General features: G+C 37.1%; 4 protein-coding genes across 8 annotated transcripts in view; 3 read left to right on the top strand and 1 right to left on the bottom strand.

Annotated features, from left to right (window-relative positions):
* Nucleotides 1–2,652: 2,652 nt before the first annotated feature.
* Nucleotides 2,653–18,481, top strand: dazap1 (DAZ associated protein 1). Of its 3 annotated transcripts, XM_028444363.1 has the most exons (13): nt 2,653–2,883; nt 3,975–4,015; nt 5,071–5,237; nt 5,566–5,631; nt 6,608–6,715; nt 6,902–6,950; nt 9,353–9,435; nt 11,688–11,835; nt 11,968–12,000; nt 13,034–13,183; nt 13,926–14,090; nt 17,333–17,389; nt 17,464–17,603. In XM_028444363.1, the coding sequence occupies exons 1-12, from the start codon at nt 2,852–2,854 to the stop codon at nt 17,374–17,376; spliced, it is 1,086 nt and encodes a 361-aa protein (XP_028300164.1). In that variant the 5' UTR covers nt 2,653–2,851; the 3' UTR covers nt 17,377–17,389; nt 17,464–17,603. The 3 variants fall into 3 exon arrangements, with proteins under 3 accessions (XP_028300164.1, XP_028300163.1, XP_028300162.1); XM_028444362.1 differs by lacking the exon at nt 17,333–17,389 and having other exon boundaries at nt 2,654–2,883; nt 6,611–6,715; nt 17,464–18,481; XM_028444361.1 differs by lacking the exon at nt 17,333–17,389 and having other exon boundaries at nt 2,658–2,883; nt 17,464–18,481.
* A 529-nt stretch (nt 18,482–19,010) lies between these two features.
* On the top strand, nt 19,011–29,891 carry LOC114462514 (dipeptidyl peptidase 9-like). 2 transcript variants are annotated; one of them, XM_028445407.1, is made up of 21 exons: nt 19,011–19,105; nt 19,257–19,347; nt 20,382–20,629; nt 22,077–22,189; nt 22,321–22,482; nt 22,575–22,743; nt 22,967–23,077; nt 23,340–23,471; nt 23,654–23,715; nt 23,799–23,899; nt 24,913–25,090; nt 25,181–25,343; nt 25,416–25,495; nt 25,763–25,915; nt 26,172–26,307; nt 26,408–26,553; nt 27,604–27,750; nt 27,841–27,993; nt 28,335–28,477; nt 29,202–29,313; nt 29,631–29,891. In XM_028445407.1, the coding sequence occupies exons 2-21, from the start codon at nt 19,292–19,294 to the stop codon at nt 29,721–29,723; spliced, it is 2,658 nt and encodes an 885-aa protein (XP_028301208.1). In that variant the 5' UTR covers nt 19,011–19,105; nt 19,257–19,291; the 3' UTR covers nt 29,724–29,891. The 2 variants fall into 2 exon arrangements, with proteins under 2 accessions (XP_028301208.1, XP_028301207.1); XM_028445406.1 differs by having other exon boundaries at nt 25,181–25,495.
* Nucleotides 29,892–30,542: 651 nt separating this feature from the next.
* LOC114462515 (angiopoietin-related protein 4-like) lies at nt 30,543–33,099 on the bottom strand. The gene is given in 8 exon segments (XM_028445408.1): nt 30,543–30,974; nt 31,066–31,272; nt 31,275–31,334; nt 31,424–31,519; nt 31,613–31,726; nt 32,067–32,154; nt 32,267–32,377; nt 32,595–33,099. Coding segments are annotated over 8 exon segments (1,293 nt in total). The 5' UTR covers nt 33,042–33,099; the 3' UTR covers nt 30,543–30,804.
* Nucleotides 33,100–50,595: 17,496 nt separating this feature from the next.
* The window catches only part of kank3 (KN motif and ankyrin repeat domains 3), a 33,740-nt gene continuing 23,387 nt past the window's right edge, over nt 50,596–60,948 (top strand). For both annotated transcript variants that reach the window (XM_028445242.1, XM_028445241.1), the window contains exon 1: nt 50,596–50,707. The gene's annotated coding sequence lies outside the window, so the exon portion shown is untranslated. The remainder of the gene's footprint in view (nt 50,708–60,948) is intronic.

Genomic DNA, 60,948 nt, shown 5'->3' with positions numbered 1-60,948 from the left:
TAGGAACCCAATAAAAGCTTGGGGAAAACTAGCAAAGGGAATATGTAGAGGCCTACTTTTATTTTAAATGGTGTAACAACAATCATCATGTAAGCAATTAAGATGTTGATCACTACAGTAAATGCAGACATGGCAGTGTGCATACAAATGTTCTATACTTGTAAATGAGTATCTTTTTGATAGGAATATTTGAGCCGAGAAGGAATGTTGTGACTTTCTTAGAAAAAAACGAACCCATTTTTTGAGCCTCAATGTTGTAATGAAGTATTACCTACAGTACTTTACCTAAAAGTATTTGACTTTTAGGTTAAAAGTCAAATAATAAGCATTTTTAAAAAGTGTTTTGATAATTATACGAATGTAAAAGAAGTCTGTCGAGCAGCAGAACAATTGGCTTAAGTCACCTTGTGGTATTTGAAATGCTCATTTAAGATGAACTGAGTGAACAGTGTTACATTTTTTGTTTTATGAATCAACATACGTTTTTGTTTGTTCGAAGTATATTTCTAAAGCAATTTTGGGTTTGTATGAATATTATTTAGTTCATCTGATTGCAAGGAGAAATGTAATCAGTTTGTTGGCAGATTAAATGCTCATTATAGGACCCGTAATAGAGTTGCTCCCCAGGACTCAACAATCAGTTGAAATCAGCAAAAAAAAAAAAAAAAAACACAAACAACGGATGCGCTGCTGTCGTGAGATATATCTTGTTGGGGGAGTATGGAGGCTATTATGAATAATTGTTTAAGTTTCTTTAATGTTGATTTTGTTTGATTAACACTTACCAGCCGAAACATATGAAATTGTCATTGATGTCGACATTGGTGGTCTCGATTTGTTACACCCTGCTTACCCAACACTGGGGCTCACGGCACGTCACTGGTTGTGGTGATGTTTGAGACGGTGATTTTTAACCTTTTCAGCCTGCGATCCCCACTGTACCTGAAGATGGTTGAACACAGACATGAACAATCAAGAACAGTCCTGTGGAGAGTATCTATAAGGGGGAATAAAGGGGAGAGCTTTTTGGAGCCCATCCTAAAGGCTTAAACATACTCGGGCGGACCCCGCGCACAACGAACTCAGCGCAGACTGTTCACTCTCCTCAGAGTTTACATACTTGGGCACACCGCCGTGTAGTAGTTTCCATTAAAGTCCTACATGTCCTATGATTCTTAGCGCTTCTCTGTAGTCCTTGTACTCCTGGGACGTGTTTTAAAGGTGTCGCTACTGTTGTAGCTCGTTTGCCAGTCTCTCCTAGAGGTACGTTCACATCGAACGCGACTGTAGCGACTGCAGTCACTTCAATTGCCGGTGATGAGTCACTTGAACATAGTGGTGCTTTTTGGTCACTCCATTGCTCCAGTGATTTAATGACCAGGGAACAGTGTGTGTGTGTGTGTGTGCGGAGCCGGTGACGGGGAAGAGAGACGGCTGATCACTTCTTCTCCAGCCGTACGCTTACAGCACTTATCATAGAGAGCGCCGCTTTTACAGTTTAAATGATCAACTCACGGAGTTACTAAAGGATGAGTTTACTCAGAATGTAGGCTTATTCAAGAAGTTAACCGCTTTAATTTTGCCCCAGTAAGTTGAGGAAGTGTCTCGCCTGCTACTACAGCCGTCTCACTGTAGAAGGAGGGAGGGGCTGCTGCCTTGGCTCTACAGACAGTGAAAGATGGGGGAGTTGTCGCTTGAAAAGTTCACATTTTTTAACTTTGAGCGACTAGGTCGCGCAGGACCTAGTCGCCGAAATCACACAAGTCGGGTCGCTTGAAGGGAGTTCGCTTGAAGGGAGTTTGCTTAAAGTTGCGTCATTTACATAAATTTTGAATGTAATCTAGTCACTTCAGTTGCTTCAGTCGCATTCGGTGTATGCAGGACGGTGTTACATTTAATGCGGGTCAGTACAATGCCAAGCAGTGTTTTGTGTGACCTTGTGTGAGCCTTTAAAGTCAGCAAAATGATGGTTCATTGTTACATGAATCTGTGATAACCACTGTTATGTATTCATCTGAATAATATCCACTGTTATCCAGGGAGTTTATAATTATTTGGGTCACAGTATATAGTCATCTTAAAGATGTAAATCCTTGTTTTAATCTGAAATAAAAATGGGTTATAAGTGAGCAAAAAATGGTGGAAAAGGTGGTGAATTGGGATTTTAAAAAACACAGCAATTGGTTAAAAGTTGCAAATTAGAATGGTCAAAAACAGACAGAAAAAGTAGTAAAAAGGGTTAAAAGTGTCAATATTGCCTTAAAAGTAAGAACAATTAGTTCAAACTGACAAATAATGGGGACGACAAATGGTAAATGTGGTTAAATTGGAAAAAATAAGCATGAAATATGGTGATATGAGGTTAAAGTGACAATATTGGCTAAACATATGTGACATTAGAGCAAAAGTGGTGGAAAGGGTTTATAAGTGCTGAAAACATCTTGAAAATGGGAAAAATGTGCAGAAAAGGCTTTGAAATTTGATATAGAAGTGGCAGAATAGCAAAAATGGATTAAAGGAGCAAAAATGTGGCAAGAAAAAAATGATGAAAATAGCTAAAAAAAAAAAAAAAATTGGACCCAAACAGGGTCCCGACCCCATGGTTGAGAATCCCTGGTCTAAGCAGCAGTGTGAGTGCAGATAGTGTACTATGGCGTGTGACTTTGTGTGAAGGAGTGCGGAGGGGAGGAGGGGTCCTGTTGGTGTGATGTCCCTTTAAAGGCCGCGGAAGACTGCTGCGTCGTCGCTGCGCAGAAACAGTTTGAACCAAAGAGCGGAGTGACCTTCCTCCGCCTCAGTCTGACAGACTCACTGCTCATCGCTCACACAGTCTCCCCGCTCGTCCTCAGGCATGAACAACAACTTAGTCGGAGATGAAGTCGGGTAAGAAGTGTTTAACTGATCTTTAGCTCACATGCTATCAAAGGAGGAACAGCTGGCAGCTGCTTTCACTGACAGTCACCGCTGCGTGTTGTCAAGCTTTCATTTGACAGCTAGCGTTAGCAAACGAGTTAAGCTAGCGTTGGTTAGCCCGAGTAGAAACGGGTGAAAGTGAGTTCAAAGTGCAGGGACTGACTCGGAGAGACGGTCGGTGTCTTCGGACATTGTAGCTGTTGTGTTTGTCAGCTGTCCCATGGATGTACAGTGACTCATCCCCCGCTGCGGTCCTCGTTAGCTCTAGGTGGGTTAGCGCTCAGCAACGAAGCGAAAGTCCGCTGTGAACTGGACACTGTGGGAGGACATTTAGCGGGCACTGCCGGGGGACCGAGCATCATCTCATGTACCAACCCCCCCATTAACTGTCAGGCTACACCGACCAAAATATAGGTCGATTGTATCTTAAATTCAAAAATTAATCTGGTTAACTTGTTTTTTATCGCCATAACTTTGAGTACATGAGTGAGTGTTTAAGGTCCGATGCAGGCAGCGGGGCAGCCGTGCCTACAGCCGGGCTTTCCGCGGTCAGAGGAGCCAGTGCAGCGGTGCCTGGAGTCAGCTCAGATTAGCTCACTAGACACCGCGGTGCTGCCTGGAGTCAGCTCAGGTTGGCGCACCAAACACCACGTCTCTGTCCCGGACTAACCTACGTGGCAGGAGATACACAGTAAGACCCTTATAACCCAGGCCATTACACCCAGTCAGGGCTGAGAAAACAGCCAGGACTGGACCTCCATGTGAGTCACGTTTAAACACGGATATTTTAACTTTGGTGAGTGTGTGTTGAGCGCTCTCACATCCTGCAGCAGATTTAGTTGTTTTATTGTGTAATGCTTGTGTACTTTTCTATTTATTCAGCTGTACTTTCAAAACGGTTCCTTTAATTGCCTCTAGGATGGCACTGTTTTTGTTTTTCAATTCCTTTTTGGAAGATTTGTATTGTGTTGCAATACAGACCGTGTTGGTGTCTATAAACATGATAAAATAAAAACGTGTCAGTGATGCTACTCGGTAGTCTAATATTGATCTACTTTCAGGAAACTTTTTGTTGGTGGATTGGACTGGAGTACCACGCAAGGTAAAGTCACAATTTGTAAACTTATAACAATGTAATGCACGTCTTCTAATTAATTCTTCAATATTATCACACAATAACTATGGTCTGTTATTTTTATAAACTGTTTTGTATTCCAAGGTGTGTTTAAATGTCAGCTGTTAATGGCTATATACTAGATTTGTGTTTTATTGACATTCTATTTCTTTTCACTATTTAATAGTGTAGCATCCTCATTGCATCAAAATCATAAGTTCAACACACACGATTGCTCTCTTTCAGTCATTTTTGATTTTGTAGACTAGATTCTCATTATACGTCTTTTACCATATGTCTTCGAATCTATAAGTGATGATGATAAATTTATTTAAAAATGTTGTAATAGGTTATTTTTAAGCATTAGAACATTTCACTCTCTTTTAACATAAAAAATAAAATAAAAATATGTTTAAATAAAAATCGATCTGGTTGTTACTCTGTAACCATTTTCTGTTACAATAATGCCTTTAGACAAATCATTTGGTTTAAGGCCATTTACCTTCTCTTATTCATTTAGCCATTGTGTAACTTTGCAATAGTGCATGTCCGTAAAAGAACAGCGCAGTACAGAGCTGAGCCACAGCACTGTGTAACACTGAGGTTGATTCTGTGGTGTTGCCCCTCAGGCTTTTTAGAAATGAGAATAGCAATTACAACAACTCTGCACACGGACTCTTCATTTGTTCAAACTTGCACGCTTTGCTTGGCTTTCCTTGTAGGGTGGGTGTGGGTGTTTATTGTGTTAGTTGTATATTTGTGCCTGTCATGTCTGCTTTTGGAGTTACTTTTCATGTTCTGTGAGTGTTTGTTTGAAAATGACTGCACCTGTTTTGGTCCAAGTTATTGTTTCAGACAAGGTTGAAAGCACTATTTCACATTGACACTCATAGTAAAAGCTTAAGAATTTTATATCTTGATTGCACTTCTTTCCTTTTTTTTTGAAAAAAAAAAATTAATCTACTTCATGTTGGAGTGTTGTGCTGTTATTCTACGTTTTGTGAAACTCCATAGCTAAAAAACAAAAACCTTTCTTTCCTCAGAAACGCTAAGAAATTACTTCTCACAGTATGGAGAAGTAGTAGATTGTGTCATCATGAAGGACAAAACTACAAACCAGTCGCGAGGCTTCGGCTTTGTCAAGTTCAAAGACCCAAATTGTGTAAGAACCGTGCTGGAGACAAAGCCACACAATCTTGATGGAAGAAATGTAAGTATTTAGAAAAGAGAGACCCAATTAATCAGTTGGCATAATCAGCCTTCAGTTTGGCTGAATCTTATGGAAAACATTAGGTAGTATTTAATCAGTTGAAGATGTTCAAAATTCAGTCAGCCAGTTTGCAATGAAAGAAACAAAACTAGGTCTTTGTGGTTCAATGAAATATTTCAAGCAGTGCACATGACACAAGTTACCTTGGATAGTGTTGTCTTGTCAAAGAAAAATAGGTACATCTGTTGTACTGTTAAGTCGAGCGAATTGGAAGTTGTGTTCTCTCATATTTGATGCTAATGTAAAACCTTTTTTTCTCTGCTGTCAGATTGACCCAAAGCCATGTACTCCCAGAGGAATGCAGCCTGAAAAGACTCGAACCAAGGATGGCTGGGTAAGAGGAATCTCATCCTGGGTTGGCTAGGCTAAGTGTTTCAGTGTTAATGAAGCTCGTGATCTGGAGGTTGTACCCTTGTCTTTATGTTTTATAATGTATTTATTTAAGAAATCAAAGGCATGCCATTAGAAATGCTAAATTGAATCTTTGTTGGTAACAGAAACATGATCGTCTTGGATTTTGTTTGACATCTACCCACAACCAGGAGAACACTGAAATTTCAGTAGTTCTCTTGTTTTGTGATTGACTTGCACTCTTTTTGGTGTACTTGGATCAGATACGGTAACATGAGGCTAAAACACAATTTAGAGTGGAATGTTTGCTCATTATAATTTTCTTCCCTTTCTAAAATGTCTTGTTTAAAAAAAAAAAAAAAAAAACTGTCAGGAAAAGCAGCAGAAGGTCAGGGTATGACTTGCACAGTGTGGTGTATAAACTTGCTGTTGGTAGTTTTTCTCTCAATATTTTTCTTTCAGTTTTTTTGATTAATTGCAGTTTGAGCAATGCTTATGAAACCCATGTGCACCCCATGAGGTCATAACATTTTTCCTCACAGCCAAGTGTTTAGCTGTTCAATTTTTGCTATTAAAACCTTTAATTTTTTTTTTTACAAGCCACAAGACATATCTGGAAGCAGATCTAATGTCAGATTGTGTCTTGCAGCTAGTTCAGAGTGTTTTATTGAGAAAAATGATTGTTTTTGGTGCAAACTCTTGACTGAGCATTGTCACCTTTTCAGACTGAGAGCCATGCTCAGTAGTGTTGAGTTACTTATTGGTGCGGAGGAAGCTGTGTTCTCAGATCCGTTGAGACAAGTGTTTGCATTGACATGACATGTTCAGAATTATACCCCTGGGCTAGAGGAGAACCTAATTTGCTCTGTAGTGTCTAAATAGATAATGGACAACTGGCCCCTTCCCAGACTGATCTACTGACACGCATTGCTTTTCATACATTGCCTCTTTTTTTCCAGAAGGGCAGCAAAGCTGACAGCAATAAATCAAAGAAGATTTTTGTAGGTGGAATCCCCCACAACTGTGGCGAACCTGAACTCAGGGACTATTTCAATAGATTTGGAGTGGTGAGTACCACCATAATACAAGTCCTCATTCATATTGTTCTGTAGTGTCTATTATTTGATGTGTGTTATTGCCCTACTAAACAGAAAGTAGTTTATCCATTCATGGCAGAAAATTGTATTAGAACAAGCAGAAACTCTGTATGGTGTTCCCAAAGGCAGCCACCATCTCTCTTTGTCCCATTCAAGGTCACAGAGGTGGTAATGATCTATGATGCGGAGAAGCAGAGGCCCCGAGGTAAAAGCTGATCCCGTTTTTCTCTCCCCTCTTCTTAGCTTACCATCTTAAATCCCATGATAAACTATTCTGTTCCAAAGAGAAAAGGCCTCCCCATTTGTTATATTAAGATACATTTTGTAACCTGTAACAGGAAGTATGTTTAAAAAATACTCAATTAAACAAACTACCCTTAAACCTAAATGAGTTAGTTAGTTAAACCATTGGGACAAAATTGGAGATTTGGCCATTGATCTCAATTAATTCACAGTAAATCTTATTTCGCACAGCTAAACCCTATTTTAAATGTTTTGTTTGTGTAGCAAACGTCTTAAATGCCGTTGTCATTTTCCAAAGGTTAAATCCACCCTAAAACCAGTGGTGAGATTACCTGAAGATGTTTTTTTTTTATTTGCGGTTCTATTAATCCTGTTGAATAACAATTGCATGCAAATGAAGCTTATTTATGCATTCCAAAATTGTTAGAATATTTAAAATCAATGATTACTTCTCACGATCAGTTCCAATGACATTGACAGTGTTGGTGTTTGTGTGTCTGTGTGGTCAACCCACCACGAGCATCACCTTCTCTACTACTTTACAAGCCACATTGTTCTCTGTTGGCAGAAATCAGACTAGCTTGTCACTGGGATCTAACATGATGTATTGCATCAGAAACTGTCAATACATAATCTTTCATAGTGTGAATAAACAATTTCCTTCACTAAAATTGTTAAATGCTCAATGTTGGAATAAGTTTTCTTTACCTTGATCTAGATGTAACTGATTTAAGTATTTTAAATGGCATAGTCTGTGTTTTCCCATATGTAGAAAGTTAAGTGTTTTTGTAAGTAAGTCCTTTCTATTTTCTTTCCTCTGTCCCCCTTTTCCTTGTGAATGGTACGAATGTAATTAACAGTGTCTCTTAAGATTTGTCTTTTCTCCTTTAGGATACTGTGCATTGGCGGGTAGCACAAAGGTACAGGCCACGGAAAACACAGCCCAAACATTTGTCTTCTCGGATAAAATGGTGTTTACACAAAGCTTCTTTTGCTCCTTGATTACGTCATTAAAACCGGACTTAAAGGGAACAGAGCATTTTCCTTTAAAATGTGGTCTGTTTGGTGTTTAATGGGATTCTTATGGTGTAATGAGTTTAAAAATATCGCACCAAACTTATTTTAGAAGAAATTAAAATGTTTAAAGTAGTTAAAAAAGGTTTTAAAATTGTTATTTTAGTCAGAGCTCAAGGCTACTGGAAAATCAGTATAAATGCACTGTTCTAACCTTCAAATGCAGTCCATGTACTCTATTATTTCAATTCTAAATCTTATAAATAATATGATTTGTGTCGTTCGCCACTACCAACCCATTTAAACTTCGACCAACACGTCTAAATCGGTAATGTGTCAGCTTATTTAGAAATGTATGTTAGAGATGGGTCATTGACAGATGTTATTAATAGTAATAGATCATGATCATTGGGAGTGCCTGGCATGGTGTGAGACATCTCCAAACTTCCTCATGTCTCATAGGATGCCTAATTGGATTCAGGTTAGCTCCCCAAGTGCTTCTGTGCCTGCAACCTAATTCTGCCACTGTGGAAAGTTAATCAAATTTAAAGTAGATCGCAGCAGTTTCATAGTTTAGTCAAGCTAGTAAGCCACACTGTTAGCTAGGTCTCAATGTTGCTGCTTAAACATTGGCTTGCATTCATCTTAATCCACTTTGTGTAACTCTCATGAACATTCTCTTTAACCAAATTATCACCTTATCAGTTCGGGTGAACTCCCATGGCCTATATCTTTGTGTTATCCTTTGTGATAAATATTTCCATTGTCCATTTTGGGCTTATCCTGGCAGATTTAAAAGTATAAAAAAAAAAAAAAAAAACCTAAAATTGGGAAAACTTAGAGAAAGCTGTAGGCATTCTACAGTTTGTGTTTCTTCATATTTGTTGTGATGCATTAACAATGGCACCTGCGAATGTGTGCTCCACAGCATTATAGTAAGGGACAGTTCAAGGTGGGGTTTGGATGAAATTGCATAAAGATGATACTATGTATTTTGATTGGCATCAATCTGTGACTTGTTACAGTGTGTGATATAGATTTTTGTAATTAAAAAAAAAAAAAAAATGTAACATCTAGCATTAAATTCAGGTTTGGACCTGTCTTTTTTTTAACGCATTAAGTTATTGTTCTTGAGGTATTTCTTAACACACTAAAGATAATGGTTTCCTTCAGTTCCCCAGGGCTACAGTTTTAAACTCATGCTCTGCAAGTCTGCGACATCATCTGAACCCCAGGAGCCTCTTGCTCAGTCTTGACGTATCCTCACTCTGCTCAAGCCCAATACTGTTCTTCATCTTGTGTTGTCACAATCCCTCCTGCTACCTTGATTCACTCTTGGTCGTTGGCTAGGTTTTGGATTTATTACTTTCGAGGCCGAACAATCAGTGGACCAGGCTGTCAACATGCATTTTCACGACATCATGGGCAAAAAAGTGTGTAGTTGTAGTTTTATTTTACCCTAAAAATCATACAGAGGCTTGGGCGACAGAATAGGATTCCTACTATGATGTGATTTCATTCATTACTTTAGCTCGTTTCCCTATGGTTTTTGTTAAACTAAACAAAAATGCATCTTGCAATGAAAATTAAATCTGACACTTTAAAAGGTTTTGGCTACTAACTTTGTTCACTTATCTTACTTGTTTTTGTTTAAGTGCCAACAGCATTCAATCTGCTACCATCATAGTTTCTGTACTTACTCCTTCCTCACTTGCTGTAGACTTAGTTGTCGCCCAAGGCTTTGTTTAAAGTGACCTCTCCTTTAGGATGTCTGTAGTAATTTAATTGGATACATTTCTAAAGCATTTTCTAATGATGGAAAATAAGTGTTTTGAGATATTTTCCCCTTCTGAATATAAACCACCTAAAGGATTGGTCCAATCACTTCTGGTTTTTTTTCTTTTCTTTTTTTCTATCTTTCTCCTTTTTTGTTGGCAGGTCACTTACATGTCAACATGTTTTGTTTTTTGTTTTTACTTTTAAAACCTTTGAAAAAAAAAAAAAACTCAACACAGTGACCTCTGTTGAAGAATCTCCATACTGTGTCTGTTAGTGCCCAAAAAAGACAAATGAACAGCTGTACATGCCTATTGAGCCTCAAGTCACACAGTGGGATGTTGTCTTTGCATGAAGTTTATTCATTAGAGATTAAGAATCAAATAAAGTGTTTAGCCAGAAACAGTAAAAGGCTACATTTACTGTCGTTCAATGTTTAAACACTTCCAAAACTCCTTGTTTAAAAGCTCATTTACAACATTGACACCATTCCATTTAAACACTCACTGAAGTATTTTATATTTGATTTAATTTCACGATGCTAAGGTTACACAAATTATTTGCTGGTTTATTCATAAAATTAAAGATGATGGAATAATTTTAATCCTGATTTAATTATGTCGATGTCGCAGATTATAACACTTAAAGAGGAAGCTAATCCCATTTACTTGGCTAATGATCGCGACCAACTCGTATTAATATTGTGGCGCACACTTCCTTTGTCTTTGCCCTCATTTCAAGCAGGAATCAAGGCTTAACCTAATCCATTGTTCTTGACTTGACATTACCTTACACTGGGACTTGAGGGAACCTGGGAGATATGAGTTACAAAATTAGAAATTGGAGCACATCAAACTGTGGAACAAATCCCACTACTGCTGTTGGTGACTTTACAACAGTCGTGGTATCCATCACTGGAAGCTGTGATGCCCACGGGAGAAAGTGCTCAGGTAGCTGCTGGCGGCGGTGAATTCGCTGCCGGAAACATGTGCATGTAATTAGGTCGACAGAGAAAGAAGAGGGGCAGCTGGGGAAGGTGGGAACACCTTAAAGCAGGGAGGTAGTCGCAATTCCTTTTCCTCCTGCAAGGTGACCCCAATAACTCAACCCCTCAGTCTATTTATGTTCAGCTCCCCCTAAGTCCCAGTCGGTGTCTTTGCTCTGGTTACCAGTTAGTAGCAGTTACAGACTGTAGTACCTAATTATTTGGACCACTGGTTTATTTCAAACTTGAGGCAACTAACATACCAACAAATATATATTTGCTTTATTTGGACTCTATTTTTACCTGACCATTGTTGAATAACAATTCTGTAAACCACCATTATTTTGGACCAGTTTCTTCTAAACTCTTGAGAACACGCTGACACAGTATGAAGGTTCAGTATTATTGAAACAACTTTCATTTTGTATGATCTGCATGTTTATTGTTATTGACATTGTGTTAGAAATTAGATACAGATTTCTTCCGACGTCCATCCTCCTCTCTTAAAAACTTATTCCAAATATAAAACAATTCCGATTCTTTATAAGCGTTAGCTGGAAAAAGGTAAGTCAACGTCTTCCATCAGATGTTATTTTTTTCATTTAGGGAAGTTTTGCAGACGAAAAAGCTCTGTTTTTCAGGTACATACTGTAGCTTTTCAAAGATCATGCTTTTCAATTACAGCATTTATTATTGACTTTAAAAATTCTACTTGTTTGGTACCTGAGACACATAGCCTGTACATGTGTAGCACTACATAGTAAAATTAATTATGCCTTATATTATTTACACGTAAAGTTAAAATTCATTCGGGCCCAAAGATGTTCAGTTTAAAAATCATAGAAGAATAAGGTCTGTCTGTGAGAGAATACTTAGAGCTTTATGCTGGTGTTGCCAAACATTCCCCCCTTGTCCTTTGTCCAGGTTGAAGTAAAGAAAGCAGAACCTCGTGACAGTAAAGCTCCTGGCCAGCTTGGCCCTGGCCAGTGGGCACAAAGGGGCATCTTAAGTGCAGCTAATGGTTGGACCGCAGCACCCACCCAGGGCTGGCAGCAACCGTTTGGGCCACATGGTGAGTAAATCTAATTTTTAAGCTTTAAATGTGTAAAACTTTATCTCAAAATTTGCTGTAGGTCGGTTTCAACTTTTTATCACTTGGAAATGTTTTCTAACTCTGGATAAATCTTCTTCTTTGATCTTGAAGGACTCTGGGTGTCCACAACCGGCCAGCCCATAGGTATGTTTTATTTCTCTTCCTGAAAACACACAAAATAGCTCATTTTTCTATGTTTAACTGTGAGAATGCAGATGCATGGATCTTGACCATGTGGTTATCTTTGACTGCTAATCTGTAAAAATGAGTTTGCACTCAATAGGCCAGTGGCAGTTAACAGTGCATGTTATCGCTAATTCATATTGGCTGAGGCTGCTGATAATTGCAGCTTAAGACAGATGTCAGCTGTGAATATAATCCAGTCTCGTCTTCTATTGGTCAGCCTCAGTTTCATATCGCCACCACAGGGTCGACCTGCAGGTGTCACTGGAGATAAGTTGGTGCTTTGCAGTGTTCTTCATATATCAGGGATGATTTTCCATATCTAGCTTCAGTGTCTGTTGATCAACTACAATAAAAGATTACATTGTTAGGCTTTTGTTTTTCTTTGTTGATTTTATTGTCTTTACCTACAGCAGAGGTGGGCAACTTCTGTCACAGCGGGGGCCACAAAAATATTTGTTTAAACGAAGGGTCACATTAATAACATTCATTCCAGTATTTAGAATAATGACCAATCTGAGCATAATACAGGAAAGAACAAATGGTTTTTATACTAATTTTGTGTATTTTTCTGTGTATGTTTGTTGTTGTCTTGTTTATGATTGCATTTTGAGCATTTTTTTTGGAGTAATTTTTGCGTATTTCTGTTGTGATTTTGCTTGTTTTGTAATGTGGGTTTGCAGAGTAATTTGTTCTGTTCTTTTGTTGTCATTTTCTGTAATATATTGTATTTTGTTGTAAATTTGTCTATTTTGTGTTTTTCTAGTCTTTTACTGTATTTTTTGCAATGTTCAAATTTTTGGTGTTTTCTAAATGTATTATTTCTTTTGGTGTGTGTATTTTTGTCATTTTATGTTGACTTTGGGGGCCACATAAAATTAGGCCAAGGGCTGCATGTGGCCCCCGGGTTGCCATTTGTCTATGTCTGACCTAAAGGCTTTAATGTGCTTCATGAGAAACATAAATAAACCTTTTTTTGTGCCTTGGTGAGCAGGTGGGTATGGACCCCCGTTGTCTGCAGGCCGGGGAACTCCGACACAGCCACCATCACCCTTCAATGCATTCCTGATCACGACCCCAGCGGGCGGGTTTGCTGCTCCTCAGGGTTATCATCAGCCAGCCTACAGCACAGCACCGCAGTTTGGTCAGTGGAAGCTGTCGGAATATGTTTTTTTTCTTTTCTTGTGTGCTACAGTTTAACTTTCTGGACAAAATGTGTTTTGCTTTCTTTATTCTTGAAAAGTCAAACATTTATTGAAATCTTAAGTTTTAAACTTTGGCACAAAAGATTTTTTTTAAATGTCAAATCTTTAAAGTACAATGTTTTGTCCTGTACAGTTGGGTGTGTAAAATATGTTAAAATCTTGTGGTCAGGGTGGATCTGTTTCTTATCAGAGATGAGCAGCATGACCCAAAAATATACTCAGAATTTTATTAAAATGTTGGTCTTCTCACACTCATTCATCTTTGAGTCAAGTTATGGTATTATAGTAATTGCTAAATTGTTAAATGTTTTAGCAGAAATGGTTATAGAGTCCCAGCCTTTTTTGCCCATCTATATTGCATGTGTGTCTCTGTTATTGTGGAGTGGTAATGTCTGCATTCTTGATCTGATGAGTTGTCTCTTTTCAACAGCAATAAAAAAAGCGAATAATGTATCACTACATTGTAATTACTGATGATACATAAAATAAAAGTTATGTTTAGTTCCAATCAAGTTATTAGGAAAATTATATTTTTTTAAAAAGCTGAAGAAAATACAAGATTTCATTGACTTGCAAGTGTACAGAATAATTAATTGATTTTAATATGAATTATCTGGTGTTATTTAAAGTCATCATAATTGTATTCATTATCATCCCTACGTTCTCTGTGCTTTTGAACAGGTTACACTTTTGGCACGCCCCAACCGGACCAGTATGCCCCACAGGTCCCTGCTCCACCCAACACTCCAGGATCTGCACCGCTGGGCTTTGCCCCCGCGACCACACCAACTCAGGATTTGACCAAAGCTCCTACTGGGCAACTGGATTTTCCTTATAGTCAGTATGGTAAGAAAAGTCCAAGTGATTAAAATCATATGCTGCCTTGTTTCCTTCCTACTTGATTTTGATTCACCTTTTGGTCTCGTTTATTTCCCTGCATTGGTTGATAATGACACTCACTTTACATTATTACATTATACAATTGTTGTTGTCCATTTATTTCAAGCTGAGCTATAGGTTATATCATGAAAGGGGGTTGGAACATTTGAATTAGATCATCCTGCCTTGCAATGCTTTGCCTTCTCTCCCCATTTTCATTTTTTAATGAGTGGCGGTGCTATGTTATGCTGGATGTTTAGGGCATCTGATAGGGTTCAAACGCTCCCACCTTTTGTTTGATCCTGTCCTCCACCGCCTCCTTCTTCTGTGCTGATGAACTTGCTGGTTTTTTGATGTCTGGATTATTTCCCACATGTTACTCTCTCTATTTTTTCTGAAAAAAATCTGATTTTCTCTGGACTGCAAGTAGAGCTTGAAAATACCAAAAGAAACAGCAGTAAGATTCCTAATTAACAATTAAATGTAGAGCTCAATAGTAGGAGAAGTTTTCAAAAACAGACCATTGATGTCCTGTATTTACCACAAGGAGCAGCATTGCCACCAGCCCCATGATTCAGTTCATTCTTTAAATTTAGCTAACTCAATAGCTAATTGAAAACTTTGGTCTTTTAATCAACAGCTTGTTGACTTTAAATGCATTTTTAAATTAATTTACATCCTTTTTCACCTCTTTTGTTTCTTTTCTTTTTATTTTTTATTTTGAAGCTGTACTTAAAAAAAATACTTCTATTATTCCTCTTGTTTTAAGATTTTGTACAGAAGGGTATTTCATCACAGTTCACAAGTAATTCCAGACCAGGAAAACTCTGTTTTCTGTTGAAATTAAAAACATTGCACCAAGCCTTAAATGCATGTCAAACTACGTCTGCTAGAAATTAATCACCTCAGAATTGAATAGGCTTGAAAATAGGATGAAAGATTTCTGTATCTAACAAAACGTAGTACATTTCGTAGAAATATAACAGTCGTTGTCTTTGCTCAGCATTTTGCCATTTAGTCGTGTAAGCATAAAGTCAGATAACAGCTGTTCATACTGGAAGTACATCCAGTTTTTTTTGCCTGGCTGGGTTTTTTTTTTTGTAACATGTTTACCAGCTGCTGATTCACATTTTCAAGCAGTCATTATTACTGTCGTCAGTTGTGATAGTTGCCCAGCTTGTACACCTTGTCCTGCTTGTGCTTTTATTCCATCCAGATTTTTGCTCTCCCGCTCGAGGAAACAAGAAGAAACCGGCATCAATAGTTTTGAGATCAGTCAAAAATCTAGTCTCTGGTCAAAATCTAAACATTTGAGGTTGAATAAGATTTGCCCTTTTTTAATTATGAACTGTTTTTTTGCAGTGTAAGGCAGTGGCATTTGAAATTCTGAAACTGTATTTGAGTATAAAACAATACAATTTCTTTGATATTTGTTTTTCTGTCAACAGAGTTTTTGTATACAGCAAACAGCTGATTGTGCAGGCCCAGTAAATGAGTGTAACTATAGCTGAATGGGGGGGATTAACGTGAGCCAGTGGGCCAGCAGTATCTGGGTTCAGTCAACCTGGTCTCCTCATCTCCCTGATAGGCTTGGGTAACTACCCTCAGGACCCCTCTGCCTACGGACCAACGCGTCCTTCTCACAGTTATGGTCAGGATGAGCAGGGAGGAAATAGTGCAGGTAGGTGCCAGCATTGTCTTATCAACCACAGTAGAAACATTGCTTTCAGTAGTGTAGTGTCTATAGAGCTGCAAGCAGGCGCACTTTTGCTCAATGTTTAGTATTTTGCATGTACATTTTGCATGTACATACAAATTACTGAGTGCGCTCTTGTATAGTGAAGCCCAGCTATCGCCTCCCCTGCAGCTGTGTAGACCAGAAGGAAATTTGCATTGAAATTTAATGGGTCTGAGCAGCTCAAACCAGGCTGTTTGCTGTGGCTTTACTACTCCAAGATTCACCATGTGCTCCTTTTACTTTTCATTCCCTCGCTCATCTTTGCTTTGCTGATTGTGAAAGGATGATCTAATTGTCAGAAGTTGGTTTTTTTTGGGTTCAGTTGCCTTGAAGCATCAGCAGTTTATTCACCCCTTGTGTTTTTTCCATGTACTGTTCTCTACGTTATGGATAAGGGAGCGAGAAGAAAAATGTTTAAAGGAGAAGACGACGCCAGCAGTGAAGAGCACTTCCAGTTTAACACAATTTTCTGTCAATTTTTAGTTTTATTTTTTGATCTCAGACATCAGATTCGCTATCACGTTCTTTTGATGAGCAGAAAGAAAAGTGGTTTCTTGGAAAAAGAGATTTTTCAATCAATGGCTGCTGAGCAATTGTAGGAAAGTCATTGCTGTGTTCCAAATTGCATGCTAATATAAGTCTGACATCAAAATGAGTATGTAGTGCGTTCACATTAAATAGTATGGGAAAATTAAGTATGCAAGATGTATACTATAATCGGGACATTTTCTAAGTATGTATGGTGGGCTCACTAGTCATACTCAACCGCCCCATGATGCATTGTGAACGAAAACTCCGAAATGTCGGCATGAAATGCATTTTCTATGAGATTTATGGATGAAATGACCAGATTTTGAGATTTTACTTGGTCACTTTCTCGCTTAAAATGTTTTCAAAACTTTAGCATCTGCGTGCTTCAGGTTTTTGTGATCAGATGTTCGAAATGCATCTTTGGAAACTTGAAAGTATACTTCAGTGAGAACGGTCACCTTACTAAGAGTACACAGTATATACAGTATAGATTACGAACACAGTCTTTCTTTTGCATTTAAATGCAGCTTGGCTTGGAGAAAAAAGCTAATCTTTTTTTGGGTGACATCAGACATTTTTCCAATCACTTTATTCCTAGTGGTTCCATTGTAGGGAGATGGTGCCATCCAGTGTAAAGAGAGAGGAACAGTATTAGTTCTGCAATGATTGCTTTGAGAGAACATGCACAATTACTGATATGATGTAACAATTCATCTGAGACTCAAATGAAATGTAATAAAGTGTTTATCTCTTCATACAGTATTTCTTTAATTTTTTCTTTTTTTTATTGAAACTTTCAAAGGGAAGAATATTTTTAAATAGGTTATTTTATTCTAGCATCTAAAAAAACTAAGAAACCGAACAACTGTTAAAGTACACAACTGGGATGTGTTTAAATGAATGCATTATTTATTTTTAAAGAAATCTTTTTTTTTTATAGATTTTGCTTGTAAAATGATAAATTCAGGACACGGCTTCAGATGAACCGTTTTCTACGGTACGTTTAAAAGCACACCAGTAGTCATCGAACAGCTTGACCCTAACATCTTTGCTTCTCTTCTTCTCATCCAGGGTACGGGCAGGAGCTGACAGCCTTCAGCCACAGTTTTGCAGACCCTGGCCAACCGACGGCCTCATATGTGGCAGCGACTGCTCAACCCGCCGCCCCCCAGCCTGTCGTCACTGCATTTGGAAGAGGGCAGAATCACAACGTACAAGGCTTTCACCCATACAGACGCTGACCTTGAGCCCCAGGCATGGCCGTTGTGTAAAGTTAATACAAAAAAAGAGCAAAAAACGTCAGGGAAATATGTGTTCGCACTAGAAAGGCAAAACTGGAGTTCTGAAATGTTTAGAAATGTGGAATACACACTGTTTGAGACTTTTCTGATAGCAGAGATCACAGTAGATTATATTGGGGGCGTATAACTTAAAAACAAAAAAAAAGAAATCCAGGATTGTTTTCTGTTTTTGTGTCACTTAAAGAGCAACTGGAAAGAGAAGCTTTTATTCCCCGCCCCCTTCAACACAAAGCCAATGTTTTATAGTAAACAACTTTGCAATAATTTAGGATTTTCTTGTCAAACACTAGCACAGAGATTATATGTAAAAAGACTTAAAGCTCAACATGTATATTTATGGTGAACAAATGAAAACAGGGTTTCAAGTTTCCTCAGCTTTAAATTTTTGGGGAAAATGTTTTTATTATTCATGTGGTGAGTTTTGTTTACTTTTTGAGCCTTAAAGGTTTGTTTAGAGTTCAGATTATGAATATATATTATACACAAACTGTGCAATTTTTTAAAAGGAGAATTTTGTACTATAAATGTACACTTTGCTTGATTTCTTTTTTTATTTAAAGATGTAGACTTTCCTCAGGTGGCTGTTTTGAGTGCATTTTTGCACTTACGCAAAAAGGAAAAAAGGACAAATTATTACAAAAAAAGATGTTTTAGGGATGAAACTCGTTGTTGATCTCAAATGTATTGGCTTCTGTTGTGCAACGGATGGCAAAAAAAATAAATATTTATTTTATATTTAGACCAGATGTTGAACAGTTTGGTCAATAAATTAGTAATTTCTTTTCCCATGAGATGCCTCAGTTTTTGTTTGTTTTTGACTCTTTTTCTCTCTCTCATTTTTCTGTTTGAGAATGTTTATTTTTTTTTTTTATTAATGCTTCAAAATAATCAAATCATTTAAGAAGCTACTAAATATACAGTTGATTTTATTTTTTATTTTAATCAAAGTTGGTTTAAATATTTATAAATGAAATTGACAGGACTATTTTTTCACAAAATATTTGGCAATGTATTTAAAAGTACTACATTTGCCCAAATATTTTGGAATTGTTTTGATTGAATTAAACATTTGTAACTGATAATTGTAGACAAAATATCGTCTGCAGTTTAAGACCACCTGAACAATCCCACCAACTGCTTAATATCATTGAAGAAGCTTCTTTCATATCTCATCAGGATGATTATGGCCTCACTTAGTCCTGCAGTAAAATGTGGAAAGATGCTGTCAAATTTGCCATGTTGATGATGGTGGCGTTTAAGTGTTGGAGTCGTGCAGCCCAGTCCCGCTCGCTGAGACTTGAGTGCAGACAGCTGGAACATTGGATCAGCTGAAGCTCCTCCATGAAGCAGGACAGAGACGCGTGGCAGGAGCGAGGCAGCAACCTCAGTAACTGTTTAACTGTTGCTTTCACGTGAGCTTGGCTGAGAACTTAATCTTCTTTCTGATGATTTATGTGTACTTTTATAAATCTGCTTGTGTGTTGGAACAGGGTTTAAAATGTGCATGAAGTTGACTTTGTGTTAAATGGCAACAAACCTCGTTTATTTTGTGATGTTTCACAGTGTGCCAGGTCTGGTTCAGCGTTGTTGAGCAATTAATGCACAGAATAAAGAGGCTCAGAGTTCAAGGCAAAATAGAGGATGGACAGAAAAGGTAAGAAAATATGCTGGATCGTACCGAAAATATTTTTATGATGATTTGTGATCTATAAGAAACAACTGACATTGGTATGTAGTATAAATCTGAGTGCAAAATGAGTTAAAAACACCAAATGGAAGCATGTGAAATTTTGCGCTAGTCCATTTAAACTTGCTGAAGTTGGAGCATTTCAGACTTTAAGTGATGACTTTCTCTAGTTATGCTGCTTTAGGTTTAGGTTAAACAGAGCTTCTCATCTCTTTTTGCCCTTTGTTGTTGCTATCAAGTGTGTCCTTAAAAGACTTAATCAAATTAGGTTAAATGGTGTATATAAGATAAGGGAATCTACTATAAGATTCAAAAGGTTGAGGTAGTGCCATTTCAGGTAGGACAGAAATGGATGAGTTGAAAACGATGCAAAAAAAAAACCCGCATCCAAAGTTAGTAAGCAGAATGTAGAATTATATATAATTGTTTTATAAAATTATAAGATAATAAAACAAAAATATTGGATAATTTGAATAAAATTATTTGAAAAAGGAAAGATGATGAAGAATATTTGTTAATTAAATAAAAATAAACAGGAAACTGAAGAAACCTCTGCAAAGATTAATTATCTTTGAGAAACAAGAACATTCAGAGAGCGCAAACCTCTGTCAAGTTTAGATCAACTCACCAAATAATTTCTTTTCAATCCGTTTAACATTCCGATAACTTATTCTGGATACTGTATCTACAGTACCTTCCAGATCATCTCCGAAATCAAACTCCTTCCTTTTGACATTGTTCATCAGCTCACCAAATTTCTTTTAAATCTGTTCAGAACCTTTTGAGATATCCTGCTAACAAACACATATGCCGGTAAAAACATTACCTCCTTGGCGAATAAAACAAGAAAGTCCAGGAGCCTTGACTATTCCTACAAGATCAAGCTGAAAGAACTGTTTTTGAGCTTTCGAAGGTCAACACATTTTGTTTACATCTGTTCTTAAGGTCTGTGTGTTTATTTTTTATCATCCAAGCCTTTTGTATTAATGTTTCTGTCTCAGCTGTGTAAGAGAGGCCCTTCCATCCATGACGTGGTTGCACGAGCTGTCAGACAGCACAGAGGTGGTGGAGATGGAGGACGTGAATTCCTCAGTGTTCCATGTGAAGAAGCACTCGTGGGATGATCTTCGCAGGATCATCCACTCAAGTCGTAAAAACACCAATGCTTTTGTCAACAAGATGCCACGTGACTTTCAGTTTGTGCAGAAACATGAGGCCAGTCCACATTCCCACCGTGTCTATTACCTTGGTGAGAATCTGAGGTGTGACACCAAGGCAGGGTCTGAGATATAAACATGCAGAAAGTTGTTATTTTAAAATAAATAAATAACCAGATGTTTTTCTCTGGTATTGATCCTTGATTTACCAATTCAGAAGCTTCCTTTCAGTTGCGTTAGAAAGTAACAGGCCTCTGTGAATAATTTGAAGAAGCAGCTGGAGAGTCAAGAGGTGTCGGCCTCCGTTTGCTTTCACTCCATTAAATTCTATTGAGCTGCTGCTGTCAGTGTGTGTTGGGAAAAAAAAAAAAAGTGAAGCTCAAGCAGGGGCATGCTTTTTTCATGCAAATGTTTTCTGGCTCTATGCAGTTGCAGCTGTGGTAGAGAGTTTTCTGCTGAATAGTGGCCCTTTATTGACAACGCTGTGTAGTGACGGTAGTGTCCAATTTAACTTGGTTTGGTTCAAAAATATGAGTTTTGCTAACATTACTGCATGCAATTTTTCTGATATCAACAGTTTCAACATTAATTCACAGGGAAATGTGCCTTTGTCTGGAAAAAAAAGGAAAGACCTCAGCATTTTTTTGTGCTGCTGGACACGACATCAAAGCTTGATTGGAACTGATTTTGTGCAATTACGTCGTATTGGAACATTTCATTTAGGGTTTGGGTTAGGATTTATCAATTTATTTATTTATTTGATAAGTATAATGCACATTAATGAACATCTGCATTGAAACAACAAAAACTGACGTAAACATGCCTTTTTTTTATTTAATTTTTTTATTTTAATTTAAATTTTTACATGCCTGATTATAGCCACAGGGCTAATATACATCCGTAGTCCCTAGGCACATGACAGAAATACAGAATTGGAGGGTTAGGGTAAGGTGATAAATCGCAGTGACATACATAAGTTTGTGATTTATACCCAGCAGCTCTATACAATATATGCCGCACAGCACGACAAAAACTCATGTCACGCAGCACAAAAAAAGACGTTCCCTGCAGCACAAAAAATATGAGAAAACTGTGTTGCCACACATAAAATTATACAGTCGTTTTCGTCATAGTTTTACAAACTCCATGAGACTGGGCTGAAAGTTTCCCAATTTAAGACATTTAATTTAAACACTCCTCCAAGCCAATAGATGGCAGTAGGTGGTCCAGCAAGAATATGATTTAAATGGTTTGAGAGTTACTTCTGCGCCTGAATTTGAATAGTTTATCAACAGTTTAGCTTGCAGCCTCCAGATTATTTACATGTCCTTTCACCTTGTGATGCTAGTGTCCTGTATAGGGTGAAACCCTCCCAGTCTTTTTATGGCTGCATATGGTGAACACAACGAACAAAGATCAGCACCAATCTAAATATTGCCTCACCTTTCTAAAATTAACTTCTTTAAATCACATCTCCCTGCTACTCTGCAGGTTTTGCCCACTGTTTACAGGTTCTTTACATGCCCTCTGTTCTCACAGGAATGCCAAATGCCAGTCGGGAAAACTCATTGTTCTACTCCGACATTCCCAAGACTGTCTGTAAAGAAGGTCTGTCAGTTTTGTCTTGGAAACCACTGCTGGAGTGTTTTCTGGTTAGTTTTACTTACTGATGATTCGTTGCTGCAATAGTTAATCTAGTTCAACAATTTGTTTTTCATTTTCCGACTGAACTATCCCTGACCTGGACTCCGATCCTCCTATCCTCTCTGACCTCTGACCTTAGGCCAGCCCTGACAACAACAACTGTTCTCCAGAGACTGAGTTCCATGTGGGGGCATCAGGAAGCACTTCCTACGACTATCACCAATCTAGTGGCCTCTTCCTGTTTCAGGCCAACGACAGCAGCCTCTATTACTGCCATGACGGTGCAAACGGCAGCTTCACTGTGAGCTTATGTTCTCATTCTGTAGAAACACATTCAATGGGTTGTTATTCATTGCTGAGTTCTTTTTAGTGTTGCGTTCACCGTGTTTTTAGACTCTCCCAATGATTCCCAAAGAGATTACAAGCCAGACTCCAGGCCCACGTATAGACCCAAAAATCTGCACCAGTGACCCAAACTTCATTGGGTTCATTAGCAACAACGACATCTGGGTGACGAGTGTCAAGACGGGAGAAGAGCAAAGACTCACCTTCTGCCATAGAGGTCAGAACTAAAACAAATGATTAAAAATAGATCATAAGTCAATTTCATAGGTCTGGCTTCCATCTCCTTATGATAGTCTTTCTATCTCTGAAAGAAAAGAGGACGTTTGTACACTCCCTGAAAAATCTAGCCTTGAGGCAAAGCTCTAATCCTTTTCTCTACCTTTGGTCAACATGTCAACTTCAGTGCTCCTTTTTATTTGTGTACTTGTTTTTTATTTCAGGAGCTGATAACCCAAATGAGAACACAAAATCTGCCGGTGTGGCCTCTTTTGTTCCTCGGGAAGAATTTGATCACTTCACTGGTTACTGGTGGTCTCCAGCAGCTTGTGAAGGTGAGTGTGACTCAAAAGAGTCACTCACTCAAAGTTAATGCATTCATATTTTGATTGTTAAAAGTTGGGATTTTTTTTAGAGAACTTGAGAGTTGACTTCTGGAAAGATAGTCCTCTGATAGCTTTCATTCCAGTGTTTGCTCACAAATGAATATCTGTCTGAGCTTTAACCCAGAGTTCAAGCCTTTTGAAACACCTATTGAGATGGATAATTGTATCAATGCAATAATGTGGTTTTTGTGCTTCTTTTTCATGGACTCAGAGGCAGATGGAGGGAAAACTCTTCAGATTTTGTATGAGGTGGTGGACGAGTCGGAAGTCGACATCATACATGTTCCATCGCCAACTCTGGAGACGCGTCAGAAGATGGATATTTGCAGATACCCGCGAGCAGGTCTGAAGGCCGTTTTTGTTTCCAATAACTTTTGCTGACAGTGTACAAATTAAAAACTCATGCAGAGACAACTTTTTTGCTCTGTTTTCCTTTTTATCTCTGTTGATAAAGTGATTTTAAAGACATGAGTGTCCTTGCTTATATTATGACTTCTCTCTCACTCTCTCTCCGTTTTTTCGCAGGCAGTAGAAATCCTGCCGTCACTCTCCAAATTGCAGAAATCAAGACGGACAGGTTTGGAAATGTAAGATTTCCCTTCAAATCAATCTGATTGATCACGGGTTTTGCGATCTGTAGTGTTTTGTGCTTGATGCTGTTGGCCCACAGATTGTCAGCACACAGGAAAAAGAGCTGCCGGTGCCTTTTGCTTCCTTATTTCCCTCTGCTGAGTACATCACCAGAGCTGGTTGGACAAAAGATGGAAAATAGTGAGTTTGCAACGCATCAAAACCTGCATCTCTGCAAGAAAATGTCTTCCCACTCAACATAATCAAAATGTAATTGCTAATACCATCAAATTTACCCTTTGAAATTCCAGACCCATCCCACTAACCTTTGATGATTAGACAAACCATCATTACCTCCCCCTTGGCTCGACAATTTGGTATCATCCTGGAGCCCACCCTCAATTTTGCTATATACAGTAAAATAAATGAATTATCATTATTTTTTAAACACAGAAAAAAAGACAACTGATTTGTCGAACAGTTAGACTGAGTCCCTTAGTTAACATGTGTCATGGCTCGGAGGTCAATTGCGGCCCTTTGGATCATCCCATTTGGCCCACAGGAGAAAGTCAAAATGACAGAGGAAACATGAATCATTGTGTAAAATAAACTCAACAATATTTACAGGGGCTCACAGTTTTCACGATGCTTATATCACAATTGCAGTCATTTTTTATGTTAAACTGTTGAAAAAACACAAAATTCTTACAAAATCCTTTGATTTTTCTGTAATTATTACATAATTACTTAGTTTAATTGAAATTGGTCACAAAATCTAGGAAATTTAAAGTGAAGATCCTGTTGGGACTGATATCTGTCACTTATTGCTAGGATATTGTCGGTTTCTTAAATATTTAGTATTTTATCTATACGTAGATGTGCAATCTAGGGCACAATAACGACAAATTTTCCCAGGTAAAGTCTGTGGGCCACTTGAGATCAAGCTGCTCTGTATTTGTCCCCTCAACTATATTGAGTTTGATGCCCCTGCCTTAGTTAATCTATTATCTTAGCAGCAACGTTATATTGTACAATGATCTCAGTGGGTAAATCTTACCATTGTTAACCTCAATGTGCATTGGAGCTTTCTGTGGATTGACACTGTCAGGGCAAAATTTTTAGTTATTTGCCGTGACAACACTTTTTTAAAGGAGTGTTAAACCCTTTGTAAATGCTACACACTTAGTCTTAACTCTTCATCTTGATCTCCTCAGTGCATGGGCAGCCTTGATGAACCGACAGCAGCAGCATCTCCAGCTAGTCCTGCTGCCTCCACAGCTCTTTATTCCTACAGCCCAGAATGAAACCAGCAGACGGGAGAGTCTGGATTCTCTCGAAGAAAAAGTCCAGCCCTTCATCATCTACCAGGAGACCAACACCATCTGGATCAATGTGAGTACATTAAGCATATCAACAAAAACTGTTTGAGATGTTCATGTGTTCTTAACGACCTTTTTTCAAACATGAATGTTTGCTCTGCAGGTTCACAACATCTTCTTCTACCCTTTTATCCAAACCAGCGATGGTGAAATCACCTTCATCACCATTAATGAGTCCAAAACAGGCTTCTGCCACTTATACAAGATCACATCAGTGTTACAGCGAGGCCGCTATCACTGGGCCAGTGGATACACACACTTTGAAGGTGACACAATGTGTACCTGTCATTTTTTAACCATGAGTCAACATTTTACTGCCAGTCCTCATCTTTTATCAGATGATTTCAAGAGTCCCGTCAAAGAGGAAGTGACACTGACCAGTGGAGAGTGGGAGGTGTTTTCCAACCGTGGAGTAAAGGTTATTTCACATTTATTGTTACATGTTGTAAAATGTTTGACAAAAAGACAACTCCAATATGAGTGTTGCACTAGTGATAAAGGAAGGACCAACACATAGACCAACATGAGACAGAAACTCGGCTTTGAACGCAACAGAAAGTACTATTATTTTCAGGTTTCAACAAACACAAAATAATATTTATTAAACTTAGCCATTATTATTCTGTTCCAGATAAGCAAACCCATTAAGATCAAATTTTGTGTGCGATTTCACTCCAAATATTAGATCTCAGTGGATGAAGGGAAAAAGCTGGTATATTTCCATGGGACCAAAGACTCTCCTTTGGAGCACCATCTCTACGTTGTGTGTTATGAGACACCCACTGAAATAACCCGACTGACCAAAGCAGGCTTTTCCCACAGCTGCTCTGTGAGCCAGGTACACACTGATCCCAATGACACACCAGCCCTGTGTGTGTGTGCAAATGTATGAGATAGAATAAGTCTTTAGACTCAGCACCAGTTAAGGTGAATAAATACTGTGGTTATAATCAGGTACAGTTTAAGCTGTGTGCTTATCCTTCTGTTTCTGCATTCTGGAGTCTTTGTGTATTTGTGTTGCTCTAAATCACAAATATCTTTAACAGCTACAGTTGCTGACGCTGTGTTTTCTGTCCTTTTTTCCTCTCCCACAGTCCTTTGACATGTTTATCAGCCGTTGCAGCAGTTTAACCAGTGCCCCATGTGTTCACATCTACAAGCTGAGCAGCTCCAACAGAGACCAGCTGCACAAAAAGCAGGAGTTTTGGGCGAGCATGATGGAATCCTCCAGTATGATCTAATACAGTAGTGTGTGTTCAGTTATTAGAATACAGAACAGGCAGGTTTAAGTGCATGTAGATTGATAACTGTACTACGAATTTATTTCCAGCTTTCCCGCTTGATTCTCCTCCTACGGAGATCTTCAGCTTCACTGGAAAGTCGGGCGTTGAGCTATATGGCATGATGTACAAACCTCACAAACTCCTCACTGGCAGGAAGCATCCCACCGTCCTCTTTGTTGACGGCAGTCCTCAGGTAGAACGTTCATTTCTTTTTATTTTCAGCTAACTTTTACCCAGATTTGTGTGGCAGTGTTTCCCACTGACAGATTTAAAGTTGAAGATTAGAGCAGATTAGCTCATTATTAGTGGAAAGATTAGATTTTTGTGCATTTGTGGTTTAAAATTAACATTGTAAATTATGTTTTAGAAATGCAACGTGCTTTATTTTTCACCCTACTTAGAGAAACATTGAATAAAATCGATTGATTCAAAAACATTTTACATTAGTAACAAATTCAGTCTTTTAGAAATACAAAGTGGCTAGCCGTACGTAGACGTACGGACAACTAATTGCTAATTGTACGTGGCCGATGACATTACCGGAAGTCATGTGACCATTTCGTACAGACAAAAAATGACTGAACAAGCAATACACATACAAATTTACGATGGCAAGAAATTCAAATCCACAGAAGGTTAGGGTTAGTTAGTCCGTAACGTGGGTTTGGGTTAAGTAGTCCGTAACGTGGGTTTGGGTTAAGTAGTCCGTAATGTGGGTTTGGGTTTGGGTTAGTTTGTCTCTAACATAGTTTAGGAATCTACGTATTAATAGCAAACAGAAGTACTGGCCAATGAGAAGCTCTACGTATGATTACAACAATTCATAAATACGTAGCATGTCTGTAACGTACTTTAAGAATCTACATATTAATAGCAAACCGAAGTACAAGGGTTAGGGTTAGCATTGAGGGTTAGCTAACCCTAGCGTCTTAGTCACGTGACCTATCACATTACCTAAACTGGCCAATGAGGGGTGCTATGTACAGGTAGAATGTCGGTATATTGATATGTCGGATAGCCACTGCCTTTAGTATAATTGGAACAAAAACAAAACACTTGCAGATGCAGCACTAGTCTGTTCATCAAATTTGTTTCATTTTGTTTTGGTCTTAATTTGTGCTTTTTTAGTTGAATTACCCTTGCAAGGTTTTTTTGTCTTTTTTTTTTTTTGAACATGATTAATTTGACTACTGATGAACCTCACTGGTTTGTTGACATGAAGGTGTATCTTTTCATCTCCCAGGTGCAGTTGGTGAACAACTCGTATAAAGCAGTGAAATATTCGCACCTGAGCACAATGGCTTCTCTGGGCTACGTCGTGCTGGTCATCGATGGGCAGGGCTGCTGTTGTAGAGGGCTCAAGTTTAGAGCAGTTGTAAAGAACAAGATGGTAATAGAAATTATATCAGACTCTATGTTATAGATCTGTACTCTAGCTGAACTGATGTTTTGTGCTTTTTTATTATGCATCTCCATCCAGGGTCAGGTGGAGGTCGAAGACCTGGTGGAAGGTTTGCTTTTCATCGCCAACAAGTACAAGTTTGTGGATCTGAAGCGTGTTGCTATCCATGGCTGGTCGTATGGAGGATTTCTCTCACTAATGGGTCTCATCTACAAACCGGACATCTTTAAGGTACAACACAACAAAGACGGCAACAGAAATATGTTTAGACAGGATTACATTTCTGAAACATTCATCTTTGCAGGACAGTTTTTTATTTCTTTTATTAAGAATCCAGAGCCAAATACAGACCACACAGTGGAATGTGATCTATTTGCAATTAATATTGACATAAACAAACCTTTCATCCTCTTTTTTTAGTCATTAGGACATTTGAATGACCTCTGATTGCGTCTACATTTGGTGATGCTTTAATGAAGGTGAAGCTGCACGATGTGAATTCTGCCTGGGTTTTTAGATTCACTTTCAAAGTGCGCATGAATCCAGTGTTTGTTGTGCCGTTTGTGGATCAGGTGGCTGTTGCTGGAGCTCCAGTGACGCTGTGGACAGCGTACCACGCCAGATACACAGAACCACTTTTGGACACACCTGAAAACAACCAAGAAGGATACGAAGCCTGTTCAGTTGCTATGCACGTTGACAAACTTCCCAATGAGTGAGAACTGGCACCATTTGACAAACTTCCTATTTTATGTCTTCAGGGTAATTTTCTAAGGTGACCATAAAAGCTCGCAACGCAACCCAACACAAAACGAAAACGCATACGAATACAAACTCCACAACACGAATTCTCACAACACAACAGGAAAGCAGTCCGATAAAAATCCACAAGAATGACGGAAAGAATCGGGCCCTGACACAAACGTGTCAACGTCACTTGTCTCTGTGGATTTTTACTGGACTGCGTTCGTATTGTGAGCGTTCGTAGTAAATGGTGAATTGACTTGATTTATACAGAGGTTTATCCCTACACTGAAGTAGTCTCAAAGTGCATTACATAGCGCATTCACCCATTCACACACCGATGGGAATGAGCTGCCTTGCAAGACACTAGTCAATCACTGGTAGCAACTTAGGGTTCAGTGTCTTGCCCAAGGACACAGGTATAGACTGAGATGGAACCCCCAACCTCTCAATCAGAAGACGTCCCCTCTACCACCTGAGTTACGGTCGCCGTGTTGTGGAGTTTGTATTTGTATGCACTTTCATTTTGTGTTGCGTTGTGGCACTGATGATTTTGGGGGATTAAAAAAAATATTTCTCCAATAAAAGACTCAAGGAGCAGAAAAAGAAACCAAGCTCTAGATATCTTTTAAAATACATGTTTGTTTTAAGCACATTCTCCTATTTTAAATGAATGTGTTAATGTGCTGTCCCAGGCCCAACCGGCTGCTGATCCTTCATGGGTTTCTAGATGGAAATGTGCATTTTTTCACACCAACTTCCTGGTATCTTCAACTAATCCAAGCAGGGAAGCCATACAGCCTGCAGGTAGGATGTCTGAGTAATAAAGAGAATAATGGGATGATGATATGTGAAGGATATGGGAAGTTTTTCTTGATCTGCAGTGTCCTGCACTATTAACGACCTAATTTGCTACTTCCTTTACAGCCTGCAGAGGGGGCATTGTGTAAATGTTGCCATGTGTCTTCTAGTAAAAGGCCATAAGGAAAAGCAGGCTGTGTAGATTTTATGTAGCAAGAAAATGTTTCCTGTTCTCAATTTTTGTCCTTTGTGGGTGAAAGAATCGCAGGCTTGTTAATGAAGTGGATTCATCCCACAGTAAGTGTTTTCCTCTTTTCTTCCAGATTTATCCCAGTGAGCGACACAACGTCAGGAGCCCAGAGTCTAGAGAACATTATGAGGTGACATTGCTGCACTTTCTCCAGCAGAACCTCTGATCAGCCCTGCCTTCTTTATTTCTATTTAATGCCATACGTCATTATTATCTAATCTCAAATGAGTTTATGCTGTTAACTGTGAGGATGAAGTGCTTTTTTTTTTAAACCAGCAGGGGGCACTGTTTAATCAGAGCTGTAACTAAAGCTTCTGTAGCTCACTGTCCAAAACCGGTCAAGATTTTGTTAATTCTGTCCATTTCAGAGCTCATTTGTGTTGTTTTTTTCTTTGATTATTTGTTTCAATGATGTCTACTTTGAGAATTAGCATGTTTTATTTAAATGTTCAGAAATGCATATATATATATAAATTGATTTCAAATGATTTGATATTATAATAACTATTATAAATGAATGAGCTTCCTATAGTGGATACATACTCAAATACACTGAAATGAACTATATAAAGGCTTTATTTTAATACATCTTAATTGTTTTATTCTCAGCAACCTAATGCATCCTTATATTGTCCTGATAGGTGAGCAGGGGAGTAAAATGCCTCGTCATGGCGAGGAAAACCTTTTAAATCTCTGTCTTCCTGAGGGGAGCTTGCATGTTTTCTTAGTTATTTTATTTTGTCAGTATAGATGTTTGCAGACCACTGATTGGTTGAGGAGACATACTAACATAACGACGAACACCGTGATCAGATTGCATGTAATGTATGACTTCTTACAGAGTAGCTGTGAGACAGGTGGACGAGCCGATTCTCCTTGCACAATAAGTGCACACCTTACATAACAGCTTATCAGAGGAAATGTGGACATTTGGAGAGAAACCAACCTGCCTTTAACTATAACAAAGACAAAAACACAGGAAGGATTTATTTACTTAATAAAAGTTTAATGTTCATCAAAAATATAAAAACGTTCAAAGTAAAAACCATACATGAATTCTCAAGTAGTTCAAACTGAATTATTAAAAGATCAGAGCTTTGACCCTCACAGAGGGAATCAGAACGGTCAATATGACTGATAACAATGACTTCTTATAGCACAGCATAAAAAAAACGGGATCATTCAGTGAACAAAGCACCACGGGGACAATAAAACATGTCCATTCCTGGAGTAGCTTTGGTTTCTGCTCATTGGTGAGATTTTGGTGCAATCTTCAGCACGGAGGTCCTCAGAGAGCTGCGCTGTCCTTCCATGCTCAGCCAAAACATGCTCTTGCTCTGTCTCCTGGTCTGATGTTTTCTCCTGGGATACCTCCCATTGAGGTTGGACTCTCCACAGCCGCTGAACCACCAACCGCCTGCAAACACCAGAACGAAAAGCTCGGTAAACAACTGTCGCACATTAAGTGGATGCGATTTAATCATGAGCCATTATGTAAGTTGTCATACCTGAGTGCATGGCGGCACAGTTGGTGTCTGCAGCGAGATCGTTGTCCCTGTCAGAGGTGGAAAATGGGATTCCAGCTGCCATTTTCTCCTGCAGCAGCGATGGAGAAGCTTTCTGTAGATGGAGAGCAAACTTCTGCTCTTCTCCATCCAGGTGGAACTGATAACTCGCTTTCTGCTGTTGTCCGTTCTCACCCGACAGCTCCACCGCAGGATGTGGCGGCCTTGTTTGGATAGGGAGTGGATTTTTTCCAGCCCCAACCAAAACTCGCCTGCGAGAGGATGAATGATCAGATTATTTTATTCTGCTTGTGTTTATCGGGTTTGTCACATATGTTGGAGGAAGGAGGCTTCTTCTCACCGTTCAGGCTGCCGAAGCCATTCTTGTATTCGTCCCATTTTTGGTTGAAGTTTTGGGATCCATCATGACGTTTCTGGATGATGGTCCATGCACCATCTGAGGACACAGAGGAGGAGAAGTCATGTTAAAAAAACATCCCTGACTTGATATTTCATCTTTTATTTGATGAAGTTGTTCTCCGTCTTATACCTGAGGTCATTTCACAGAGGACGTCAAAGGGATGTGAGCTCTCAGGCTGGATGGTGTAAACGCCGCTTAATCGCTGCCCGCGGACAAACAGCTCATGACAGTCTTTGGCCAAACCTGCAGACAAACGACAAAATGCCACGTCAGTTTTCGCATTCTGTACACTGCAGGTGTGTTAAAAAACTGCTGTCCTGATTTTTGTCTGATCTTTGAACTGTTTGTGAGAAACACTGCCAGCAATGCAAACACTGTAAGCACTGGAGCAAAGGTGAAACATGTTTTTTCTCACGTCCCTTTTATGAGTGAAAGACTGAGACTATAAATGGTAATAAAACTCAGGAGCAAAGGTCACCAAGTGTAGCAATAGATGCTTTCTAGTACATAAGCGAATGATGAGTTTTCAGTGTTTTTCAAATCTTGCTTTCAAAACTCTGATATTTTAAACATTAGAAATCACCTTCTCTGTCGTGGATCGGCTCTGTCTCGCCTCTCAGGGCCGTCTCTTCATCTCTGCGTCGGTGAGATTTCACTCTTTTGTTGGCGACCTGCAATAAAGCACGTAGGAGAAAAGTCAGACGTCTGCAGAGCTTTTTTCTTCTCGATTTCATGCAGTTTTTGTCATCTTAAGACTCGTTGGTCTGAGGCTTCCTGACTTACTTTGCTCTGCAGCGCCTGAAGGTGAAGGCTCTGTTTCTCCAGCTTGTCTTGCTGCTGCTTGATCTTCTCCACCAGCTGGTCGATGCGTCTGCTCTGAGCTGCCACCAGCCTCTGAAAACGGAAAAAAAAGGAAAACGTCTCATTAGCACCGCAGCATCATGTCTTACTTACTTAGATCATAGAATTCTAAAGAGATGCTTGTCCTTGAACACACTGTGTTTACTCATTTGGAGCTTTTTTGTTACAGTTTGTTGAGCAGCTTTGACAAATATGATGTTGGTGTGTTCATTGTGTATATTTGAGGATGAAAACCATTCTTTTCTCTCACCTGAGTGGTGGACTGCTGTGTTTCGGTGCTCTCCACCTCTGTATTGGTCAGCAGCCCCTCCAGCCGCTCCATCCTTGACTGAATGTCGTCCGTGTGTTTCTGCACCTCCTCCACCTTCACCTTCACCTCCTGGGCCAGCTCGGCTGCCCGTCTCTCGCTCTCCTCCTTTTCTGTTCTCAGAGCTTCTCTCTGCTCCTGCTGCACCCTCTCCAGCTCCACCACTGAGCCGTTGAAGGCCTTAAACTTGGCGTTCACGTCCCTCATCTGGGCTTTGGTCTTGTCCACGTGCTCCTTCAGGCCCTGTCCCAGCTGCAGGAGACCATGGGCCACAACGTTCACATCATCCCAGGACGCATACTTCTCCTTGCCTCTCCGGTCTGATGGGAAAGCTGAGGCAACGTGCACCAAGATGGTGACGAGGAGGAGGAGAAGCTGAGGAGTCTTCATCTTTGGTTCTGCTTGGCTTGTTGAGTCTCTGTGTTTCTGCAGTGAATGGCATTGTGAGGATTTTATAGCTCAGCCTGCAGCATGGACTCTTCTGATTGGCTCCTGGAGGCGGAGGAGGGGGTGCATGAGTAGAGGACGTGCTATGATGCAATGAATGGTTTGAATTACTGGTTAAGCACTCACTGCTGGGAGAACGTGACAGGAATTCAGGTTGGATGTATTGGAGTCACAGATGTGATTCTTTCTATGCATAGTATGTGGCAGTTCATTGTTCTAATTGTACACCCTTAATTTAACACATTTCTTGTCAAATATTTAAAGGTTTTACTGTCGGGATTATAAAATTAACAGGTCGAAAAGGTGGTTATTTGAATGTTGTGTGTTTTGATCCTAAAATTGAATGGATAAAAAAGAAAAAAGTTGAATATGTTAATCATAAGTTACCAAACTTTTCTAAAAATCTTTGTTCATGGAAAAAAAATAAGAAATTAAAAAAGACTTTAAAAATTCTTTGAGTGAGCTTTAAAAACAAAAGGCTCCTAAAACCCTAAAACATCTTTAAACAGAGAAGAGTCAATGACAGTTGACTCCTACGTCAGTTTTTTCCAGACATTTATATTCAGGTTTTAAACTGAGATGAAATGAGGAAAAAGCACATTTACAGCTGAAAAATTAGATAAATTATTATTTTATGGTTAGTATTTAAATGAGTTCAGTTTGATTTCTATGAGTTTTCAAATTGTCAGTCGTAAGAATGAAGGGAAAGAAATACAATACATACATAACATGAAACTAGGGGATAGGGGAAGCATATCGGGAATTATTTATCAAGTGAAATATAATCTAATTTTGTTGTACACAACAGTCAAAGACGACGAGAAAATACATTTGTTTCTCATAAAGGAAGAAAACAATGATCATTGTGTTGATTTTTGTTTTGAGTTTAGACCATTCCTCACCATTTAACAGTTTCTCCTGAAAACAATCTAGTCTAAAATGTCCTTAAACATTAAGAGGATTTCTGTTAATATTTGTTTGTTGTTGATCAAGGAGAGAGAAACTGTAACAGGAGGAATGTAGGAGAACATTCAGGCAGGGATGGAGGAGTTACTGTGAGAAGTAGGGGAAAGTTCAACCCCCCTCGCACGCACACACACACACACACACACACAAAGAAAAAGACTCAAAGATGTTCAAACACATCTCTTTATTTCGTAATTATTTGCATTTGACAAAACAGTTTCATGGTTTCAAATTTATTGGTTACGTGCAATTTTTTCCCACCTGTGTAGCAGAGTCTAGTAGATCTAAACATACTGTAGCACAGTGACTTTCACACAAGTTTACATCAATATTTAATTGTTCATTTTAACAATTTGTGGTTATTTTGTAGTTATCGTGATACATTCATATTTTCTAATAATTAATCATAATTTGAGACATTTTTTGTGATATTAGTTTAGGTAATCAATTCTTAAAAAAAAATAAAAATAAAAAAAAAAAATTTCACAACCCTTTGCTGCTAGATGTTCTAAACACATGTAGGGCTTTTAATCTGTAAAATAACACAAACAAATTGTTATTTTTCCATTCCTTTTTGGGATATTGCCTCTTTGTCATCATGTGCATCACAGTTTTTTTTCTTCTTCATCTTATCAGCAGTGAAACTTTGTTTCCTCATCTTTTAGGAATTTTAAGGACAAGTGTTTCCTGAAATTACGCTCCTGCAGTTTTGTCTGTTGAACACTTGGATTAGTGTTTTCTGTTCTTTGAAAGAGGCACAACTCTTCCATGAAGCTTGCACATTCAGGATCTTTCCAGCAGAGTTGCTGCTCTGGTGCACGTACTCCAGCTGCAGTCTGCACGTCTGCACGTATCGACCCCATGGCATGCCTCTGTGTACGCAGAGGACGTGATTATAATGTTCTTTGAATGTTCTGCCTGAGAATTAATGTTGGAAATGTTTTGTGTTAAGAATAACGAATGAGATTAAACTGCTTTATGATTCCCATTTTTATTTTATTTAATTTGGCACAGTTTAATATAAATGAAACAAAACCACAATAACAACAATAGAGCGATTACATTTTCAAAAGCATGCCAAAGACAACCTTGAAGGAGCTTGAAGAAAAGGGAATTGGTTCTGTTTAAGGACTAGTTAAAAACCATCAATTCAATTAAATTCATCTTTGTTTATATAGCACAAATTACAACAAAGTCATCTCAATAGGCTTTCGAAATATAAAATTCATAATAAGAAACAGGAAGAAATCTCCAGCAGAACCAGGTTCAGAGGTGGCAGCCATCTGCTTTGACTGGTTGGGGTTAGTGGACAGAAGGACCAACAGAACAGGATAGAGAGAGAGAACATCAGAGTGTCCCAGACTGCATGTGCGTCGCGGAAACATGACAAGGTCACATCGGGTCACATTGATATATGTCTATGGGTCAGGTAAGAGCCAATATCATATTTACCTGTTTGCTGTTGTGACACGCGGCCCTTGTTTCCGTGCACAGTTCCGCATTCACTTTGATTGACAGTCTCAAAAACAGGAAGTCGAAGCCTATTGGCTGGGCGCACTCTGCAGGTCGTTTTCATTTGTATAAGGGTCTATAGGATGAAGGAGGGACTAGTTAGGTATTTAGGTATTTTTTGCATTTCAAAAGAATCATACATAAACTCCAGATATCAGCTTTAAAGTTGTAACATAATTAATAATCCTCACCTCTAATCCTAGACTGCTTCTTCATTTCTTCCCACTGATTGATCTGTCATTATCAGCATTATCAGTTTTATTTAGTTCATACTTATTTTTAGCTACCCCCCGCTAACCCTTTTATTTTAACCCTAACCCTATATCTAACCCAGGAAATACCCTACATTTTTTTTGTATATAGTCCTTTTTAAAGGTGGAATTTGCCATGTTAAATATGTTAAAATTAAATGACAAAAATGGGATTCAAACCCACGGCAGCGGAAGTAAGACTTCTTGAGTCAGGTTCCTTAACCACTCGGCCATCCTGACACAGTGAAAACACAGGCACATTACGCTTATGTAAAAAAGGTTAGGAAAACGTACCCAATATTACCCGGGGGCTATTGATACGTTTTCGTATCAATAGACACTTCCTTTTATAATTTACCCCAATAATTAATTTTCAAATTCTTAATTTATTGAAAAGACAAGAACACTTTTTTCCAGATATTGGCATAAAGATACCATGATCATTCACACTTTAAAGGCTTGAAGGAAATTTTTACATCCCCATTAAAAACAATACAGTAGGTCCAAATGTATGGGTAACCACTATTTTTCAAAAAATTGTGATGCGCAATGTGAATCCGATCTCAAACTCTGTGGGGGTAATTTAAGAACTAACCCAGGAAAGGATGGAAGCAGATTAGCTATACAGTTTTATAATAATATACTGTATACATATAAAACAAATGGAAGATAACCTGTGTGCGTATGCGCGCATACAGATTTATTAATAGTCAGGTGGAGTAGAGAAATGCATAGAAATTATGAATGAATTATTATTGCTATTGGCATTACTATCACCATCATTGCTGTTGCCACTACCAGCCCACCAACAGCGCCGGCCCAGAAGGACTACACCCTTACAGCCCGACAGAATACGACACACCAAAACCCGAATTAAGCCAGAACCAGTTACAGCTGGACCAAACAGGTCAAGAACAAGCCTTTTAAATGTTTGTAAACATCATTATTCATTTCGAGTGGCCTGCCTCCCATTCACCTCATCAGTATTCATTTGTGGATCTTTCGCTCTAATCAAAACGCATCACCTGATTCTGACCGCTCATTTACCGCGTCAAGCCTACAATTAAGACTGAACTTGAGCAAAGATGCTAAGCTTTACCAAGCATTATAAAAAATGTAAACGTCAAATGTTCTTCTTGTTCTTAGCAGATCATCAACAACTGAACATTTCCTTTGAGCTGTGCACATGTTCAGTGCATGAGTTTCCAGAGGGTGGGGTTTTCAGTGATTTTAGGCTCCAGTGGGTTAGTGGGTGAAAGGTAAGGCTGTCGTCACGTGTCTGGTATGTTGCATCAGCCTCTTGAGGAGCAGAGAACATCCTCTAGCTCTGTTAGGGATCAGACACGCACAGCGGGGAGCTCCAAACATAAAGTTTAGTTTTAAACATCAACAGCAATCCTTAACCTCAGTGTTTGTTGGACTCATGATCATTAACTTTAAATAGAGATTGTACAGTAGAAAACTTGATATTTGGTCAGTTTGGAGACAAAGATACATTTATTTATTCACTCAAACTTGAAACCAAATTTTCTTCTCAAGTTTGCAATAAAATAGATGTAAAATAGATCTATGTGGAGGTTTTGATCTAAAGTTACATGTTGCTTTTCATCAGTCTGAACAAGAAGTCCATTTTTTATAATCTTTGTGGGGGAAATACGCTTTCACACATACGGTACATTTCACTCTGGTGGACTTTAGAACTAAGACCTTTTAGAAATCAGAAAAAATCTGAAACAGTTTGATTTTCTGTGTAAATATACCCAGCCGATTATCAGCTGTTCCTTTGGGTAATTTATTCCGATATTTTACCTTTAATCTTTATTAAATTCTTGGATAGTCTTGATAACGGACTGATTGTCAACCATCAGTAAACATCTAAAATCACAGTTTGTTTTTTCTGTCATGTTTCCACCAGTATCATTACAGTTACTGTAAGTCATCATCTTCCTACGCCCTTTTTTATTATTTTTTTTAAAGCATTGCCTCAGAAAACTGGGTGAAAGGTGGCTCTCGTGAGCAGCACCATATGTTGATGTCATGGGGGACTCATTTGCAGCTGTTATTTACAAATCAAAGGTTGATGCTCCATCCAGTCATTTCCATTGACGACCTTTTACCCAGATTCCCCTCCTTCTTCCCACAGCATCTTTCCTCTGGAATTCCCCCTCGCTCCAGGACCTGCTCTCAATCCCTTTTTTTTTTTTTTTTTTTACAATCTACAGATGCACTTTAACCTAGTAGGAGTGTGGTTTCCTCAAGCTTTGTCCCTACAATTAAAAAGACAAACACAAGCTCAGACATGTGAGTTAAAGGTTTGACTGTAGTGTTGTGAAAAATAAGGTTGTTTTTTAAAATCTGTTCTAAACTAGCGTTGAAGAACAGAAACACAGTCATGGAAAAAGTTTTGTCTGAGGCTTCAGGAAAACATTTACTTGTGGTTTTTGTCTGTGAAGTTCAGTGAAGTTCAGATTTCTTTCTTGCTTTTTCTTTTGCAAGGCAAATGTATTTGTATAGTGCATTTCATACACAAGGTAACTCAATGCGCTTTATATGATTAAAAAGTGGAAACAAAAAAACACTCAAACAGATTAAAAATCCATTAGAACATTAAAATCAGCAATAAAAACATCTAAAAAACACCAGTAAAAATATTTAAAATCATCATCAACAAACATGACCACAAATCTCTCTCTCAATCATATGCAGAAATGTTCACATTGGATGTTTACTTCAGCTCTGCTGGCAGTTTGTTCCACTTCTTTGCAGCATAACAACTAAAAGCAGCGTCGCCATGTTTACTGTGAGCTCTGGGCTCCACTATCTGACCTGCGTCCATAGATCTGAGAGACCTGCTGGGTTCATACCTGACTAACATGTCACTGATGTATTCTGGACCAACCCATTCACAGATTTAAACACCAGCAGCAGAACTTTAAAGTCTATTCTGAGGCTGACTGGGAGTCAGTGTAAAGACTTTAAAACTTGAGTAATGTGCTCTGACCTCTTTGTTCTGGATAAGACCTGAGCTGCAGCGTTCTGAACCAGCTGTAGCTGTTTGATGCTCTTTGGGGGATTCCTGTCAGAAGACCATTACAATAGTCCAGTCTGATGGAGATAAAAACATGGACCAGTTTCTCCTGATCTTTCTGAGTCATTAAACCTTTCACTCTGGAGATGTTCTTTAGGTGGTAGAAGCTGTTTTTGTGATAGATTTGATCTGACTGCTGAATGTAAGATCTGAGTCAATCAGAACACCAAGGTTTTTGACTTGGTCTTTAGCTTTTAAAGATCGAGACTAAAGGTCCTCACTGATAGCAGTCCTCTTTTCCTTGTTACCAAAGACAATCACCTCCATCTTGTCATGGTTTAGTTGAAGGAAGTTTTCACTCATCCAGCAGTTTACTTTTTCTAAGCAGTCACACAACACCTCAATGGGACCATAGTCATCTGGGTTCAGTGATAGATATAGTTGTGTGTCATCTGTGTAGCTCTGATAATCAACCTTACAGTTCTGTAAAATTTGTCCTAAAGGAAGCATGTAAAGGTTAAACAGAAGAGGTCCAAGAACAGAGCCCTGAGGAATCCCACACGACATTGGTAACCTGTCAGATTCAAAGTTTCCAATGCTTACAAAATAACTTCGCTCCTCCAAGTATGACTTAAACCATTGCATTACTTTTCCATTTAGTCCAACCCATGTTTGCAATCTGTGCAACAAAATTGTATGATCTACAGTGTCAAATGCAGCACTTAGATCCAATAGAATGAGAACAGATACTTTTACTGAATCAGTGTTCAACCTTATGTCATTGATCACTTTGATAAGAGCAGTTTCTTTGCTGTGATGAGAACAAAAGCTTGACTGGAATTTATCAAATATTTTGTTGAATGTTAATAATTGACTCAGTTGGTTGAAGACCACCTTCTCAATGATCTTGGCCATGAATGGAAGGTTGCTGATTGGTCTATAGTTAGCCAGTATAGAGGCATTCAGTGTTCTTTTTTTTAACACAGGTTTCACAAGCTACTTTCAGGGATTTTGGTACGGTGCCTGATTGGAATGAGCAGTTTATTAACTGACATAAATCGGTGACAATTGACTTTACAACAGTTTTAAACAAGTTTAAGGGTATTGTGTCAAGGCTGAACAGTTTCCTCTATAGTTTTTGGTTTCACTGTAACAAACTGTAACATTGTAGTTGACTCATCCCTCAGTGGTTGAAGCTGTTCAAGCTTTTTGATATTTTGCTGGTTTGTTCTGAGGTTTGAACTTATTGATTGTATTTTTTCCATTGAAATATACAGCAAATTTATTGCATTTTCCATTTGACAGTAATTCAGGGGCTATCTGATCTGGGGGGAGTTGTGAGCTTTTCAATTACAGAAAACAATGTGTGAGAGTTGTTGACGTTTTTGACAATAATTTCAGAAAATAATTGCTGCCTCGCTTTGAAGGCAAGATTAATCTGCAGATTAAAATCCCAGTTTGGGCACTGTAGCATCATACTTAGGGTGAAGCTCTTCATGTAAATTGACTTATAAATAGGGCTGAGTGCGTCCTAACCCAGACCGTCCCCTAAACAAGTCACACTACAGAACTCACTCACACCTGCTGTCCTTTACAGAAGAAAAACCTAAAAGTGGCACATTTTGTGCAATTGTTTGTTTATGAATGTGCCTGTGTGACATTTTTCATCAGCGAGACAGATCATTGAAATGTGTAGCTTTGGATCTGTTCAGTATTTAGTTGGGCAGGTTGAACAAAGCTATAGGATGAAGCATCAGCTTTAATAGGAACACAAGGTGAGAACTTAAGATCTCATGACAGAAACCATCTTTCCTCAGGTCAGAAGCTATTTCACCCTCACATCACCAGGACACACAACATACTGTACACATACAAACAAGCAGGGTTCCTAATTAAATTCAAGACTTTTTAAGACTTTTTATTGCCATTTGAAATTAAATTTAAGACCAAGTTAGTACACATAATTGGGGGGGAAATGTCATACCAATTACATAAGGTTAGGATAATTTATGCAACTGGTGGCCCAAAAGTAAACGCACAAAAATACACAAAATAACAGTAAAATTCACAAAAAAGAGACATAAATATCCAGAAATCTATTAAACAACAAAATCTAAAAAATAAAAATATTTTATTAGACAAGCAATTTTTGTTATATTTACGTCTTCCCATGTTCTTTATACATTTAAAAAACAAACATTTTACCATTTATTTTGAAACGTGAGACTAATTGCAATTATAAAATCATGCTTATAATGCATTCAATTTCAAAACTTTTGAAACATTAATTTAAGACATTTTAATGACAATTAAGGCCTTAATTTTAGATTCATGAATTTAATGCATTTTAAGACTTTTTAAGGAACGACAGGAACCCTTCTGCCATTTCCCTTCTTAATTCCAGTAAAAGAATGTAATCATCGCACTCGTCTATTAACTCGACTAGTGTGATGACTAATGAGTTATGGGATCTGTTTCTTCAATGGATTTATATTTGTCTCATTGTTTTTACATTACCTTGTATTTTTATTGAATTGCACCACTACATATGTACTTTGTACTTTTATGTGTTTTATTGTGGTTTGCGTGTCTTCTATTCTCCCCATATCTTTGCACTCTGAATCACCCCTACGTTACTATGGACTCTATTTTTTGTTGTTGTTGTTAAGCGCTTTGAAATGACTTTGTTGTAATTTGTGCTATATAAATAAAGTTAAATTGAATTTATCTATTTAAACTAAGCCCCAAATATAACTAGACATAACCATTTTGTTCAGAAGTTAAAACTCAAACATTTTCTCCTCTCTGATGTCCTCGTGCAAATAAGTGCAACCTCTGCCTTAGTTATTTCTGAAAATAGGCACTGACTGATGTTGAACCCTGTTTGAGTGTGGACATGTATTTACTCGATGGTTCACTGCACTCTTTATCTTATTACTAACGCTTTACTTGGCCATGACCTGCCCCATAGGTCTCACTGCTCCTCTACTCAGTTCACCTTTTACCCAGAAACCCCTGGGAAACCGTATACAAGGATAAACAGATAAATACGCAAGTATTCTTCACTATTATTAGCCACATTATTTGAATATTATACACTGACTTAGAGTGATCATTGAATATAAATGAGAATAAACATTCTGGATTGAAAACTCTGCTCTCGACTTTTGGGCTAATTCTCGTCATATGAATAACTAATTAATGTTTCTGACACTTTTTTAATTTTTGTCCTCTCTGACACTGAAATGGTTAATTTGCTGGCATATTCACATGGAATTATCTTACACAACAGCACCCGTAGAAGGATTTTAGATTCAGTTTCAGATTGTTTTATTTCTTCCAACGAGACATTCATACTGCAGTCATAATGACAGAGGGATCCCTGAAGGTGACATATGTGAAGGTGCAAAAATAAACAGATAAATAAAAGCACCAAATCGGTAAAACACAATAAATACAAGAATAATTACAAAAAAAAATCTACATTACATATAAGAATAAGACAGAATAAAGCCAAGTGTCTTGCACATAACCAAATACATTTCAGCAATGTACATAAATGCAAAAAAGGCACAGATTGACAATAAACAAAATGCAAACATAACACAAATATGACTCATAAAATACACAAAATGACTCCAAAAATAAACAAAAAACAACAAAAAACCCTTTGTTCTTTCCTTAATGCTGTGATAACAGTTGCTCATCCCTGTTCTAGACAAATCTGTTAAAGAAAACTACACTTTCTTCCACTGTAATGTTGTTGAATAAATATGTTTTTATTCTTATGACCAGAAAAGAGTGTGTGCTTTCTTTATTATGTTGGGGTTTTTCTTATTTTGATGAGGGATATTCACTTGTGGTTGGATATGTGGTATTGGAAGAAAATCTTGTTGCTATTTGAGAACAAAAGGAAGACAGAGGAGGATGGTGGATGTGGTAAAGGAGATATGAATCTAAAGACAATAAGTTAAAGCAGACCTCTAAATTTGGCGACCCCTGGAGGGAAAAAGAAGAGGAAGCCAGAGAGGAAGTGAAGTGATTTTTGAATTACCATTATTATCTACGATCTATTTGTACCTTTTAGTGTTTCTTTTTTTTCTGCGTGTATTTCCTTTTTATTTTTAATGTACACATTAGGACGATGTTTAATTTAGTGAACTGAACCCATTCCATTTTAATAGTGACAGCAAAACCCCTAGGAGTACTTGAACACCTCTCAGGAATATTTGTCAGTTTTTACACACACACACACACACACACACACACACACACACACACACACACGCTTTTTTAGTCATCCATCAATAATAATTTGGAGCACAACTCTTTAAAATACACCAAAAGGTGAAGTTTAAATTCTAAAATGAGCAAAACATCAGAAATAAATTAATTAAAAAGCCTGCAGACACAAATAAATAATGTATAACATGAGCTAAGAGGTACATGGGGCAATAAAGTTTGGGAAACACTGCCCTAAATCATTTATTATGTATCAAGTTGTTAACAGATAATATTTGCAGAGGTTATTGTGGAAGGCAATTACGGGTACATAGAATTTCTTGAAATAAAAGTAGATGTTTTTCCTAATTATTGCAGACCAGCTTCTCCTGATTGATGAAAAAAAACCAAATAAAATGTTTTTTAACCTCAAAAATGAAAATATTTTGCATTTTACTCTAATTTTCTCAAACTCATTTTGTCATGAATAATAATTAATACACCTGTTATGAATACTTAAGTGACTAGAATATGTGAGCAGGTCTTCTTCTTTTCCTCCTGTTCAGACACACAAGGACGCTCCTTTTTGGCCTTCGTGAACAAAACATGTTTTCCTGCCAACGTGTTTGGACTTTGATGCTATGCTTCCAGCTGATGGGCAGCCGTCCTCATGTCTCACGTCTGTGTGATTGGCCCCTGAGACAGGAAATGATTTTACAAGTCATTGTTCTTCTGATAAAGAGCTGCTGGTGTTTGTCCTCTTACTTTGTTTTTCTGTCCTCTCCGAAGGCCAGTGTGTACAAAGGTTCCTCACTATAAAATGTTACACCAAGAGAACTTTAAGGATTATTAAAAACAATTACTAGACACACTACAAGCTGCCCGGTATGGCCACATTTTTGAACCTAAAACTCTTATTGGAGCTCAATGAGAAATGAAGCCTCTTTGGTTCATAGTTGATTTTCCCTATATTAATTATTCCAGTGATTTTCCTAATGATCTGCTGGTTTAAGAGCATCAGAGGAAGTCCACATGCTGTGTGAAGTGGAACTATGTTCTGTTTCCTGGCTTTGTCTTTTTGCTGCCAACACAGTTCATACATGGACTAAACTAGGGTACACTTTAGTGCAGAGGGAGGCAACTTTTATCACAGCGGGCCCACAAAGATGTGTTTGTTGGATCAGAGGGCCACATGATCAATATTCATGTCAGCATTTAGAATAATGAGCGATCTGAGCATTAATACAGGAAAAAACAAAGAGTTTTTATAGTAATTTTGTGTTTGTTGTCGTCTTTCTCGTTGTGAAGCATTTAGTGCATTTCTGAAGTTCTTTTGTGACGTTTTTCTGTAAAATACATGTTTTTTGGGGTCATATTGCGTATTTGTGCTGTCATTTTACATTTTTAGAGTAATTTTTATGTATTTCTGTTGTCGTTTTGCTTGTTTGTGAGTACTGTGGGTTTGCAGAGTCATTTTTTTGTGTTTTTCTTTTCTTTTTGTGTACTTTTGTTGTCATTTTCTGTAATTCTATATATTTTTCTTGCAATGTTGTAATTCTTTGTATTTTTTAATGTATTCTTGCTTCTGTTTTGTGTATTTTTCTGTCATTTTATACGTTTACTTTGGGGGCCATATAAAATTAGACCAAGGGCCGCATGTGGTCCCTGGGCCGCCAGTTGCTTATGTCTGCTTTAGTGTTTAGAGGTGACTAACATTGACCACAGATAGATAGATAGATAGATAGATAGATAGATAGATACAGTAAATAGATAGATAGATAGATAGATAGATAGATAGATAGATAGATAGATACAGTAAATAGATAGATAGATAGATACAGTAAATAGATAGATAGATAGATAGATAGATACAGTAAATAGATAGATAGATAAATAGATACAGTAGATAGATAGATAGATACAGTAGATATATAGATAGATACAGTAAATAGATAGATAGATACAGTAAATAGATAGATAGATAGATACAGTAAATAGATAGATAGATACAGTAAATAGATAGATAAATAGATACAGTAGATAGATAAATAGATAGATAGATACAGTAAATAGATAGATAGATAGATAGATAGATACAGTAAATAGATAGATAAATAGATACAGTAGATAGATAGATAGATAGATACAGTAAATAGATAGATAGATAAATAGATACAGTAGATAGATAGATAGATACAGTAGATATATAGATAGATACAGTAAATAGATAGATAGATAGATAGATACAGTAAATAGATAGATAAATAGATACAGTAGATAGATAAATAGATAGATAGATAGATACAGTAAATAGATAGATAGATAGATAGATAGATACAGTAAATAGATAGATAAATAGATACAGTAGATAGATAGATAGATAGATACAGTAGAAAGATAGATAGATAGATACAGTAGATAGATAGATAGATAGATACAGTAGATAGATAGATAGATAGATAGATAGATACAGTAGATATAGATAGATAGATACAGTAGATAGATACAGTAGATAGATAGATAGATACAGTAGATAGATACAGTAGATAGATAGATAGATACAGTAGATATAGATAGATAGATACAGTAGATAAATACAGTAGATAGATAGATAGATACAGTAGATAGATACAGTAGATAGATACAGTAGATAGATAGATAGATACAGTAGATAGATACAGTAGATAGATAGATAGATAGATACAGTAGATATAGATAGATAGATACAGTAGATAAATACAGTAGATAGATAGATAGATAGATAGATACAGTAGATAGATAGAGGGATACAGTAGATAGATAGATAGATAGATAGATAGATAGATAGATAGATAGATAGATAGATAGATAGATAGATACAGTAGATATAGATAGATAGATACAGTAGATAAATACAGTAGATAGATAGATAGATAGATAGATAGATACCGTAGATAGATACAGTAGATAGATAGATGGATACAGTAGATAGATACAGTAGATAGATAGACAGATACATTTTATTTCAGACTCAGGGCTCATTAAAACCATACAAACAAACACAAAAACACATATGATATGAAATACATACAGTATACTGGACACAAACAAACGTTTGCTGGGTTATTCACTCAGAGAACTTCTCATACTTAATATAATTGTTGGTTGTTTTTTTTTTTTAATTATTGTTTGTAAATATTTGTGAGAAACAGCCAATAAATTTAGAAAATTGAAGTTTATCACAGACATGGTGAAAATAATGTCCTATCACAATCATCTTAAAGACAATAAGTGGAGAAAACGGATTCAAACTGGAAACAGTGCTTTGTAGTACAACAAAAATGTTTTTTCAATGTTGGAAAGTAGTGGAAAGAAATACGATGAAGTAACTCAACTGAGTAGTAAAATATTTCAGTAATATTTACTATATCAATTTAATTTCTCTACAGAGCTTGAGTGTTCAGGATGTTTGACCCCACAGAGGTTTCAAAGTGCTGAACACACTATTCTTCCTGTCTGGGCCTGTGCAGGTTTGTGCTGTTTTCTCAGTGTCTTGTTGTTCCTGCTGGGTCATGTCGACCTGCCTGCATTGTTTTCTCTGATCACTGGAGAGTCCTGCCTTCCTGTCCGACACTGAGCGGAACATCTGTGCGTATTTGTCCCACCCACGCACGTCCAACTTGGTCCCAACAAACAGTTGGACTTTTAGAGTTAAAGGAGGATCAGGGACACTAGAACATTCTGACTGCTGGCTCCATGAGAGGGAATATTACCCAGAATCCACTGCTGTGAATACACACTCAGTCTTAAAGTTTGAAGGATTATGTTGGGACACACCTTTAATAAACAAACAATCATAATGTTCATTCACCTTGTTTATAAAGTACATGTAATTAGTTGAATAAGCAGGCAAACGAGTAACATGAGGAAAAACAACCCACACGTTCCAGCTTTCCACGACTCACACTTAACGACTCTTTATAAGTTGAATAAGAGTGACGCAAGCAAGGGACCAACCAACCAACCAACCAACCAACCAACCAACCAACCAACCAATAAACCAACCAACCAACTGATCTACAAACCAACCAATAAACCAACCAACCAACTAATCTACAAACCAACCAACCGATTAATCTACAAACCAACCGACCAACTAATCTACAAACCAACCAACCGATTAATCTACAAACCAACCGACCAACTAATCTACAAACCAACCAATAAACCAACCAACCAATTAATCTACAAACCAACTAATAAACCAACCAACCAACTAATCTACAAACCAACCAATAAACCAACCAACCAATTAATCTACAAACCAACTAATAAACCAACCAACCAACTAATCTACAAACCAACTAATAAACCAACCAACCAACTAATCTACAAACCAACTAATAAACCAACCAACCAACTAATCTACAAACCAACTAATAAACCAACCAACCAACTAATCTACAAACCAACCAACCGATTAATCTACAAACCAACCGACCAACTAATCTACAAACCAACCAATAAACCAACCAACCAATTAATCTACAAACCAACTAATAAACCAACCAACCAACTAATCTACAAACCAACTAATAAACCAACCAACCAACTAATCTACAAACCAACCAATAAACCAACCAACCGATTAATCTACAAACCAACCAACTAACTAATCTACCAAACAAACCAACCAACCGATTAATCTACAAATCAAACAAATCATTTTTATTTTATCCCACAGGCCAGATTTGATGAACTGAGTTTGCTTTTTTTTAAAAAAAATATTATACTTTCTCAAATATAAATCTAGTTCAAATAAAATTCCGTATAATAATATCTAAGGTGGCATACTTGTCACTTCGTGCACTAATCTTGGCTAATCTGTATGTATGTATAATAAACATGATGAAAAACTAGTTCTAGAAAAAAAATGTCTCTGGGGTCGCCGGACGTTTGTGATATCAAACTGGGGTCACGACCCAAAAAAGGTTGGGAACCTCTGAGTTATTGTGGAAAAAAAAAAAAAGCTTATATCATAATACTATAGTTTTGGGGCATTTTTTTTTTTTGCATAACTTACAGTAGGAGCCCAAGAAGATGGTTTGTATCCAGGCCCCAAAATGTGGTGCTACGCCCCTGCATGTTTGTAAGAAAATCACAACCAACCAACAATTCACTATATCAGAAAAACAAGCATGGGTAACGTAAAAACAACCAGTTAAACAATCAGAGGAACATAAAAACTTACCAGCTAAGCTCTTAGACAAAGTCAGCTGATCATAAAAAAAATATTAATATCCTTTTTACAATCTCGTACTTAAAACAGTTTCATCTCACACGAACAAAAGCAAGTCTGATATCAGTTTAGGTATTTTACCAACATTACAAATAGATTTACTCAGTAGTTTCATGTGAAACACTCAGTGTTTTTATCAACTAAGTTTAAAAATAAGCAGATTCCACATGTTCACAGTTGAGCTCCACATCATGTAGAATAACAGCGTCCTCTGCTGCTGAATGATTATCAATACAAGCTGTGATTGCTTTTATTTTTTACATTATTTTATTACCCATAAATCTACTTCTTCTACTACATAATTCTAATGTAGAAGGATTAACAGTGTTGTATAGATATAGATAGATGATGTGCACCAAGGAAAGGTGATTCTCTAATTATTAGTCAATAAATATGTGCGTGCTAATCAATATATAGGCCAGAGCAGAGATTACACACCTGCTGTTTTAAAGCTATACCTATAAAATGCTGCATACAGTAGACTAGACTAGATACATTGGTAGATAAACACCACATGCAACCAAGACTCACACGTGCACTTCCTTGCTTTTCACAATAAGATCCATGGCTATAGGCTTTAACTTTTGTTTACACTCAATCAGTGTTCATTTTGAGTTTTAAATTTTACTCTTTTGACTAAAAATACTAATATTGTCGACTGAAAATCATTAAGATTTTACTCGACTAAATCTGCTACAGATATAGTCGACTAAAATATGTAGGATAAAAGTGTATGCAAAAAAAATTAAATACCATTGATCAACCTGATATGATCAAATGTATTATTATTTGTAAATACACACAGATCAATGTGTAAGACCACATATATATTTTTATTTAAAAAAAAAAAAAAAAGTCATACTTTATTTATTGTCACTTAACAAATTCTAGTCAACAAAAACAATGACAAATGTTGTTGTTTTTAATGGAGGTGATTATTTCAAACACCAAGTAGATAATATACATGCATTTTAAATTCAAGGAGCATTTTAAGATTTAAAGAAAAACATCTGTAATGAAAATAACAACTGTAAGCAAATGTGTATTTCACATGTGTAAGAGGAGTAGCACAATACAGTTTCTCACATAGCTTTCAACTAATAATAATGATATTAAAAATTATTAAAAAAATGATAATAACTATTACTAAGACTAATTATTAACATCAACCCAACATTTCAAAATCAAAGACCAACAACCTAACATGGTTTGGCTATCTTGAAACTTAAAGAAAAAGAAGCATATATAAAAAAAATCCCCTTTTGTTACAGCACCATTCCACTTTAGATCATCCCAGGATATCACCTACAAAGTTTTGGAACAATCTGGATGTTTCTTTTCAAAATAAAAGCCCCCCAAAGTAGTACATCTGGGTTGTAATTCCTATTACTACAAAAAAAAAATGTAAAAAATCATCGATCGAATCATGTAAAAAATCATCGACGATAGTCAATAGTTGCCTGTGCACGGAGTGTAAGAAGTTCCAGTGGATGCTGAACTGAAAATGATCCTTTTTGACAACAGTCATATTCTGTAACTGTTCCATCTGAAATATTTTTATTTATCTATTAATATCTTTAATTGTAATGCCAGATTTTGATTTCACTAAATAAAGATGAAAAAAAAAAAAAAAAAAAAACAGCACTATTGTACTTAAACTGGGTGTTGTGTTACCCACTTCAATTTCTCCACACTTGTCACCAGACTGGCTGAACTGATTACACAACACAATATGCACAACTATGACATCACATTTTACTCTCACCTTAAAACAGTCAACTGTTCCCTACACCTACCATTTCTCACCCTGACTCCCTCTTCCCTGTTCCCACCCCCTCACCTAGATGTAACACTTCCCTCTCTTTTTATACTCGACCTAACTGTCTTTCTTATCCTTTCTTATGGGGGGCTGGTGATGTCACAATTATGCATTAAACTAAATTAAGTTATTTAACTGCAATAACAAATCATGCATTGCTGTCTTAAAAAGATTCTACTCCTTGTAGTGTTGACCAATCAACAGCATGCGCTAAGTAAAAAAAAAAAAAATTAAAAAAACACAACTAATTGCCTCCAGGACTCTCTTGAAAAAGATATTCTTAATCTTAATGAGCCTTTCCTGGTTAAATAAAGATATATAAGAAAGGCGCTGCACATATTTTACTTCTAAAAATAGATAAGGTGTTTTCTTTTGAAAGCCGTGAGAGGAAACGCTTGTAGCTCGTGTTTGGTGTCTTGACGCTCGTGTGAGCTCCGAGGGGCTGGATCATTTCCCTGGTCCTCCCAAACTTTCCTTATCTCCAGTGAAAGTCATGCTCAGCCTCAGTGTGGCCGGACAGGGAGAAGCCTCACGGTAAGAAGCACGTCCACGCTTTGATTAACTGACAACTACCAGCTGATCCGATTATCAGATGATCCGATTATCATCTGATCTGAGCTGACACGCTTTAATGTTCTGCTGCTGCATGTGTTTTATATAGAGTCATCTGATGGTTTCTCTGACAGGGTCATTAGTTTAGAGAGACTTGACTTGTCCTGCTGGAGTTTGTGTGAGACTTTATTTGGTTCCTAATATCACGTCATGGGTGACGTCATTACGTAATTTCCCCCACAGACTCAGTGTAAATATGCTGTCATACAAAGAGTCAGTGTTTGTTTTCTGCATTGCTAGCTTATCTACACTTAGGATACTTATTTAACCTCTAAACTATCCACATAAAGCAGTATATATATATATATATATATATATATATATATACTGGAGGGTTTCACTTTGGGTTTTCAGTTATCAGGTTGATGCAGTTTGCATGTTCTCCCTTTGCATCTTTTTTTTTTTAGGTTGTGAGTTGTTAATAAAGCAAGGGAAATCACTAAGAACTTTACTATGGGTCGCCGAATTTAAAGTTGCACATGCTAAAATAAACAGCAACTTTTCACAACATTTAGCACCAAACCACTCTGCGGTTAGTGGTCAATCACGTCAAATTCAGTGAGCTTTTATTTTGGTATTTTCGGTAAAGTTGCATATTAGCTCAATATTTAGTTTCACCGTGACATGATTTAACATTCAGATTTAATATTTAGCATTTAGATTTAACATTGAGATTTAGATTGAATATTTAGATTTAACATTTAGCATTTAGATTTAACATTTAGCATTTAGATTTTTATCTAACATTTACATTTAAATCTAACATTTAGATTTAGCGTTGGCATATGTTTTACGAGAAAAGTAAATATCACAAATTTCACAAATATTGCTGTAAATCTGGTGAAAACTATGGTTTGTTGCTGAATGTTTATTTTAGCATGCGCAACTTTATAATTGGCGTCCCATACTTAACATTATATGCATTGATTGTTAGTACTCTCCATAAGTTTTGCATTGACTTGGTTTTTATGCTGTTTGAACTTCAAATGCTGGAAATTAGCACAAGGGCTAAATCTCTCATTTATATTTAGTTGCATTCATTAATATCCCAAAATAATAAACAGAATTGAAAATTGTATCATACATTTCATACACAGGGCAACACAATGTGCTTTACTTGATTCATCAGGATAAGCAGGTAGAGAATAAGAGAGCATTTAATTCACACAATAGTAGACATTGATGTAAATCTTTCCTTTACACATTTATTATTATTTATTATTATTTATTATTTCTCATTTACCAAACAATTGAAATGCATTGTAGCAGAGAAACACTGTGATCTCTACATTAAGCATAATTTAAAGGGATGATGACATTTTTTCTCTCTAAAGCTTGTTGGTGTTCACACTCACATGTTTCTGATCTTTTCTATTATGAAATGAGAGAAAAAACTGCATCAGTGTAATGATTGCAAACTGTATTACAGTAGAGGTGAAAAACATGTGCTGCAGATCAGAGAAAAGCTACTTTTATCACAGCTGAGCCACAGATGTGATTTAATCTGATTCAAGGGCCACATTATCAACATTCATGTCAGCATTTAGAATAATAATCAATCTGAGCATTAATACGGGGAAGAACAAAGGATTGTGTGTTTTTAGACATTTTGTATATTTTTTTGTGTTTTTTAATCATATTTTCATGTTTTTTAATCATATTTTTGTGTTTTTGGAGTCATTTTTCTCTGTTTTTTAAATCATTTTTTTTGTGTTTTTGGAGTCATTTTTCTCTGTTTTTTAAATCATATTTTGGTTGTTTTGAGTTTTTTGTTGTGTTTGGAGTAATATTGTGTTTTGTCATTTTGTATATTTTACTCTTTTTGTATGTTTTTGAAGTAATTTTTTTGTTTTTTACATCATATTTTTGTTTTTGGAGTCATTTTTCTTTGTTTTTAATCATATTTTTATTGGAGTAATATTGTGTTTTTTTGTAGTCATGTTGCATATTTTTTGTTGTGTGTTTTTGAAGTAATTTTTATGTGTTTTTCAATCATATTTTTGCTGTTTGGTGTTTTTGGAGAAATATTGTGTTTTTGTTGTCATTTTGTATATTTTTTTTCTCATTTTGTATGTTTTTTTTTGTGCTTTTGAAGTATTTTTTTTGTTTTTTATTCATATTTTTGGAGTAATGTTGTGTTTTTTTGTAGTCATTTTATATATGTTTCTCTCATTTTGTATGTTTTTTTGCAGTCATTTGTTTGTGTTTTTCAATCATATTTTTGTCAGTCATTTTTCTTCGTTTTTATGTTCATATTTTTTTTGTTGTGTTTTGGATTATTATTGTGTGTTTTTGTTTTCATTTAGTATATTTTTATTTTATTTTAGAACTATAATTTTCATTGAGTTTAAATCTGACAAAGACCTGAACAATACAAACAGTGCTTTTGTGTCAATTATTCTGTAATCGTATCTATTCATGTGAATTTGGATAATGTTGACATTAATGTGAGGGATTGTTTTTATAACTTTGCTCTGCTGGTCCAGGCTTAGGTTTAATACATTGTTGTGAGAATGAAATAATGCGGGAACCTGGTTAAATTATTTGGGAATAAATGTGAGAACATTACGGAATAAAAAGTCAGGATGGAAAGCCAAAGGAACACAGAAGATGTTGAGCAATCTCAGGATGTGTTGGTCTTTGTGCTGAACTTCCACTAAAGCTTGATGATTAATAAATACTGAATGTGTTTGGTGTTTAACTTTTGAAGCAGTTTCTATGGGGGCAAAATAAATAGGAAATGACTGGATGAATATTGATGAACGATGATCAGGAACGTTAATCACTCTCAGATTTTGTGTGAAGTTGTAAACTGTGCAGGTCTCTAGGGTGCTGTGACACAGGACCCTGGGGTTCGACTTACTGATGGTTCAAAAATAGCTCCTCTGTAAGTGTAGTTGGTATCAGGACGCCACTGATACTCATTGACTTTTATGTATATGTGTGTTTTTCTTGTTCGTTTTTAGCTGGTACCGTCCTAATTTATTTGTTTCTTTCTCATTTCCATCTCAGAGTGCACGGAGGGCAAACGGCTGATTGATTTCAGAGCTGCGCGAGGGTTGAGTCGCTGTTCCCAATGCTTGATCAGATACACTGTTGTATTTTTGGCTTTTATTTCAAGTGTCTTTAATTTTAGCATGAGTTAGTCTGTGCTGTGAGGTGACGTAATGCAGTCGGGAAAGAAAGAGCAGAGGTGTAAAGAATACTGATATATCCTACTCAAGTAGTACCATTTCTTGATTAAAATTGTACTCAAGGACAGGAAAGTCATACATAAAATAGTCAAAAACGAGTAAGAAGTAGCTCAATTAAATAGTACTCAAAGTTAAAGTTACTAGTTACTTTCACCCCCCACATTTATTGTTGGTAATACATCTTGCCACGGTTCCTTTCCATACAGTAAACATCTCATGTATAAACTTAAAAAGGAAGAGATTACATCTTGCACAATTGGAAATTATATTATTTTCCACAAAGGCATCTGTATAAAATAAAAGGTTATTTTTAAATAAAACACCAATGACTTAAATTCAAAATAAAATAATTATCAGGCTCTAAGTATAGCTACATTTATGAACTCTAAAACTGTGCCATGTGGGTTACACAACTAAAAACAGTTGGATTATGTTCTTCATAACTGATATGTGATTACAGAATCTCTCCTGGTCCTGGTAACACTGCCCTAAGCAGGCCAGATACCGTCATACACTGATAACATTTGCCAAGGTCTCTTCTCAGAGACTCTGTCATTGTTATGCTTAGCACTATCAGCAGCATGCAAAACCCTGAGAGCACAGAACATCTACAGAATCATTGGACACACACATGGAAACTTCTGAATCTCAGACCGGTCTGCCTCTAAAACCCTTTGACCAAATAAACCCTGTGCCCTCATCTGACCAGTAAACCCTACAACTTGACTCCGTCTCATTCCATTCAAAACCACCACAACAATAACCAAATCTGGTTGGTCGGCTACGATGTGATGCATTTGATTGTCTGATCATTTCATTTTTTTGTAGTTTCAAAATGTCTGTTTATCATTTTAAAACAAAAAATAATGATTTACTCAGTAACAGATGGATGTAGAAGTGTAACAAATTACTTTGCTTCTTTTTAGGGATGCACCGAATTTAAAATTCAGGCCGAAGCCGAACAAAATATAAACGCTTGGCCGAATACCGAATGCGATTGTTAAGTGTTTCACTATTTTTTTAAGTAGTGCATAAATAACCTAGAATACATTTTAGACATGTTTTTTAAAGAAAGTAAATGTTTATTTTTAAATATTCCAGGAGCCTTTGCTTTTCATACTAAGCACAACAAAGTTTTTCATTTATATTAGCCCTTCAAATAAAACAAAACATGCATCCAAAAAAAAGTGCATTAAAAGGGACGTATGATGAAAACATCACTTTATAATGGTTTTGCTCCAGTGATATACATCCCTTTAGCCTCATTCAGAGGGACAGAGTTTAAAAAGTTCTGTTTCCTCCCTTGTTATTCCACACTTTGTAAAAACAAAGCTCCAAACGGGCGAGTTGGATTTTGCCCACGTTGGTAGGTGACGTCACCTAACACGCCTCCTAGAATGTGAGCTCCTCCCTCTCCAACTATCTAACAGCTAAACTGTGTTTTATTATAGAATATATATTATACTTTATTGCCATAAATTTAAATGCAAACTGCACTACTGGATGCCCAAACTGCACTACTTTTTCTGCTGCCGATCGTGTTGGGAGTCACTGCTTGGAGCTACGGACCCATTGTTTACACACATCAGCTGTTAGCACGGAGTGCTAATGCTACACCAGCCTATGCAGCGAGACCCGGTGTAGTGTAAGGAGGAAACGATGGGGATGTTTACGGATTCGTGGATCACAGCACTAACAACGGACTCCAACTTTTACGCTGCGATGAACGACGGAGAGCGCTAAGGAGAGAGTCTGGCTGTGTTTGTGTACAATGCGCACACACTTTTCCGACTCAAAATCACTGCACGTTGTTTGATTGCGTCATACGCTACTATTTGGCCTTGCTTTTAACTCACAAAACCGAACGCCTAATCTGGTTTTTTTTTTGCAATATTCTGCTGAATATATTCGGTGGCCGAATATTCGGTGCATCCCTACTACTTTTAAAATTGACTTAAATAGTAACTATACTACAAACCCTTTTTTCTGCTGTATACATATGTATTTGGGTATTAGGAAGTGCTGTTTATTAACCCTAGTCCCAATCTTCACTTTTTAGTAAAATTATTTAAATTTTTCATATTTAGTAGTAAAATGTCAGAGTTACTGGCTTCTAAGGGTTCAACACCGGGTGATGTTTTTGACTTCTTGCTTCTATAAAGAGCAGATTCTGTGCTAATCAAAGAGTTTGTCAAGCTATGTGTGTATTTACAGACACATCGTGTGTGTATTCCCGTCTGTCTCTGTGTGTGCGGACGTGTGTGTTCGTCTTATCGCTATGTGCGTGAGGTGGTGGGAGAGCAGGTCTGTAAGGCTGTTATTGTGTGTGTCTGTGGTTGTAGTGACACATCTCTACTGTGAACTCGCTATGTGTGTGTGTAGACACATCATTGTGTTCATTACCGTCTGTCTCTGTGCACAGCACTGACCGGCTGCCTGATTGGGCGTGTCTTACTGCTACAGCAGTAATGCCCATAATCAAGGCATTTTTTGAATTTCCCTCCTAGTGGCAGGTCAGCAGAAAGCAGGGGTTCAGTTACTCTTTAAGGACAAGTAAATGTAATGATTTAGAAGAGGAAGTACCCATAGAGGCAACTCAATTCCAGTAACATGACTACTTGTAATCCATTACTTTCACCTCTGAGAAGAGCAAATCAAAGTGACAGCACAGAGTTGGAGTGAAAGCTTTTGGATTGACGTACTGCAGATCTACAAACATTATTATGACCACTGTGATTTTGTCGAGGCCTGTTTCTTTTCGCAGAGCAAACTTTACCCATAAAGGCAGAGACTCCATTGAGGTGAGCTAATGGAGGTTGAAAGTTGCTTAAATCCTTCAGCTTAACCATTGATTCTACATCTAATGCATCAACTTTGACATCACATTGTTCACTTGCTGCTTGATCTATCCCACCCACCACCAGCTGAAATAATCAAACAAATCAGATCATAGGTGTTTCTATCATCCCAACTCCAAAGGAGGAAATAAAACTCTCTCTTTTTTTTGATAGTCTCTAGTTTAAAACACCTTAATTTCCTTTGAAGCTACAATTACTGTGGAGCCTGTGTGTAAAAAACAGCTTTCATCACAATAAGCAGGTATCAGGATTTTAAGAAGGATAATTGCTGCTTTGAGTTTCAGCTGAGTTCAACAGTCTTTTTTTTTTTTTTTTCTCATAACATTCCCTAAAAACTTATGTCCTTATTTTAATTTACTTTTTTGTTTCCTGATCTTTATTTACATACATAATTATTATTTCCATTTATTTGTATATACTGTACATCCATTTTATACACAAATATATTGGCAATATATAAGAGGATAAATAAGAGATGAGTTATGTAATGTAAAACAATTTACACACACATTTACAGATACATGTGTGTCACAGGAAAATGACAGTTGATATAATATTTTTTTACATTGAAGGATTGGAACTAACTTTTTTCTCTTTTTTTTCAAAACAATTTTTATGAAACATTTTTGGCACTCAATTAACCAAGATTTGCACATTTGTTACAGTAGCTATGTTCATTAAAAAACTAAACAAAAAACAGCAGGATCAAGGATAAACAACAAAAAAAAAACAATAACAGTAACAATTATAGTAATAGTGGGATTAATAGCAACAATATGCTAAACAAATAGTCAAACAGAGCAATAGAAGAAAGGAAAAAAAGGGTTACGCAAAATTAGAATGTACGCATATTTATGTCTATAGACACACAAATACCCATAGATATGTGTAGGTGTACGCGTATAAATAAAGGGAACAAAATTTGCTAAATAAATTAAAGTAAATAAATTAAACAGAATAAAAAAATTTACACGCAGCCTATCGATATTTAAAATAAGTAGACAAAATTATATAATAAAAATAAATAATAATTAATTAAATATAATTATAAATACAATTTGGGATAGGTCAGATAGTAAACAACCATACCAGTCATAACGTACAAATGTGTGCAAAGTTACAAAAGAGTACGTACGATACACATCAATCGAAACATAACAAGAACAACCAAAACATGTCAGATTGTCTCCTGGGTTTATCTCCACCTTTTTTCTTTGCCAATAAAATAAGATGTTACAGAATCTTGAAGTGTCGAGACCAAAACGTTTTTTTCTTTGGTAAAAATCAAAATCCATTCCTGCTTTTAATGACACTAAATAATATCACTTACAGACCAATTAACTCTTAGTCTCGTAAACAAAGTTGTTAATCCATATACAGATTGCTTTCACCTTCTACTATTTTTACCGCTGATGGATGTATGAATTTGGAGCATTGACTGCAGTTTCAGGCTCTGAACAGGAAGCATGTTTCCTCCAACTTCTGACAGAACACAGGTCACTTCTGTTCAACTGGCTCATGATGGAACAAATGTTATGTTTAACAGTGAAATGCCTGTGAAAATGAAGCCCTGCCCTGGAGTCCTATTAAAACAGGATCTGACAGTGCAGCTTCAGTTTCCTCTTTAACTACAATGTTGAGGTGTGCTCTACACAGGACTCTAAGGAAGTTTATATTTTATATACTGTATGTTTTCCTTTAGAGTGGAGATGGACAATTTATTCACTTCACTACCCCTGTGCCAGTGTATATGTATATGTGTGTGTGTGTATATATATGTGTATATATATATATATATATATATATATATACAGTGTGTGTGTGTGCATGCAACCCTAACCTACTCCAATAAACTAATAAAACACGTGTCAGTTCACTTTGAAAACAAAAATAAACATAATAGATTTTTTGATTTTTTTTAGCAAAAAATAATTTTCCGATGCGCGTATATGCTCATAATCGATCTCAGTACAAGGTAAACTCAGTCCGTGACACTGGGCCACATTATTAAAATTCATGCATGATAACAAATCTGACCAATATTACAAGAAAGAACAATAGATTTTGTCTCCTTGTTGTCAATTTTTGTATTTTTGTTGTATATTTAATGCGTTTTTCAGTCATTTTTGTGTGTTTTTTTTTTTCTGGTAATTTTTTTCGTGTTTTCGCTCTTTGTTTGGTTTTTCTTGGGTTGTTTCATTTGTTTTTTGTAGTAATATTGCATATTTTTATGTTGTGCATTTTTGTTGTCATCATGTGTGTTTTTGGAGCTATTTAGCATCTAAGTTTAGAGACATATCTTCGTAAGGCTTTGGAGATACTGTAACTTCAAATCATGTGTTGCCGTTTTTATTTTTAAGGTGTTTGCTGTTTTTGTTATTGAACTCTAGACACTGCTTCAAACTCTAGTGTAAGACACAATGTCTCCCCTTATCTCAAAGCTGGAAGTCTATGCCAAATGGACCCAGGCTCTGAAGTGTGTGTGTGTGTGTGTGTGTGTAGTCTTTAGGGGCTTCTTCCAACACTCTGAAAACTCTGGGGTCTGTAAAAGGTTTGGGTGATGCTGACCATAAGAAGTTATAGTTTTAGTACCTTTGTGTAAAGTTAAGTGTGGTCTAAATCAGGGTTTCCCAAGGTCGCAAAACACTGGGAGAGGGTCGCTAGATGCCTTCAAGAAAATGAGATTTTTTTTTTTTTTCACCAATTTTTGCTTATTTTTCCCCTTTTTCTGCAACACCAAATTTGCCATATTTTGCCTATTTTCATCACTTTTCTTGCTATGTTTCTGCTCCTTTTATTACATTTCTGCCATTTTTACACCAAATTTCAATGACTTTTCTGCACATTCTTTCCATTTTTGAGACATTTTTGGCACTTATATACCCTTTCCACCACTTTTCCCACCTAATGTCACACAATACCTTCAGATACAATGGGGATCCCCAGTCTCTGGTACCTTTATTTTGGAGGTAATGGGCTAAAAAGTTTGAGAACCACTGTTCTAAACAACCTGGTTTGTGTGTTTTTGGTATTTCAGAAATGTGATGGTGTTGGAGGCCAGATGACAGTGTTGCATGTCTTATTGGCCATTATTATACATCAAAAGGTTTGGCTCACAGCATTACAGAAAAACTGAATTGGAGTCCACAACAAGCGTGTCTTTTTCCTGAGGAGCATCTTCTCAGAGGTGGAGGTGTGCGCTCAGCGTCTCCAGAAGGGATTTCAAAGGCTACATGCATTCTTTGCCTTGTCATTACTTCAACCTTTACCATCAAAGAGGTGCAGACTAGTATAATTTCTAGCAGTGAAGGAAATAACGTGATAATGGATACACATTTCAGTGGTTTTCGAAGCATGAAGCAGCAGAGAGTGACATCTGGTCTGGTTCTTTAGTTACGAGAATCAAACATCTGGAGGCAGTAGCTACTGTTGTTGAGAGACAAATGGGTCACAGTCTCCTCTTAAATACAAATGTGTAGAGCAGATATCTGGGTCAGCTTTGAAGGACCTGAAAAAAAAAACTGTGAGCTGGTTTGTTTCTGTTTTTTGCTCAGCTGTAAAAACCCTAAGTGCCTGGAAACAAAACAAAAAACAGTGAGACGAACCTGTTTTTTTCCTCTCTGTGCTGATAATACATTCTCTAAGTTTTAGCTTGTCGTGTTTTGAGCTATAGTGTGCGTCTCAATTTAACAAAGAGTGTGTGGTTAAAAATGTGTGATGTCGGAGCTGGAAACTGAATTTGTGAAGACAGTTTTGTTAAAAGAAAGGCTTCATGAATGCATCTGAATGCTGCTGCTTAACTTCCAACTTTTTGCTCTAAACACAGTTAAGTGTGCCCAAAAACTGCCTTTGTTTATTGATAGAAACATTAGCCATATCTAGTCACAAATAGATATATTGTTGATTCATTGGTAATAAACCATTAATGATTTTTATTTATTTTTTGTGGTAATTGGAGCAATGCAAGCATTTTCAAAGTCCCACATTTTAGCCTGGGATCCGCCGTTCTGTCTGTGACGTCATCACCAGCCGACAGACATGGTTCTGTGTCTGTAAACAATCAACATTACCAACAAGGCCAGCAACATGCACACTTCAGCAAGTGCAAGGA

The sequence above is a fragment of the Gouania willdenowi genome, chromosome 4 (genome assembly GCF_900634775.1).
Source record: "Gouania willdenowi chromosome 4, fGouWil2.1, whole genome shotgun sequence".
NCBI classification, from domain to species: domain Eukaryota; kingdom Metazoa; phylum Chordata; class Actinopteri; order Blenniiformes; family Gobiesocidae; genus Gouania; species Gouania willdenowi.
This window is presented reverse-complemented; position numbering and strand designations above follow the sequence as displayed.

Excerpts from the sequence above, each read along its gene's own strand:
- LOC114462514 (XM_028445406.1), top strand. The coding sequence starts at position 19,292 with ATGCACAGAATAAAGAGGCTCAGAGTTCAAGGCAAAATAGAGGATGGA. Across the intron at positions 22,744-22,966 it reads ACTCACCTTCTGCCATAGAG|GAGCTGATAACCCAAATGAG; the intron begins GTCAGAACTAAA and ends TTTTTATTTCAG. Across the intron at positions 25,916-26,171 it reads ACAGCTGCTCTGTGAGCCAG|TCCTTTGACATGTTTATCAG; the intron begins GTACACACTGAT and ends CCTCTCCCACAG.
- dazap1 (XM_028444361.1), top strand. The coding sequence starts at position 2,852 with ATGAACAACAACTTAGTCGGAGATGAAGTCGG. Across the intron at positions 5,238-5,565 it reads ACAATCTTGATGGAAGAAAT|ATTGACCCAAAGCCATGTAC; the intron begins GTAAGTATTTAG and ends CTCTGCTGTCAG. Across the intron at positions 5,632-6,607 it reads CTCGAACCAAGGATGGCTGG|AAGGGCAGCAAAGCTGACAG; the intron begins GTAAGAGGAATC and ends CTTTTTTTCCAG.